We start from the raw sequence: 72,089 nt of genomic DNA on the forward strand, positions 1-72,089 counted from the left end.
CTAAGGATTTCTTTAGTGGGTACATTTAGAACTCCTTCTGGTTTTAGAGAAGCAAGACAAGCATAATTCTACTGAACTTTTGTTGAATATTAATATCATCCAGGATTTTTGCTGTGGCGTAGAGGGTAAAGCTGCTTCCTGCGGCACCAGCAACCCATATGGGTGCCAGTTCAAGTCCTGGCTGATGCACTTCTGATCCAGCTCTCTGCTATGGCCTGGGAAAGCAGTAGAAGATGACACAAGTCCTTGGGCCCCTGCACCAGCATGGGAGACCAGGAATAAGCTCCTGGCTCCTGACTTCAAATCGGCCCAGCTCCATCCATTTGGGGCATGAATCAGCAGATGGAAGACCTCTCTCTCTCTCTCTCTCTCTCTCTGCCTCTTTCTCTCTCTACGTAACTCTGACTTTGAAATTAATAAATAAATCTTTAAAGAAAAAAGAAAACAGGAGAAAACATTTATAAAATCATCATGTAAAATATTCAACACAACAGCTAGATTAAGGTATCAGTAATGTCTACACAGTGTGTGAACTTCATTGTCTACATAGATCATCTAGGGAGCTCTTTAGAAATATGTTCCCATACCTCACATTTGAACTAGTGAAACAGTATTTCCAGGAGAATGCTCTACAAAATTATACTTACAAAGTTCTCCATTAATAAATGCTCTTCTATTCAGACTAATTACTAATTTTCAGCAGGCAGATTCTTAATGGTTTTCAGCTGGCTGTGGGGATTCTGCATGGGGATACAAACTATTCTTGGTGTTGAATAATGATTAAAATGTAGTAGTTTCTGTTTAAAAAACATTCAATAATTTCAAAAATATTTTTAGGCTAGTATTTTGATCCAGTGAGTTAACTCACTGCTTGCGATGCTGGCATCCTACATAGGAGAGAGAGTTGAAGTTTCAGTTGCTCTGTTTCCCATCCAGTTCCATTCTAATGCTCCCGGAAAAGCAGGGGAAGGTGATCTGAATGCCTGTGTTCCTGGGCCCCCATGGGAGACCCAGTTGGAGTTCCTTGCTCTTGGTTTCTCCCTAGCCCAGCCCTGTCTGTTGTGGTAATTTAAGGAATGAAATGGCAGACATATTTCTCCATGTCTTTCTTACTCTCTCTCTATGTCTGTATCTGCCCCTCTCTTTCTCTGCATCTCTGTCTTTCCATATCTCTGTCATACTGTCTTCCAAATAAATTAGGTAATCTTAAAAATATTTTGTATATACCCTATAGAATAGGTTGTGTTATAAACCACAATACACAATATTGAATATTGAGATGAGAAATCTTAGATTCATGCTATTGGCAATTATTCTCAGCTTATTCTGAAAATTTATGGGAAGACACGATAGAAAACTGAAGCCTCCTACCTTCTACCTTTTTTTTCCCCTCTCTGATGTACATCTGACTTCCCCTTCACTCTCAATTCACAATCATCTTGTACTGTGAGATTTCACTATGTAGAGTCTACAGCTTATAAAAAGAGAATATGAAGGGCCAGCACCGTGGCTCAATAGGCTAATCCTCTGCCTTGCGGCGCCGGCACACCGGGTTCTAGTCCCGGTCCGGGCGCCAGATTCTGTCCCAGTTGCCCCTCTTCCATGCCAGCCCTCTGCTATGGCCCGGGAATGCAGTGGAGGATGGCCCAAGTGTTTGGGCTCTGCACCCACATGGGAGACCAGGAGAAGCACCTGGCTCCTGGCTTCGGATCAGCACGAAGCGCAGGCCGCAGCGCGCTGGCCACGGCAGTCATTGGAGGGTGAACCAACAGCAAAAAGGAAGACCTTTCTCTCTGTCGTAGAGGAAAAACAATAGACAGCAGACTCGATAAAAGACAAAACTATTATTCTCCTTTACTTTTCTTGAGTGAACATATCAAGTTGCTATTAGGCCCATCTTCAAGCCAAGGTGAAGGTTTATCATTAAATGAATTTTAGAGCTTTGAAGATTATACGGAGCCATATAGTTCAATTAATAAAAGGTGACAATTATTGTTTAAAAAATTTTGTCACTATTAATCCTGCCCTTTAGGAATGGCTAAAGAAAATCTTCAAGCAAGAAGGTATTTATAAAAAGAAAAAATTGAGCCTAGCATGATGGCATGGTACACTAAGCCTCTACCTGCTGTGCTGGCATCCCATATGGGTGAATGTTCCTGTCCTGGCTGCTTCTCTTCTGATCCAGTTTTCTGCTTATGGCCTGGGAAAGCAGTGGAAGGTGGCCTAAGTACTTGGAACCCTGCACCCAACTGGGAGACCGAGAAGCAATGAGAAGCAAATTCAACAGTTAAAGATATTCATATGTGACATGCAGGAAAAAAAATTCCCATGAGACTGAGATTTTGAGGACAAATCAAACTGAAATATTAGAAATGAAGAATTCACCAAGTCAAATAAAATACAGTAGAAAGCCTTAACAATGGATTTGGGGAGGCAGAAGGAAGAATATCTGAGCTGGGAGACAAATCATTGGAAATATCTAAGTTAGAAAAAAATAAAAAACCCAAGAAAAAATTAGAAAAATTAAAAACAATTTTTGAGATTTTTGGGATACTATCAAATGACCCAATATATGGAGTTCCCAAAGGTGTGGAAAGAGAATGGATTATAAGGCCTATTCAGTGAAATAATTACAGAAAATGTCTCTAATTTGGAGAAAGAAAGGAGTGTTCAAGTATGCAAGGCACATAGAACTCTTTAACAGACAAGACCAAAAAGATCTTCATCACAACACACTGTGGTCAAACGTTCTACAGTAAAACATAAATAAAAGATTCTAAAATTTGTATGAAAGAAATGCCAGATTACTTTCAGAGGATCTCAAATCAGTCTCACAGTTGAGTTCTCATCAAAATCCCTACAGGCTAGGAGAGAATGGAGAGTCATAGTCCAAGTCTTGAAAAAAAAAGTCAACCCGGAATGCTATATTCTACAAAACTCTCCTTTATGAGTGAAGGTGAAATAAAGACCTTCCATAATAAGCCAAAATTTAAAAAAAAATTTGTCACCACTCATCCAGCCTTACAAATCATGCTTAAGGATGTTCTACACAGAGAAACACAGAAAGAAATCATCAATGTGAAAGGATGTGAAGGCAGAAAAGTTCTGAGTAAAAGTATAAAGGAAATCCAAAGCTAACAATATGAATATGTATCTAAAAATAGCAGGGCAAAGTCATTACTTTTCGATAGTAACCTTGAATGTGAATGACATATTCTCCATTTAAAAGATACAGACTCGATGAATAAATTAAAAAACAAGACCCATCTATTTGCTTCCTACAAGAAACACAGCCTATGATGAATATACATACAGACTGAAAATGAAAGGATGGAAAAAGATGTTCCATGATAACAAAAAGCAAAAATGAGTAGGTGTAGCTATCCTAATTTCAGAAAAAAAAAACATGTTAACACAAAAACTGTTAAAAGATACAAAGAATGCACCATGTAATGATTAAGTGATCAATTTAACAGAAAGATGTGACTATAATAAATGTACATGCACCTGCTGCAAGGTTGCCTGACCATTTAAAACAAATGTTAATGGGTCTAAAGGAGACATAGACACCAATACAATAGTATCAGGGGACTTAAACACTATACTTTCATTAATAGTCAGATCAACTAGACAGAAAATCAACAAACAGCAGAGCTAATGTACACTATGGGCCAAATGGACCTAACTTGTATTTACAAAACATGTTGTTCAACAGTTGCAGGATACACAATCTTCTCATTGTGCATGGAGCTTTCTCTAGGATAGAAAACAAGTTAGGCCATAATGCATGGCTTAGTAAATTTTAAAAATTGAAATCATACCATCTATGTTTTCAAACCACAATGGAGTGAAGCTGGAAATTAACAACCTAAGAATCTGTAGAAAATATGCAAACACATAGAGACTGAACATCACATTCTTGAATGAAGTCATAGAAGAAATCAGAAAGAAATAAAAAATTTCTGGAAACGAATGAAGATGAAAATACTACACATCAAATATTATGGGATATAGCCAATGTAATGTTAAGAGGGAAGTTTATAGCAACTAATGCTATATCAAGAAATTGGAAAGATATCAAATAAATGAGCTATCAGTGTATCTCAAAGACCTAGAGGTTATAAAATCTGGGGCTCCAAGATGGAGGAATAGGGAGGGGGCTCACTGATAGTCCAAGAAAAGGTAGTTTAATAAAAGTGGAGATACTGTAGTCCCAGGGAAGAGTTAGGGAAAAGAACTGCAGATGAAACACTTCTGGGATTAGAGGGATATGGTGGATCTATGTGGAGGACATGGAGCCCATGGCTCAGGAGACCAGCTTCCGAGAATCTTCTCCTCTGCACCAGCACTGGAAAGAGAGGTGAGGCGAAACCGCAGTAGCCCAAAACACTGGAGGAAAAGTGGCAGGAAGAGCCTAGAGGGGATGAGGCTTGAAGTCCTGTGGGGGAAAGTACACCAGCCTAACTAGAGGAGAAAAATAAAATAAAAGGGATGGTATGGACTTAATTGTCTCTCTCCACAACCTTACAAAGGCGTGCGAGACTATAGAGCAGGCGTCATTTTGGATATATGTAACAGCTGTGCCAGCTCGGGGTTGTACCTGCCCTCAGCCAAATAGAAAAACCTGACTCTGGTTGGGAGTAATAACAGGAGACTAAGACCTAGTGAATGTGTGGAGCTTACGAACCAGGACTTTGAAAAAAAATTGAGGATGTGTGGGAGAACTAACGGTGTGGCTGAGACGTGAGTAGTCTTGGTGGGAGACACCACAAACTCAGTAGCCTTGGCTACCCAGTGAGAGACATTGCAGGGGAATCTGAGCTTACACTGAGGACTGAACAGATCCTTTATGTGGTCCTCAGAACAGGGCAGACAAATATTATACCCACTGGGACTAGCATTCAGGCACTGGTTGCCATTGAGAAGAGCTCAGCTGAGTGGAATTTCTTCCCTTCTGAATAAAAAAAATAGAGAGACAGAGGTAAGGTTTACCAGGCCAAACCTGGGTGTGTCACCTTTGGCACACCCTTAACCCTGAAGAACTGAATAGAGCTCTCTGGCCACACCCACCATAAGCCTCTAGAGATTCACCAAAAGCAGACAGTCCACTTAATCTAGAGTCATAGTATAACGAGAAAAGCCACCACAGTGAAAAAAAAGAAACAGAAGAATATCCACACAATGCCAAACCACAAATGCAAAAACTGAGGAAACAAGAACAAGGAAGACATCATGACGCTCACAAATATACATGACACTCCAATACAAGATTATGAAGATGATGAGATAGAAGAAATGCAAGATACAGAATACAAAACATTTATGATAAGAATATTTGGAAGTTATCAAAAACTACAGAAATCCATACAGGACAGGACAGAAAATCTCTCATGAAAATGAAATCTTAAGGAGAAATCAAAATGAAGTGAGGAAGTAGAGCATGAAATTGAGATATTGAAGAGAAATCAAAATGAAATGAAGAACTCAATAGATCAAATGACAAACACATTTGAGAGCCTTAAAAACAGAATCAGTGAGGCAGAAGAGAGAATATTTGACTTAGAAGACAGAGCACTGGAAAATATACAGTCAAACCAAAGAAAAGAAGAGGAAATTACAAATCTAAAAAATATTGTTGGGAATCTATAGGATACCATTAAAAAACATAATATTCAGGTTCTAGGAGTTCCTGAAAGCATGGAGAGAGAGAAAGGATTAGAAGGCCTTTTTAGTGAGATACTAGCAAAACATCTCAGGTTTGGAAAAGAAAGAGACATCCAAGTACAGGAAGCACATAGAACTCCCAACAAACATGACACATTGTAATCAAACTCACCACAGTGAAACATAAAGAAAAGATTCTCAAATGTGCAAGAGAGAAACGTCAGATTACTCTCAAAGGATCTCCAATTAGACTCACAGCTGACTTCTCATCAGAGACCCTACAGGCTAGGAGGGAATGGCGAGATATAGCCCAAGTACTAAGAGAAAAAAACTTTCATCCCAGAATATCATATCATGCAAAGCTCTCATTTGCGACTGAAGGTGAAATAAAGACCTTTCATAGCAAACAGAAATTGAAAGAATTTGTCACCACTCATCCAGCCCTGCAAAAGATGCTTAAAGATGTGTTACAGAGAAAAACACAGAAACACGGCCATCAATATGAAAGAAGGTAAAGGAAGAAAATCTCCCAGTAAAAGATCACAGGAAGTTCAAAGCGTATATTAGAAATATTTTTGGAAAGATGGCAGGGCAAAGTCAGTACTTACGAATAGTCATATTGAGTGTAAATGGCCTCAACTCTCCAGTTAGAAGACACAGACTGGCTGAATGGATTAAGGAACAAAACCCATCTATTTGCTGCTTACAAGAAACACATGTTTCCAGCAAAGATGCACACAGACTGAAAGTGAAAGATTGGAAAAAAATTATTCCATGCCAACAGAAACCAAAAAAGAGTTGGCATAGCCATCTTAATATTAGACAAAATAAACTTTAACATAAAAACTGTTAAGAGAGACAAAGAGGGGCACTATATAATGATTAAGGGTTCAATTCAACAGGAAGATGTAACTATTATTAATGTATGTGCACCTAAATCAGGGCACCAGGCTATTTAAAAGAATGTTAAGGAACTTAAAAGGAGACTTAGACCTCAATACAATAGTATTGAGGTCTTCAATACTACACTTTCAGCAATGGACAGATCAATCGGACAAAAGATCAACAAGGAAACAGCAGATTTAATTGAGACTATAGACCCAATGGATCTAACAGATATCTACAGAACTTTGCAGCCTACACTTAAAGAATATGCATTCTTCTCAGAAGTACTTGGAACCTACTCTAGGATTGACCACATACTAGGCCATAAAGCAAGTCTCAGCAAATTCAAAAGAATTGAAATCATACCATGCATCTTCTCAGACCACAGTGGAATGAATTTGGAAATTATCAACTCAAGAATCTCTAGAGCATATGCAAACACATGGAGACTGAACAACATGCTCCTGAATGAACAGCGGGTCATAGACAAAATCAAAAGAGAAATCAAAAACTTTCTGGAAGTAAATGAGGATAACAGCACAACATACCAAAACTTATGGGATACAGCAAAAGCAGTGTTAAGAGGAAAGTTTAAAGCAATAGGTGCCTACATCAAGAAATTGGAAAGGTAGCAAATAAATGAGGTTGTAATGCATCTCAAGGAACTAGAAAAACTGCAACAAACCAGGGCCAAAACTAGTAGGAGAAGAGAAATAATTAAAATCAGAGAACAAATCAACAGGATTGAATCAAAAAAAAAAACATTACAAAAGATCAAAGAGCTGGTTTTTTGAAAAAATAAAAAAAATTGACACACCATTGGCCCAACTAACTAAAGAATGAAAAGACCAAAATCAATAAAATCAGAGATGAAAAAGGGAATTTAACAACAGAAATAAAAAGAGTCATCAGAAATTACTACAAATAGTTGTATGCCAGGAAACAGTGAAATGTATCAGAAATGGATAGATTCCTGGACACATACAACCTACCTAAATTGAAACAGGAAGACATAGAAAACCTAAACAAACCAATAACCAAGTCAGAAATTGAATCAGTAATAAAGCCCCCCCCCCCCCAAAAAAAAAAAAAGCCCAAGACCTGTTGGATTCACTGATGAATTCTATCAGGCATTTGAAGTAGAACTAATTCCAATTCTTCTCAAACTATTCAGAACAATCGATAGAGGGGAATCCTCCCAAATTCTTTCTATGAATCTAGCATAACCTTAATTACTAAACCTGAATATGATGCACCAGAGAAAGAGAATTAAAAACAATTTCCCTGATGAACATAGACACAAACATCCTCAATAAAATTCTGGCCAATAGAATCCAACAACACATCAGAAAGATCATCCACCCAGACCAAGTATTATTTATCCCTGGTATGCAGGGATGGCTCAATGTTCACAAATCAATCAATGTGATACACCACAGTGACAAACTGCAGAAGAAAAACCATATGATTATCTCAATAGATGCAGAGAAAGCATTTGATATAATACAACACCCTTTCATGATGAAAACTCTAAGCAAATTGGGTATAGAAGAACATTCCTCAATACAATCAAGGCAATTTATGAAAAACCCACAGCCAGCATCCTACTGAATGGGGAAAAGTTGGAAGCATTTTCACTGAGATCTGGTACCAGACAGGGATGCCCACTCTCACCACTGCTATTCAATATAGCAGTGGAAGTTTTAGCCAGAGCCATTAGGCAAGTAAAAGAAATTAAAGGGATACAAATTGGGAAGGAAGAACTCAAACTGTCCCTCTTTGCAGATGATATGATTCTTTATTTAGGGGATCCAAAGAACTCTACTAAGAGACTATTGGAACTCATAGAAGAGTATGGCAAAGTAGCAGAATATAAAATCAATGCAAAAAAAATCAACAGCCTTTGTGTACACTGGCTATGCCATGGCTGAGAAAGAACTTCTAACATGAATCCCATTCACAATAGCTACAAATTCAATGCCATCTCACTAGTCAAAATGATCAGTTTCAGTTCATAATTGATCATGATGATAGAATTAAGTGTCAAAGGGATCACATAAACAAGACTAGTGTCTGCTAATCCTAACTCATGGCATTAAAAAGCAGAGAATAATGTAACATGGGAAGTGGCATAAGCAGCAGACTCATAAAATGGCAGATGTCCTAAACAGCACTCTGGCCTCAGAATCAACCCTTAAGCCATGCAGATCTGGCTAAAACGCCCATAAGTGTATTGTAGGTTGGAAAGCCAAGACACTGTGGCAAAAAATAACCTAAATGAAAGATTTCTGTGAGTTTGATCCCAACGGAAAAAAGGAGCCATCTAAGAAGGAGGTACCTTTCTCTAAATGGAGGAAAGAACTTCCACTTTGACAATGGCCTTGTCTAAATAAGATCGGTATTGGCAAATTCAAGAGACTTCAATAGCCTTGGCATCTCATGACAAGAGCCTCGGGTTATTACTGACGTTATAAATAAGGGTGTCAGTTGTTAAACTAACAACAAGAGTCACTGTGAACCTACTCCCCATGTAGGATCTCTGTGCTTAATGTGTTGTACTATATGAATTAACAGTATAACTAGTACTCAAACAGTACTTATACTTTGTGTTTCTGTGTGGGTGTAAACTGTTGAAATCTTTACTTCATATATACTTAGTTGATCTTCTGTATATAAAGATATTTGAAAATGAATCTTGATGAAGAATTGGATGGGAGAGGGTGTGGGAAATGGGATGGTTGTGCGTGGGAGGAAGGTTTTGGGGAAAAGTCTCTATAATACAAAAGTTGTACTTTAGAAATTTATATTTATTAAATAAAATTTTTTAAAAAGTCCTGGAAAAAACAAAGGTACATCAAACCCCAAATCAGTAGGAAGAAAGAAAGAGTTAATGTTAGAGAAAATATAAACAAAATTGAAACAAGAAATACAGATCAAATGAAGTCTTGCTTTGTTTTGAAAAAAACAAAAACAAAAACAAAAACAAAATAAATTGATACAGCATTGGCTCAACTAACCAAAAAAAGGGGGAAAGAAGACCCAAATTAATAAAATCAGAGATGAAAAAGAGATGTAACCACAGACACCATAAAATAAAAAGAATTGGGGGATTCCAAGATGGCACATTAAAAAACACATACTGCAATAAGCTAGGGATAAATAGAAAAAAAAAGTGTAGGAAATACACTCTCAGAATTGGAGAAGAAAGCACACTAGAAATCCTACAAGAGTAAAAGAAATGAAAGGGACATGTGTGGAGGGTGTGGACATGCAGCATGAACATAAATTGAAAACAAGACTACAACACCCAAGAGCTCGAGCAGGTGGCAGCTTGGAGATGGAGGTAATACCTGACTACAGCAACCCATGGTGATATAACCCAAGGGAGATCATGGTTTAGAGTCTGACCTAGGGCCCTGGTGGCTAGCAGTTGCCAGCGGTTGCCTAAAGACCCAATACAAGTAGAGAGAGCAGTTTATCTTACCCCAACTTCCCCCCAACAGTTCCCGATGACTGACTGAGAAAGTGTGGGCACCAGTTTGGGTTTGCGCAGGAGCTCCAGAAAACTTTTTGTGTGCACATAGCAACTGGCTAGACAGGATGCCATCTTCTCAGAAGTACTGGCAGCAGCGAGGGGAAAAGCAATGTTCAGCCAGTGGTTCTTGTGCTCAGATGTGATCCAAAGATTGTAGCAAAGGGAAAAATCCATAGTCCCCACTGATTTTGGTCCTGGCTGGGAGGTGGCTGGGCAACCATGTAGGACACAGAGGCACTCCATCCTCCCTGGACCAAGATGGCTAGGCAGAAGCTGGCTCAGGGAACATCTGCCTCTCTGTTGACTGGAGATGCTGGCAGGGCAGAATGAAATCTCTGCATCCAGGAACTGCGGGAGCCTTGTCTTCTGATCCCATGGGGACTCAGTGGTTACATGAAAGGGTGTAGTGTGTAGCTAGTTCTCTGGGCAACCACTGGGTGCAGTTCCACATCCTCAGAGCTTCTTGCATGCTTAGGTTGGGTCATTGCAGTGGGAACCATGCTCATAGTGAGCTCCACACAAAGTGACTTCTTATGGTGCCATAGATGACTGTTGAACACATTGGGCATTGCTCATCTTGGAGGGGAGGATGTGAGGGAGTGGTCACACCAACAGAAGTGACCATTCCCCCACTTCTGTTAACAAGAGATCTACCACATCCAACTTGAGTGTTACCCTGGATACTTGCCCCACCCTGGAGCTTCCTGGCCACATTCACCACACACCTCTTGGTAATCAGTGAAATGCAAGCTTTCCACTAAGCCACAGAGGCATAGCTCACAGATAAAGGCCATCAGAGGAAAAAAAAAACAACACTTAACTCCGCAGAAATCCAGGAAACAAGAATAAGGAAGACATCATGATCTCCCTCCAAAAGAACATGACAAAATTTTAATATTAGAATATGAAGATGAAGACATTGAGAAAATGCCATAAATGGATTTCAAAAAATTAATCATAGGATTATTCAAAAGCAATTAGAAGCAAATTCACAAACTAAAGAAAATGATTCATGACATGGATGAAAATTATTCCAAGGAAATTGAGATTTTAAAGAAAAATCAATATGAAATATTAGAAATGATGAATTCAATAGATCAAATAAAAAATGTGGTAGAAGCCCTTAACAGTAGACTTGGTGAGGCAGAAGAAAGACTATTTGAGCTAGAAGAAAAATCTTTACAAATATTTTAGTGAAATTAAAAAAAAAGATGACAAAGAAATTAGAAACTTCAAAGCAACTTTGGAGATTTATGGGAAACTATCAAACAACCCAACATATAGGTCTTAGGAGTTCCTGAATATGTGGAGATAATGGACTAGAAAGCTGAGAAAGAAAGTCCAGGTATAAGAGTTACATATAACTCCTAACAGACATGATCAGAAATGATCCTCACCATGACACACAGTAGTTTCTCCAGAGCTTTCATTGGGTCCAGATAAGGGTAGACTACAGCTGATATCACATGCTTACATTTCTGTTTCCCCTTCCTTCTCTTGCTTCTTCACTCTTGTCTTCATGGGAGCTATCCCTTAATAAACCAGCACACAAAAATCCTATCTCAGGCTCTGATTGTAGTGAAATTTATGTAAGTCATTTTGGATTCTAATTGTTCCTGGGAAGCAGGCATGAAGGATGGGATTTCAGAATATCACTCCTTGTTTCATCCTCGTTGATGTTAGTTAGAACACTATTAAGTACTGCCATGGAGTAGCAATTCAGTTGCTAGGATTTTCAACTGTTGTAAACAAGAGCTGGAAGTGTAAAGAAATATGTAAATTCTGGCAATCTCTCTCCCATATTGGAGAGAAACAGTATTTATAAGGTCCTTGAATCTAAGTGGTCATTGATGTTTAAAACAGAAAGTAGTTGTAAGATCTAGACATTAAAGCAAGTTATCAAAATCAAAAAGTTTCCTCTCATCTCTCCTGCTGGAAGACAGACTGAATAGTAGATTCCAAGTTTAAGGCAAGCCCTGAGATGTATTATTTGAATTCTTTCAAAACTATGTGTATATCTATATCTCTATATAGATGTAGATAGATAGATAGGTAGATAGATATTTAATTCAGACATTAATTGGAGGACATTAAAGCCAATGTTGCTGTCCTGAAATATCAATGAGAAGAAATATATCAAAACATGAGTATCACAGTGGGAAATAAGCAATTTAGAGGACAATGATATGATACTTAACAAGAGTATAATTAAAAGTCTAGAAAGAGAGAAAAATAATAAATCAGTCCAGAGGGAGAACTAACTAATCAAACAATAGAAGGAAATTCCCGAGAGCAATGAAAGAATTAAATTGGAATTTTAAAAGTCTTCACTTAATGAAGCATTGATGAAAACATTCACATAAACAGTCTGGGAAAAATAGTGAAAATTTAAAATTACAAGCATAAAGACGAAATTTCAAGGTGCCCCTAATCAAAAATGTAAAGGGGAAAGGTGGAATCAAACAGTTACCAAAATTCTCATAAGCAACATTAAAGTGGACAGTTGTGATAAGATATAAGGAATACAAAAACAGAAAGAGGAATATATTCTAAAAATCCTGTAGCTAGGTGAAATTACCACTCACATATTGGGGAAATAGAAGATATTAGTAGAATTTAAGGATTCAGAGAATATGTCACCTACATAGATCTTTTGAAGAAAAAATACATGAGAAATGACTCTGAGCCAGTGTTTGGCAAACCACGGCCTATGGGCATAATGAGGCCAGCCATCTGCTTTCATCAATAAACTTTTATTGGAATACAGCCACAGCCATTTGTTTCCATATGGCTGCTTTTATGATACAACTATAGAGTTGAATAGTTGCAATAGACAGCATATGGTACCCAAAATTTTAAAATATTTAGTACCCAGCCCTTTACAAAAATGTTTTCTGACTCCTGGTCTAATGAAACGACAGACAAATACACATGAAGACAGATATCAGATGTCAGTGTAGGGCAAGAGGAAGTAGAAGTGAAACTATGCACGTTACACATACACATACATATATAGACATCAAACACATACATACACATACTTATGCACTTGATTATAATTTCATTTCCAGTATTTATTATTTTTCTTTTCTTTCATACAATTGCATCCTTTTTCACCAGCCTTTCCTTTGATAATCCATAAAGTTACATGGATTATCACTGAGTAAAAAGGAAACAACACAACTACACACTATGCTGTCTGTGCATGGACTAAATAACAGATACTCAGTAACTGATTATACATATAATTTTATTATATAGTGATTTGGGGGCTGACAATTAGCAGTGAAGTCTGCATATTACGCATCTTCTTTCTGTTATTGTATTGACTGAAATTTAAACTATTATTGGGAAACTGCTAATATTTAACCAAAATCATGGTAACTTAAATTTGTGCATATTTGAACTGTGCAAACTATTAGTTGAGGACTAAGACTCAACTGTATGAATGTACCAATCAAAAGGATTTTCAAGGTATCATTCTTACAGGGAAACAGTGATGAAGAAGGAGACCTCGGTTCTTGTCTCATGTAGAAAACCAATATCTGCATGGACAGGACAGTGAGAAAAGCAAGATTTATTCAAACCGGAAATGTCCTGTTACAGCAGTTGGCAGGACATGAGGATGTGCTCCAAGGGATAAGTTGCCTGGAAAATTTGTCAAGGTGAGGTCTTTTAAGTAAGATTCAGGGAAGGAGCAGAATAACAGCTAATAATCAACCAGAGGGTGGGGACAAATCCCATCAAAAGTCTCAAATTGTAATCGTTTTTAGCCTGCTCATGATAAAACAAAAAGCCACTAGAAGGGTGGAATATGATAAAACTACAAACTTAGAGGAATGGTATTAGCATTTTTTTAAAAAGATTTATTTAATTTATTAGAAAGATAGAGTTACCAGGACAGAGACTGAGACAGAGAGAGAGATGGTCCATCCACTGGTTTAGTCCCCAAATGGCCTCAACAGCCAAAGCTGGTCCAGGTTGAAGCCAGGAGCCAGGAGCTTCTTCTGGGTTTCCTAGGTAGGTACAATGGCCCAAGCACTTGGGTCATCTTCTGCTGCTTTCCCAGGCTTATTAGTAGGGAGCTGGATCAGAGGAACATCTGGGACTTGAATTGGTGCCCCTATGGGTTGCCAGGATTACAGGCAGCCACTTTACCCTATGCCTATTAACCCATCTAACTCCTCACATCATCTTAAAGGGACTATGTTCTTAGAGAAAAATCTTAGTTGGTAGAATAGAATCATATTTTCATATAGTTGAAAAATACAGGCCGGTGTCGCGGCTCACTAGGCTAATCCTCTGCCTGCGGTGCCAGCACCCCGGGTTCTAGTCCTGGTCAGGGTGCTGGATTCTGTCCCGGTTGCTCCTCTTCCAGTCCAGCTCTCTGCTGTGTCCCAGGAAGGCAGTGGAGGATTGCCCAGGTCCTTGGACCCTGCACCCACATGGGAGATTAGGAGGAAGCACCTGGCTCCTGGCTGCGCTGATCCGTGGGTGAACCAATGGAAGGAAGACCTTTCTCTCTGTCTCTCTCTCTCACTGTCTAACTCTGCCTGCCAAAAATGAAAAAGAAAAATATATTTCAGATTATTCATTTCAGTAAAGGAAGAATAATAATCAATAGGATAAGAAAGCCCCAATTCAATTTCCAAATAAGCAAGGAGGGCAGGGAAATAATTTATTGCTATTATCAATTCAGTTGGTACATTTTTTTACAGCTATCAATGGCTCACTTCCTTACCATCTTCAGAATTTTTCTCAGATGTCATCTTCTCATTGAGGTCTTCCCTGCAATTATATATAATTGCAACCATAATGTTTTAGTCACTTCAGGCGTCTATAATAAAGTATTAAAGTAGTAGGTGACTTTCAAACAGAATGTATTTTTCATAGATTCAGAGGCTGGAATCCCTAGATTGGGATGCCAGCATGGTTAGGTTCTGGTCAGGACTCTCATTCAGGTTATACATTTTGAGTGCTCATTGTGCTTTCATGTCGCAGAAAGAGAGTGATAGACCTCTCTAGCATTCCCTTTTCCAGGGCACTAGACCCTTCATGAAGACTATAGCCTCACAAACTAATCACCTCTCAAAGGGGGTTAGGATGTCAACACATGGATTTTGAATTGACATGACATTCAATACATAATAATTGATCCCTAGTTTATGTATCAGTTTGGAAGACTACCTCAGAATACTTTCACAAGTATATAAATGAACTAATAATTTTACACACAAAAATGCTACTATAGTATCAGATGTATGTAACATTTCTAAAGCAATCATTTTCTTCTATATCTTCCTTTCTCATCCTTTTATGATTAAGCATCATTTCAACACAGATCTGGAAAAAAATTCACAGCACCTACTCTTTTAATGGGGAAAATACCCTAAGATACCTAAGATACCATTATCCAAAATTCTATCAGGAAGACCAGTATTTTAGAATAGGAAGTTGAAAGAAAGCGATGTTTAGTCAAAGTGACTGAATCTCTAGTAGTCGAATTCCATGCATATTCATCTGTGAATACATGGTGGCAACCTTGAATATGGGTCCTTCTCAGGAAAGCCTCAAGCTTACTATCCAAGCTCTATCCACAGCCCACTCTTCCATTTTGCATGCTATGCATTGTGGACCCATATATCAAAATGAAGTTTGGTTATATCAGAAGACAAAGAAATGAAGATGTACTATCCTGTGTCAATTTTCTCACAGTCATAAGGAAATATGAATAAATTCCTCATAGTTCTAAAGGATAAGGAATAAGAAGAACGTATATGAGAAAGAAATACAGAGGTATAGCAGGACATTTTTGAGAAATGTAGCTGATAAGAGAAAGAGAAGTAAAGCTGTTGACCATGACTGTTTTGAGAAAATACTATGTTCATAACCTGGGAAATAACTTATCCGTATCCTGAATTTTTTTTGGATAAATTATCTGTTTAGTCAAATTCTCTGTGAGTAATACTTCATTCAATTCCTGTAATTTATTAAATTCTTTTAGTATTGAATTCTACAATACCTTAAAAATATACCTGAAGTGGAAGAAAAAGCCTCGGGTAACACAGGCTATGTATTTCTAAGGTCAAACTTTCCAACTCTGCTTTTAATCCCAGGACAAAGTTGAGACAATTCTGGCCCCAGTATTTGACTTCTCTTTGAAATGTGGGTTTCTAATCCTCTTCTTTGTTCTCAGAGTTTGTCTTCACTCTTAGGATCCACATATGGATTTTAAAAGATCACATCATGCATCTTATTACCCTTAGTATATAAAAATTTAGGTGAATAACAATGTATAAAGATTTGTGCAAGTGCCTAGAAATTGATCTCCAAGATAGATCAACAAGTGAGACTTATTTTACATTATATTTTCTAATCTTCATACCTTAAAGCCTTCTATAATGGGAATATTTATGTACATTATTTGTGCGACTCTTTTGAAAAATAATCAAGAACATTAAATATTTCAGAATTAGCAAGACTGCTTCATAAAAAATGATAAGGGTCATCATCAACCAAATATCAAATCATATCATAAACTATGATAAAGCAGTGCATCTGTAAATTAACAAAATTACTCTAACCATGTTACAGAACTAAGATAAAACATTGTATATATGTTTAGGCATTCATAACTTGATAAATAATTTTTAGTGAAAGAATTGATAACATAAGGATACAAGGAATGACATTAAAATAATTTGATAATTTTTGCTAGGAAAGTAGCAAGATTACAGTCCCACACTAGCAAAATACTAAATTCCTGAGAATTCAATGTTCCAAATGGTGGAAAGAGGAGACTAGAGGGAACGACCCCGGAGGGGAAAAGTTCACCAGGCTAACTAGAAGAGAGAGAGAGAAAAAAAAAGTGACTGATATGGACACAGGTTTCTCTCTCCGCTCACCTCTCAAAGACGAGCAAGACAAAGAGCAGACACCATCTTGGACATACGTCATAAGCAGAGCGACCTCAGGTCTGAACCGGCCCTGAGCCTAGCAGAAAAACCTGACTCTGGGTGGGGTGAATTAACAGGAGATTAGGACCTAGTAAATTTGTGGTGCTACTGAACTGAGACTGTGAAAAAAGAGACGGTGGGGGAGAGAACTCACGGAATTCACGTGAGTACTCTCCAGAGATGCTACAATTCCGTAACTTTGGCAACTCAGTGGGAGACTGAAGGAGAATTTGAGCCCACTCTGAGGGCAGAACAGAATCCCTGTGTGGTCCTTGGGAAAGAGCTTCCGATCCCTGGCTCCTGTGGGTATATCATTTGCCTGCTAACTACCTCCAACTTCGTTCAGCTGTGCGGAATTACTTCCCTTTTGAATCAAAAAAAAAAAAAAAGAAAGAGAGAGAGAGAGATTTACCACGCCTAACCTGGGAGTGTCACCTTTGGCACACCAAACAGAGCTCTCAGGCCACACCCATCTCAAGCCTCTAAGGCTCCATCAAAAACAGACAGTCCACTGAATCTAGAGTCATAGTATAACAAGAAAAAGCACCACAGTGAAGAAACCAAATATCTCCAATATGCCAAATAGCAAACGCAAAAACCAAGGTAATAAAAACAAGGAAGTCACCATGACGCCCTCAAATGAAAAAGACACCCCAATTCAAGATTATGAAGATGATGAGATAGAAGAAATGCAAGAAGCAGATCTCAAAAAATTGATAAGAACATTAAGAAGTTCTCAAAAACAAATTTTTGAACTACAGAAATCCTTAATGGACAAGATAGAAAATCTCTCTCGTGAAAATGAAATATTAAGGAGGAATCAAAATGAAATGAAACAACTAGTACAACAAGAAACTGTGATAGTGATGAGAAATCATAATGAAGTGAAGAATTCAATAGATCAAATGAAAAACACATTGGAGAGCCTTACAAACAGAATAGGTGAAGCAGAAGAGAGAATATCGGACTTAGAAGACAGAGAACAGGAAAGGGTACAGTCAGACCAAAGAAAAGAAGAGGAAATTAGAAATCTAAAACATATTGTGGGGAATTTTCAGGATACTATTAAAAAACCCAACATTCGGGTTCTAGGAGTTCCTGAAGGCATGGAGAGGGAAAAAGGATTAGAAGGCCTTTTTAGTGAAATATTAGCAGAAAATTTCCCAGGTTTGGAGAAGGACAGAGAAATCCTAGTACAGGCAGCTCATAGAACCCCTAATAAACACGACCAAAAGAGATCCTCACCACGACACGTTGTAATTAAACTCTCCACCGTGAAACATAAAGAAAAGATCCTAAAATGTGCAAGAGAGAAACGTCAGATTACTCTCAGAGGATCTCCAATCAGACTCACATCTGACTTCTCATCAGAAACCCTACAAGCTAGGAGGGAATGGCGAGATATAGCCCAGGTACTAAGAGAGAAAAAATGCCAGCCCAGAATATTATATCCTGCAAAGCTATCATTTGTGAATGAAGGTGAAATAAAGACTTTTCATAGCAAACAGAAATTGAAAGAATTTGTTGCCACTCATCCAGCCCTGCAAAAGATGCTTAAAGATGTGTTGCACACAGAAACAAAGAAACAAGGTCATCAATATGAAAGAAGGTAAAGGAAGGAAACCAAGGAAGGAAAGCTCACAGCAAAAGATCACAGGGAATTCAAAGCATATATTAGAACTTATCATTGGCAAATGGCAGGGCAAAGTTACCACTTATCAATAGTCACATTGAACGTTAATGGCCTGAACTGTTCAGTTAAAAGACACAGATTGTGTGATTGGGTTAAGAAACAAAACCCATCTATTTGCTGCTTACAAGAAACACATCTTTCCAACAAAGATCCATACAGACTGAAAGTGAAAGGCTGGAAAAAGATCAGAGTTATATTTTATTGAGTTTTTAAGCTTACTTCACAAAGATGATTTTTCTCTTATATAAAGCACTGTCATCCCTTCTTAATTGTTAATTGATCTCTATTACCTTTTTGTGACTGAATGTAAAATCCATTTCTTTGGTAGCTAGAAACAAGATCATGTTGGGATGCTACTATTATAGAAGCTATGTTTAGGCTAGACAGATATAAAAGTGAAAAAGCTAAATACAAAGATTAAATTTTAATAAATATAAAAATGACAGAAAAAGCAACATTTAAAATCTTAAGACAGAGTGGGGAGGCTGATTGGGACCAAATAAATCTCTTAGTGGAGAGAAGATTGCTTGAATGGTACCAATATTTTATTTTTGATATTTGCAATTATGGTTAGCAGTGATATAGGACTGTCATTCTCCTCTTTCATAGGATTCATATTAGATTTGGGAAATGACAGATGAAAGCATCATGATATGCAATAGTTAAGTACTCCTTTTTCGAAATACTTGAATTGTTTGTGTAAGAATGGAGTTAGTTTTTTTCTCTGATTATTTGGAAGAAAGAAAATTAAAATTTTTGTACATGCTGTTTCATTTGTGAGAATATTCTTTTGTTAAAAAAAGATTTATAACACTATATTTGCAGCAAGACTGATAAATGCCAGTATTTTTTTCTTTTTTGTGTGTTTTTCTAAATTTGTTTTCATTTTTTCATTTTAAATTTGAGGTCCTAACTATGAGGGGGAATTTGTGATATTTGTCTATGTCTGGCTTATTTCACTCAACATTAAGTCATCCAACTGCATCTATATTGATGTAAATGGTAAAATTTCATTCTTTTTATATCTGAATAATATTCCATTGTGTACATATATTGATATATATATATATATCACATTTTCTTTATTCATTCATCTGATGATGGGCACCTTGGATGATTCCATATTCTGGCTCTTGTGAACAGTGCTTCTATAGACATGATGGTGTAGGTATCACTTTGATACAATCTATTCATGCAATTTGGGTATATACCCAGATGTAGGATTGCTGGATCATGTGGTATTTCTACTTTTTAAAAAAATCTCCATGCTGTTTTTCACAATAGATGCACTAATTACTCTTCTCACCAATAGTGTATACATGTTTCCCTTTCTCCACATCCTCACCAATATTTGTTACTGTCTGTGTTTTGGATTTTAGCCATTCTGACAGGGATGAGATAATATCTCATTGTGGTTTTGATTTGCATTTCTCTGATGGCTAGTGATATTGAGTAATTTTTCATGTATTTGTGGGCTATTTGTATTTTTCTTTTGAGAACTATTTATTGAGATTCTTTGTCAATTTATTTTTTTTGCTACTAAACTTTATTTTTTAATTATTTAAAAAGGTAATTAGTTTTTGACATATCCAATATGGTTTGTAGATACAATTTTAAGAACATAATGATATTTCATTCCTTCCTCCCTACATCCCTTTCCCTTTCCTCCTCTCACCTTCCTTCATTCTCTTTTTTTTAGTTTGTTCAAGCTTTTGATATAACATATTTTAAATTAACATTACAGTCAAAAGGCTTAATGTTTCACCAACAAGTAATAAACAAAAAGACCATGGATTAGTTGGAATATAGAAAATGGCTGTAAACAACAATTGAATGGAAACATGACCACTTCATTCATATACAGTAAATTTTAAAGTAATCACAAATCATTAAATCTATAATAGTATAACATTATCAACCATTGATTTCACAATGGTTTAAAACAAAGTTTCACAAAGCTATCTTTGCAACATTATTGATACAGAGAGGCATTTCTTTCCTTTTTTAAAAAATCTAGTTACCACATATACAGTAGAACATGTCTATTTTTCTTTCTGTTTACAGCTTATTTCACTCAACATGATGTCCTCCAGTTACATTCATTTTGCTACAAAAGAGATAATTTTGTGATTTTTAAAATTTTTATTTAGTAAATATACATTTCCATGGTACAGTTTATGGATCACAATGGCTTCTCCCCCCAATAACTTTCCTCCCACCTCCAACCCTCCCATCTCCCACTCCCTCTCCCATTTCATTCACATCAAGATAATTTTCAATTATCTTTATATACAAAGATCAATTTAGTATATATTAAGTAAAGATTTCAACAGTTTGCACCCACACAGAACATAAAGTGTAAAATACTGTTTGAGTACTAGTTATAGCATTAAATCACAATATACAGCACATTAAGGACAGAGATCCTACATGGGGAGTACGTGCACAGTGACTCCTGTTGTTGACTTAACAAATTGACACTCTTGTTTAAGGTGTCAGTAATCACCCTAGGCTCTAGTCATGAGTTGCCAAGGCTATGGAAGCCTTTTGAGTTTGCCAAATTCCATCTTATTTCGACAAGGTCATAGTAAAAGTGGAAGTTCTCTCCTACCTTCAGAGAAAGGTACCTCTTTCTTTGATAGCCGCGTTCTTTCTACTGGGATCTCACTCGTAGATCTTTCATTTAGGTCCTCTTTTTCACGAGAGTATCTTGGTTTTCCATGCCTAAAATACTCTCATGGGCGGTTCAGTCAGATCCGTATGCCTTAAGGGCTGATTCTGAGGCCAGAGTGCTGTTTAGGGCATCTGCCATTCTATGAGTCTGCTGTGTATCTCGTTTCCCATGTTGGATCATTCTCTCCCGATTTTATTCTATCAGTAAGTATTAGCAGACACTAGTCTTGTTTGTGTGATCCCTTTGAATCTTAGAAGTATCACTGTGATAAATTGTGAACTGAAATTGATTACTTGGACTAGTGAGATGGCATCAGTACGTGCAACCTTGATGGGATTGAATTGGAATGCCCTGGCACGTTTCTAACTCCACCATTTGGGGCAAGCCCGATTGAGCTTATTCCCACTGTTGTCTTCCCACATTGTCTTATTCCCACTGTTATATTTAACAAGGATCACTTTTCTGTTAAATTTAAACACCTAAGAATAATTGTATCTTAATTACATAGTTCAACCAATAGTATTAAGTAGAACAAAAAATACTAAAAGGGGTGAAGTATTAAATTGTACATCAACAGTCGGCACAAGGGCTGATCAAGTCACTGTTTCTCATAGTGTCCATTTCACTTCAACAGGTTTCCTTTTTGGTGCTCAGTTAGTTGTCACCAGTCAGGGAGAATATATGATATTTGTCCCTTTGGGACTGGCTTAGTTCGCTCAGCATGATGTTTACCAGATTACTCCATTTTGTTGCAAATGATGGCATTTCATTGTTTTTCACTGCTGTATAGTATTCTATAGAGTACATATACCATAATTTCTTTATCCAGTCTACTGTTGATGGGCATTTAGGTTGATTCCAGGTCTTAGATATTGTGAATTGAGCTGCAATAAACAGTAAGTTGCAGACAGCTTTTATGTTTGCCAATTTCATTTCCTTTGGGTAAATTCCAAGGAGTGGTATGGCTGGGTTGAATGGTAGGGTTATCTTCAGGTTTCTGAGGAATCTCCAAACTGACATCCATAGTGGCTTTACCAGTTTGCATTCCCACCAACAGTGGGTTAATGTCCCTCTTTCCCCACATCCTCGCCAGCATCTGTTGTTGGTAGATTTCTGAATGTGAGGCATTCTAACTGGGGTGAGGTGAAACCACATTGTGGTTTTGATTTGCATTTCCCTGATTGCTAGTGATCCTGAATATTTTTTCATGTGTCTGCTAGCCATTTGGATTTCCTCTTTTGAAAAATGTCTATTGAGGTCCTTGGCCTATCTCTTAAGTGTGTTGTTTATTTTGTTGTTGTGGAGTTTCTTGATTTCTTTGTAGATTCTGGTTATTAATCCTTTTTCTACTGCAGAGTTTGCAAATATTTTTTCCCATTCTGTTGGTTGCCTCTTCACTTTCTGACTGTTTCTTTTGCAGTACAGAAACTTCTCAATTTGATGCAATCCCAAATGTTAATTTTGGCTTTAACTGTGCCTCTGTGGTCTTTTTTTATATATTTATTTATTTATTTTTAACTTTTATTTAATGAGTATAAATTTCCAAAGTACTGCTTATGGATTACAATGGATTCCCCCTTATAACGTCCCTCCCCCCACAACCCTCCCCTTTCAGTACATATATCTTGCAGGGTTTCTCCAATGCTCTCTAATAATTTGATGGTGTCAGGTCATAGATTTCGGTCTTAATCCATGATGAGTGGATTTTTGTGTAAGGTGAAAGGTAGGGGTTTCGCTTCATGCTTCTGCACGTGGAAATCCAATTTTCCCAGCACCATTTATTGAATAGACTCCTTACTCCAGGGACTGGTTTTAGATCCTTGATCAAATATAAGTTGGCTGCAGATGTTTGGATTGATTTCTGGTGTTTCAATTCTGTTCCATTGGTCTATCCATCTGTTTGTGTACCAGTACCATGCTGTTTCGATTACAACTGCCCTGTAGTATGTCCTAAAATCTGGTATTGCGATGCCTCCAGCTTTGTTTTTGTTGTACAAGATTGCTTTAGCTGTTCAAGGCTTTCTGTGTCTCCATATGGATTTCAGCATCATTTTTTCCCAGATCTGAGAAGAATGTCTTTAGTATTTTGATTGTTATTTCATTGAATATATAAATTACTTTTGGGAGATTGGTCATTTTGATGATGTTGATTCTTCCAATCCATGAGTATGGAAGATTTTTCCATTTCTTGGTATCCTCTTCTATTTCTTTCTTTAAGGTTTTGTAATTTTCATTGTGGAGATCTTTAATGTCCTTGATTAAGTTTATTCCAAGGTATTTGATTGTTTTTGTAGCTATTGTGAATAGGATTGATCTTAGAAGTTCTTTCTCAGCCATGGCATTGCCTGTGTATACAATGGCTATTGATTTTTGTGCATTGATTTTATACCCTGCTACTTTGCCAAAATCTTCTATGAGTTCCAATAGTCTCTTAATAGAGTTATTTGGATCCCCTAAATAAAGAATCATATCATTTGCAAAGAGGGATAGTTTGAGTTTTTCCTTCCCAATTTGTATCCCTTTAATTTCTTTTTCTTGCCTAATGGCTCTGGCTAAATACTCCAAAACTACGTTGAATAGCAGTGGTGAGAGTGGGCATCCCTGTCTGGTACCCGATCTCAGTGGAAATGCTTCCAACTTTTCCCCATTTAATAGGATGCTGGCCGTGGGTTTTCATAAATTGCTTTGATTGTATTGAGGAATGTTCCTTCCATACCCAATTTGCTTAGAGTTTTCATCATGAAAGGGTGCTGTATTTTATCGAATGCTTTCTCGGCGTCTATTGAGATAATCATATGGTTTTTCTTCTGCAGTCTGTTAATGTGGTATATCACATTGATTGTCTTGAGCACATTAAACCATCCCTGCATACCAGGGATAAATTCCACTTGGTCTGGGTGGATGATCTTTCTGATGAGTCGTTGCATTCTATTGGCCAGAATTTTATTGAGGATTTTTGCATCTATGTTCATCAGGGATATTGGTCTGTAGTTTTCTTTCAATGCTGCATCTTTTTCCGGCTTAGGAATTAAGGTGATGCTGGCTTCATAGAAAGAATTTTGGAGGATTCCCTCTCTTTCGATTGTTCTGAATAGTTTGAGAAGAATTGGAGTTAGTTCTTCTTTAAATGTCTGATAGAATTCAGCAGTGAATCCATCTGGTCCTGGGCTTTCTTTGTTGGGAGTTCCTTTATTACTGTTTCAATTTCTGACTCGGTTATGGGTCTGTTTAGGTTTTCTATGTCTTCCTGGTTCAATTTAGGTAGTTTGTATGTGTCTAAGAATCTATCCCTTTCTGATACATTTTCCTCTTTGCTGGCATACAACACTTTGTAGTAATTTCTGATGTTTCTTTTTATTTCTGTGGTGTCTGTTGTTGCATCTCCTTTTTATTCTCTGATTTTATTGATTTGGGTCATTTTTTTTGAGTTAGTTGGGCCAATGGGATGTCAATTTTGTTTATCTTTTCAAAAAACCAGCTGCTCATTTGGCTGATGTTTTGTAAGGTTTTTTTTTTTTTTGATTCAATCCTATTGATTTCTTCTCTGATTTTAATTATTTCTCTTCTCCTACTAGATTTGGGTCTGGTTTGCTGCTGTTTTTCTGGATCTTTGAGATGCATTGAAAGCTCATTTATTTTGTTCCTTTCCTATTTCTTGATGTAGGCACCTATTGCTGTAAACTTTCCTCTTAACACCGCTTTTGCTGTATCCCATAAGTTTTGATATGTTGTGCTGTTATCTTCATTTACTTCCAGAAAGTTTTTGATTTCTCTTTTGATTTCTTGAATGACCCAGTGTTCATTCAGGAGCATGTTGTTCAGTCTCCATGTGTTTGCATACTTTCTGGGGTTTCCTGAGTTGCTAATTTCCAACTTCATTCCTTTATGGTCTGAGAAGCTGCATGGTATGATTCTAATTCTTTTGAATTTGCTGAGACTTGTTTTATGGCCTAGTATGTGGTCAATCCTAGAGAAGGTTCCATGTACTGCTGAGAAAAATGTAAATGCTTTATGTGTAGGATGAAAAGTTCTGTAGATACCTGTTAGATCTATTTGGGCTACAGCATCATTTAAATCTACTATTTCCTTGATTCTCTGTCTGGTTGATCTGTCCATTTCTGAGAGTGGAGTATTGAAGTCCCCCAATACTATTGTATTGAAATCTAAGTCTCACTTTAAGTCCCTTAACATATCTTTTAAGGAAACCGGTGCCAAAGTTAGATGCATATACGTTGATAATTGTTATATCTTCCTGTTGAATTGATCCCTTAATCATTATATAGTGCCCCTCTTTTTCTCTTTTAATAGTTTTTGTGGTAAAGTTTATGTTGTCCGATATTAATATTGTTATGATCGCTCTTTTTTCATTTCTGTTGGCTTGGTATATCTTTTCCAGCCTTTCACTTTCAGTCTGTGTGCATCTTTGCTGGAAACATCTGTTTCTTGTAAACAACAAATAGATGGGTGTTGTTACTTAACCCATTCAGCCAATCAGTGTCTTTTAACTGGAAAGTTGAGGCCATTAACGTTCAATGTGGCTGTTGATAAGTAGAAACTTTGCCCTGCCATTTCCCAAAGATATTTTCTAATATATGCTTTGAATTCCCTGTGATCTTTTGCTGTGAGGTTTCCCTCTTTTACCTGCTTTCAAATTGATGACCGTGTTTCTGTGTTTCTTGTGTAACACATCTTTTAGCATTCTTGTGTAACACATCTTTAGCATCTTTTGCAACGCTGGATGAGTGGCAAAAAATTCTTTCAATTTCTGTTCACCTTCATTCACAAATGAGAGCTTTGCAGGATATAATATTCTTGGACGGCTGTTTTTCTCTCTTAGTACATGGGCTATGTCTCACCATTCCCTCCTAGCCTGTAGGGTTTCTGATGAGAGGTCTTTGCTGTCAGTCTACTTGGAGATCCTCTGAGAGTAATCTGAAGTTTCTCTCTTGTGCATTTTAGAATCTTTTCTTTCTTTTTTTTTTTTCTAACAGGCAGAGTGGACAGTGAGAGAGAGAGACTGAGAGAAAGGTCTTCCTTTTGCCATTGGTTCACCCTCCAATCGCCACCAGGGCTGGCGCTGCAGCCGGTGCAATGTGCTGATCAGAAGGCAGGAGCCAGGTGCTTCTCCTGGTCTCCCATGGGGTGCAGGGCCCAAGCACTTGGGCCATTCTCCATTGCCTTCCCAGGCCACAGCAGAGATCTGGCCTGGAAGAGGGGCAACCGGGAAATAACTCGGTGCCCCGACCGGGACTAGAACCTGGTGTGCCAGCGGCGCTAGGTGGAAGATTAGCCTATTGAGCCGAGGCACTGGCCAGAATCTTTTCTTTATGTTTCACTGTGGTGAGTTTGATTACCACATGGCGTGGTGAGGATGTCTTGTAGTTATGTTTAACAGAGGTTCTATAAGCTGCCTGTACTAGGATGTCTCTGTCCTTCTCCAATCCCGGGAAGTTCTCTGCAAGTATCTCACTAAAAAGGCCTTCTAATCCTTTCTCTCTCTCCATGCCTTCAGCAACTCCTAGAACCCGAATGTTGGGTTTTTTAATAGTGTCCTGTAGAATCCCAACAATATTTTTTAGATTTCTAATTTCCTCTTCTTATCTTTCGTTTGACTGTATACTTTCCTGTCCTCTTTCTTCTAAGTCTGTTATTCCCTCTTCTGCTTCACTGACTCTGTTTTTAAGGCTCTCTAACATGTTTGTAATTTGATATATTGAGTTTTTCATTTCATTTTGATTTCTCTTCACTATCACATTTTCCTGTTCTACTAGTTTCTGCATTTCATTTTGATTCCTCCTTAAGATTTCATTTTCACAAGAGCGATTTTCTCTCCTGTCCAGCAGGGATTTCTGACGTTCAAGAATTTGCTTTTGAAAACTTCTAAATGCTCTTATCATAAATTTTGTGAAATCTGTATCTTGCATTTCTTCTATTTCATCTAAATGCCCTTTTTTTTAAACTTTTATTTAATGAATATAAATTTCTGAAGTACAGCTTATGAATTACAATGGTTTCCACCCCATAACATCCCTCCCACCCGCAACCCTCCCCTTTCCCACTCCCTCTCCCCTTCCATTCACATCAAGATTCCTTTTCATTTCTCTTTATATACAGAAGATCAGTTTAGCATACATTAAGAAAAGATTTCAACAGTTTGTTCCCACACAGAAATATAAAGTGGAAAATACTGTTTGAGTACTAGTTATAGCATTAAATCTCAATGTACAGCATACTAAGGACAGAGATCCTACATGAGGAGAAAGTGCACAGTGACTCCTGTTGTTGACTTAACAAATTGACACTCTTGTTGATGGCATCAGTAATCACCCTAGGCTCTTGTCATAAGCTGCCAAGGCTATGGAAGGCCCCTGAGTGCACCAACTCTGATCATATTTAGACAAGGCCATGGTCAAAGTGGAAGTTCTCTCCTCCCTTCAGAGAAAGGTACCTCCTTCTTTGATGACCCGTTCTTTCCACTGGGATCTCACTCGCGGAGATCTTTCATTTAGGTGGTTTTTTTTTTTTTTTTTTTTTTTTTTGCCAGAGTGTCTTGGCTTTCCGTGCCTGAAATACTCTCATGGGCTTTTTAGCTGGATCCACATGCCTTAAGGGCTGATTCTGAGGCCAGAGTACTATTTAGGACATCTGCCATTCTATGGGTCTGCTGTGTATCTCACTTCCCATGTTGGATCATTCTCTCCCTTTTTGATTCTATCAGCTAGTATTTGCAGACACTAGTCTTGTTTCTGTGCTCCCTTTGGTTCTTAGTCCTATCATTATGATCAATTGTGAACAGAAATTGATCACTGGGACTAGTGAGATGGCATTGGTACATGCCACCTTGATGGGATTGAATTCGAATCCCCTGGTATGTTTCTAACTCTACCGTTTGAGGTAAGTCAGCTTGAGCATGTCCCAAATTGCACATCTCTTTCCTCTCTTAATCCCACTCTTATATTTAACACTGATCACTTTTCAGTTAAGTTTCAGCACTTAAGAAGAATTGTGTATTGATTACAGTATTCAACCAAAAGTATTAAGTAGAACAAACAAAAAAATACTAAGAGGGATAACATATCAAGTTGCTCATCAACAGTCAGGGTGAGGGCTGATCAAGTCACCATTTCTCATAGTGTTCATTTCACTTTAACAGGTTTCCTTTTTGGTGCTCAGTTAGTTATCACCTATCAAGGAGAACAAGTGGTATTTGTCCCTTGGGGATTGGCTTATTTCACTCAGCATTATATTTTCCAAATTCCTAACAGGGATCACTTTTCAGTTAAAATTTAAACACCTAAGAATAATTGTGTGTTAATTACAGATTTCAATCAACGGTACTAGAACAAAAAAAAAAGAAATACTAACATGGATAAAGTATTACATTGTACATCAACCGTCAGGACAAGAGCTGATCAAGTCACTGTTTCTCATAGTGTCCATTTCATTTCAACAAGTTTCCCCTTTGGTGCTCAGTTAGTTGTCACCTATCAAGGAGAACAAGTGGTATTTGTCCCTTTGGGATTGGCTTATTTCACTCAGCATAATGTTTTCCAAATTCCTAACAGGGATCACTTTTCAGTTAAAATTTAAACACCTAAGAATAATTGTGTGTTAATTACAGAGTTCAACCAATGGTACTAGAACAAAAAAAATACTAAAATGGGTAAAGTATTACATTGTACATCAACCGTCAGGACAGGAGCTGATCAAGTCACTGTTTCTCATAGTGTGCATTTCACTTCAACAGGTTTCCCCTTTGGTGCTCAGTTAATTTCGCCGATCAGGGAGAACATATGATATTTGTCCCTTTGGGACTGACTTAATTCACTCAGCATGATGTTTTCCAAATTCCTCCATCTTGTTGCAAATGACTGGGTTTCGTTTTTTTGACTGCTGTATAGTATTCTATAGAGTACATGTCCCATAATTTCTTTATCCAGTCTATTGTTGATGGGCATTTGGGTTGGTTCCAGGTCTTAGCTATTGTGAATTGAGTTGCAATAAACATTAATGTGCAGACAGCTTGTTTGTTTGCCAATTTCATTTCCTTTGGGTAAATTCCAAGGAGTGGGATGGCTGGGTTGAATGGTAGGTTTATCTTCAGGTTTCTGAGGAATCTCCAAACTGACTTCCACAGTGGCTTAACCAATTTGCATTCCCACCAACAGTGGGTTAGTGTCCCTTTTTCGCCACATCCTCTCCAGCATCTATTGTTGGTATATTTCTGAATGTGAGCCATTCCAAGCCAGCATCACCTTAATTCCTAAGCCGGAAAAAGATGCAGCATTGAAAGAGAATTACAGACCAATATCCCTGATGAACATTAATGCAAAAATCCTCAATAAAATTCTCGCCAATAGAATGCAACAACACATCAGAAAGATCATCCACCCAGACCAAGTGGGATTTATCCCTGGTATGCAGGGATGATTTAATGTGCGCAAAACAATCAATGTGATACACCATATTAACAGACTGCAGAAGAAAAACCATATGATTATCTCAATAGACACAGAGAAAGCATTTGATAAAATACAGCACCCTTTCATGATGAAAACTCTAAGCAAACTGGGTTTGGAAGGAACATTCCTCAATAGAATCAAAGCAATCTATGAAAAGCCCACAGCCAACATCCTATTGAATGGGGAAAAGTTGGAAGCATTCCCACTGAGATCGGGCACCAGACAGGGATGCCCACTCTCACCACTGCTATTCAATATAGTTCTGGAAGTTCTAGCCAGAGCTATTAGGAAAGAAAAAGAAATTAAAGGGATACAAATTGGGAAGGAAGAACTCAAACTATCCCTCTTTGCAGATGATATGATTCTTTATTTAGGGGACCCAAAGAACTCTACTAAGAGACTATCGGAACTCATAGAAGATTTTGGCAAAGTAGCAGGGTATAAAATCAATGCACAAAAATCAACAGCCTTTGTATACACAGGCAATGCCATGGCTGAGAAAGAACTTCTAAGATCCATCCCATTCACAATAGCTACAAAAACAATCAAATACCTTGGAATAAACTTAACCAAGGACATTTAAATCTCTACGATGAAAATTACAAAACCTTAAAAAAGAAATAGAAGAGGATACCAAGAAATGGAAAAATCTTCCATACTCATGGATTGGAAGAATCAACATCATCAAAATGTCCATTCTCCCAAAAGCAATTTATAGATTCAATGCAATCCCAATCAAGATACCAAAGACCTTCTTCTCAGATCTGGAAAAAATGGTGGTGAAATTCATATGGAGACACAGGAGACCTCGAATAGCTAAAGCAGTCTTGTACGACAAAAACAAAGCTGGAGGCATCACAATACCAGATTTCAGGACATACTACAGGGCAGTTGTATTCAAAACAGCATGGTACTGGTACAGAAACAGATGGATAGACCAATGGAATAGAATTGAAACTCCAGAAATCTATTGAAACATCTACAGCCAACTCATATTTGATCAAGGATCCAAAACCAATCCCTGGAGTAAGGACAGTCTATTCAATAAATGATGCTGGGAAAATTGGATTTCCATGTGCAGAATCATGAAGCAAGACCCCTACCTTTCACCTTACACAAAAATTCACTCAACATGGATTAAAGACTTAAATCTACGACCCTACACGATCAAATTATTAGAGAGCATTGGAAAAATCCTGCAAGATATAGGTACCGGCAATGACTTCTTGGAAAACACCCCAGAAGCACAGGCAGTCAAAGCCAAAATCAACTATTGGGATTGCATCAAATTGAGAAGTTTCTGTACTGCAAAAGAAGCAGTCAGGAAAGTGAAGAGGCAACCAACAGAATGGGAAAATATATTTGCAAACTATGCAACTGATAAAGGGTTGATCACCAGAATATAGAAAGAAATCAAGAAACTCCACAACATCAAAACAAACAACCCACTTAAGAGATGGGCCAAGGACCTCAATAGACATTTTTCAAAAGAGGAAATCCAAATGGCCAACAGACACATGAAAAAATGTTCAAGATCACTAGCAATCAGGGAAATGCAAATCAAAACCACAATGAGATTTCATCTAAATGCTCTTATCATAAATTTTGTGTAATCTGTATCTTGCATTTCTTCTATTTCATCATCTTCATAATCTTGGCTTGGGGCGTCTTGTTCATTTGGGGGTTTCATAATGTCTTCTTTGTTCTTGTTTCCTCAGTTTCTGTGTTTGTTGTTTGGCATTGTGGACATATTCTTTGGATTCTTCTTCCCTCTCTGTGGTGTTTTCTTCTTGTTATACTATGACTGTATTAACTGGACTGTCTGTTTCTGATGGAGCCTTAGAGGCTTGAGATGGGTGTGACCAGAGAGCTCTGTTTGGTTCCTCAGGATTACCGGTGTGCCAAACGTGACACACTCAGGTTAGGCATGGTAAATTTCTCTCTCTCTCTCTCTCTCTCTCTCTCTCTCTTTGATTCAGAAGGGAAGTAATTCTGCACAGCTGAGCAGAATTGAAGGTAGTCAGCTTCTGATCTCTGGCTCCGGTGGGTATAAAATTCATCTGCTCTTTCCCAAGAACCACACAAAGCATCTGTGCTGCCCTCAGTATGTGCTCAAATTCTCCTGCAAGTCTCCCACCGGGTTGCCAAGGTTACTGAATTGCAGTGTCTTTGGAGCGTACTAACGTGAACTCCCTGAGTTCTCTCACCCACCGCCTCTTTTTTCACAGTCTCAGTTCATTAGCTCCACACATTCACTAGGTCCTAACCTCCTGTTGTTTCACCCCCCTAGAGTTAGGTTTTTCTGTTTTCCTGAAGGCGGGCACAGACTTGAGTTTGCGCAGCTTTTACGTATGTCAAAATCGCACCTGCTCTTTGTCTTGCTCGCCTTTGAGATGTGAGTGGAGAGAGAGAAACTCGTGTCCATACTGGTCCCTTTTTTTTTTCCTCTCTCCTCTAGTTAGCCTGGTGAACTTTCCCCAGTGGGGCTTCAAGCCTCATTCCCTCTAGGCTCTTTCTGCCATTTCCCCACCAATGTCTTGGGTTACTGAGGGTTTGCCTCACCTCCCCTTCCAGCTCAGATATGTAGACTCCATGGCTGGGCTCCTGAGCTGTGGGCGTTCTTGCTCTCCACGTAGGTCCTCTGTGTCACATCCACTAGATCCGGAAGAGTTTCTTCGGCAATTTTTTTCCTGAGCCTTTCCCTGAAACTCATTCTTTTAAATTGTGTGTGCAAAATATAGCCCACAGGTCAAATTCAGTCTCTACCTTTCAGCATTTTGCACCAGCTGTCAAAACTCCTTGAGGTCTGAGACTTCTGACTTTGTACTGGCTGTAAGGATCATAGCTCGGGTTCCATAGAGCTCGAGTTTCTCCAAATTTTTTTATAGTTGAGTAATATTTCATTGTGTGTGTTTATAAACACAACACATTATATTACATAGAGGATTTCCTTATTTGATATAGAATTATCAGAAGCTATTAAAGATTGCTTTAGACACTAGTAAATGCCTTCTATGAGAATATACATGGAATGAACATGGAATGAAATGTGCTCCATGAATAGTACAGTATTAATTCAACAAATAGCTGAGAGCTTGGTATAAGCACATGATTATTAAGTTTTAGGAGCTCTGTTTTAGTGAAGAAATAACTCAGCATCCTCATCCACATATGGAATTGATTGATTGATTAAAAGAGATTACAAGGTTTATTTGTATATATTCCCCACAATAATCATTTGATTATTATACTGTCTCTATAAATACTTTTTTCTGCCAAGGAATTGTAATCTTATCTTTACCTTACATGTGAAAAGTGGATGCCATTCATATATTTTTAGGGTGAAAAAAATTCTTGTATTGCATATACACAGATTTAGGAGGATAGTGACACTTCCCACACTTCCCTCACTACCCTCTCTCCTACCCACTACCCCACCCTTCTTTCTCCTCCTTCTTCTATTCCTACACTTTATTTTTACAATGGTCTAATTCAGTTCATTTTATACTCATAAGATTTACACAAAACTAAATAAATCATTCAACAAACGAAAAAAAAAACACTCTTCCTCAACAACAGAGAAAAGGACAGTAAACAATCATAATTTGATGCCCATTTCTTAAATTGATTGGTTGTGTTTTGTGTTATTAAATTGTTTAAGTAGCTGGTATATTTTTGATATTAATCCTTTATTGGATAGGTAGCTCACAAGTATTTTTCGCATTCTGGTGGATAGTCTTCATTCAATCGATCATTTCTTTTGCTGTGCAGAAGCTTTGGGGTTTGATATAATCCCATTTATTTAGTTTTGGTTTTGTTGCCTGTGCTTTGGGAGTCTTGTCCAAGAAATAGTTCCCTATACCAATGTCACAGAATGTCTTCCCAACATTTTCTTGATAGTCTGAGTTCTTAAATTAAGTTTTTTGATCCAACTTGAGCAGATTTTGTATATGGTGAGAAATATCGAACTAATTTCATTCTTCTACCTACACACATCCAGTTTGGCCAGCACTATTTGTTCAGGAGATCATCCTTACTCCAGTGTATGTTATGCTCACTTTTGTACTTTTGTCAAAAATCAATTGGTTACATGTATGTAGATTAATTTCCCAATTTCTGTTCTGTTTCATTGATCCATTTAGAAGTTTTTATGTCAGTACCAGGTTGTTTAAATACTGTAGCTTTTATATTTAACAGCAATAACTTTTTAGTTAAGTTCAGCACTTAAGAAGAATTGTGTATTGATTACAGTATTCAACCAAAAGTATTAAGTAGAACAAACAAAAAGAATACTAAGAGGGATAACATATTAAGTTGTTCATCATCAGTCAGGGAAAGGGCTGATCAAGTCACCGTTTCTCAGGGTTCATTTCACTTTAACAGGTTTCCTTTTTGGTGCTCAATTAGTTGTCACCGATCAGGGAGAACATATGGTATTTGTCCCTTTGGGATTGGCTTATTTCACTCAGCATAATGTTTTCAAAATATAAGAATGGGATAAGAGAGGGAAGAGATGTGCAATTCGGTACATGCTCAAGCTGACTTACCTCAAATGGTAGAGTTAGAAACATACCAGGGGATTCCAATTCAATCCTATCAAGGTGGCATGTACCAATGCCATCTCACTAGTCCCAGTGATCAATTTCTGTTCACAATTGATCATAATGATAGGACTAAGAACCAAAGGGAGCACAGAAACAAGACTAGTGTCTGCAAATACTAGCTGATAGAATCAAAAAGGGAGAGAATGATCCAACATGGGAAGTGAGATACACAGCAGACCCATAGAATGGCAGATGTCCTAAACAGCACTCTGGCCTCAGAATCAGCCCTTAAGGCATGTGGATCCAGCTAAAAAGCCCATGAGAGTATTTCAGGCATGGAAAGCCAAGACACTCTGGCAAAAAAAAAAAAAAAAAAAAAAAAAAAAAAAAAAAAAAAAAAACACCTAAATGAAAGATCTCGCGAGTGAGATCCCAGTGGAAAGAATGGGTCATCAAAGAAGGAGGTACCTTTCTCTGAAGGGAGGAGAGAACTTCCACTTTGACCATGGCCTTGTCTAAATATGATCAGAGTCAGTGAACTCAGGGGGCTTCCATAGCCTTGGCAACTCATGACAAGAGCCTAGGGTGATTACTGATGTCATCAACAAGAGTGTCAATTTGTTCAGTCAACAACAGGAGTCACTGTGCACTTACTCCTCATGTAGGATCTCTGTCCTTAGTGTGCTGTACATTGAGATTTAATGCTATAACTAGTACTCAAACAGTATTTTCCACTTTATGTTTCTGTGTGGGAGCAAACTGTTGAAATCTTTTCTTAATGTATGCTAAACTGATCTTCTGTATATAAAGAGAAATGAAAAGGAATCTTGATGTGAATGGAAGGGGAGAGGGAGTGGGAAAGGGGAGGGTTGCGGGTGGGAGGGACATTATGGTGGGTAAGCCATTGTAATTCATAAGCTGTACTTCAGAAATTTATATTCATTAAATAAAAGTTAAAAAAATACTATAGCTTTGAACTCATGTATTATGATGCCCCCAGCTTGGTTTTTCTTGTTCAGTACCCCTTTGGATATTCTGAGTCTTTTTTAATTCCATATGAATTTTAGGATTTTTTTTAACTCTGTAAAGAATGTCGTTGGTATTTTAATGGGTATTGCATTGAATTTGCAGTTTGCTTTACGTAGTATAGACATTTTAATGAGATTATTTTTTACAATCCATGAGTACGGGATATCATTACATTTTTTGGTGTCCTTGATAATTTATTTCATCAATGTTTGATAGTTTTCACTGTAGAGATCATTCATACATTTATTCCTAAGTATTTGATTTTTTGTGGCTATTGTGAATGGGATTTCTTTCTTGATTTTGCTTTCTGTGAGTTCATCATTAGCATAGAAAAAAATTACTGTTTTTTGTATGTTTATTCTGTAACCTTAAACTTAACTGAGTTGGTTTATATCAATTCTAGCTTTATTTTCGTGGGGTGTTGAGGTTTTTCCACATACAACATCGTGTCATCTACAGAGTATTTGATTTCTTCTTTTCCAATTTTGATGTCCTTCATTTCTTTCTCCTCTGGCTTGATTTTTTTCTTTTTTTGCTCAGGATTGCCTTAGCTATTCTGGGCCTTTGTGATTCCATATTATTTTTAGCTTTAGGTAGTGTACATATTTTAATGATATTGAATCTTACAATTCATAAAGAAGGAACATCTTTCCTTTTTTGTGTGTTTTTGTGTCCTTGATAATTTATTTTATCAGTGTTTTATAATTTTCGTTGTAAAGATCTTTCACTTGTTTTGTTAAATTTATCCCTAAATAGTTTATTTTTTTGCTATTATAGGCGTGATTTCTTTCTTGATTTCTGTTGATGAGTTCATCAGTAGTCTACAAAACGTTACTGTTTTTTCTGTTTATTTTGCAACCTACATTCCTGCATCTTTAGTGAATGGATTTATCAGTTCTAAGAGTTTTTTGGTTGAGTGTTTAGTGTTTTCCATGTACAACCTCATGTTATCTACAAACATGGATATTTTGTCTTCCTCTTTTTCAATTTGATACTCTTCTTGTTCAGATCTTAGAAATGCTTTTAGTTGTTCCCCACAACACAGTGGCTATTAATTGCTGATCTATTTTCTTTTTATTTTTCTTTTGTCAAGTTGACATCTAATTTATATATCATAAAATTCACCTATTTAAAGTGTACAACTAGGTTGCTTTTAGTACATCCACAAAATTATGATGGAAACATAATCATTTGCTGATTCCAGAATGTTTTCATAATCCCTAAAAGAAACCTTGTAAAGAATAGTAGTCACTCCCTATTTCTGCATTCCACCTTCAATCCTTGGTTGTTACTACTCTACTTTCTGTCTCTGTAGAGTTGCTTATTCTATCCATTTCATTTATTGGAATCACACAGTATGTAGCCATTTTTCTGGCTTCTTTAACTTATCATATTTCTTCATGCTGTAGCTTATTTAAGTATGTCATGTTTGACCGCTTCTATCGTTTGGAAACATAAATATGTTTATCATTGATCAGGTCATACACCATGTGGGTTTTCCCCTTTTTGACTATGGATAATGCTTATAATAAATATTTGTGTACAAGACTTTATGTGAACATATGTTTTTAATTCTCTTTGGTGTGTGTCTAGGAGTTACATTTTTGGATCTTATGGTAATCCTAGTTTAATATTTTGAAGAACGGCCACAATGTTTTCTGCAGTGGCTGTATTATTTACCACTGTTGCAGGCTAAATGTGAGGGTTCCAGTTTCCCTGTGTATCAGCTAACCCTTGCTAATTTCCCTTTTGTTTTGTTTTTGTTCTTAATAGCCAGATTAGTGTGTGTTTTCCTTCATTGTGGATTTGTTTTCCATTCTTATAATGACTGATGATACTTAATGTATTTTTGTGCTTACTGGCCATTTCTAAATCTTCCTTGGAGAAATATTTAATCAACCTCAATTCATGAGGAATAATCAGTTTTGTACCTTTGCTGTGTTTCATTTGCTAATATTTTTGAGGACTTTTATGTCCATATGGAGTATCAATATTGACAAAATTTCTTTTTTAAAGGATTAATATTATTGCATTTTGCATACATATGCAATATTTTTCCCACTAATCCACTGATGGACACTTAAATTGACTCCATGTCTTAGTTATTATGAATATATCTGTATAGAATATTATAGTGCATATATCTCTGTAAAATACTGATATTGTGTTCTTTGGATATACATCCAGAATTGGGATTACTACATCATATGGTAATTCTAATTTTAATATCTGAGGAATCTCCATGCTGTTTTCCATAATGACTGTAATAATTAACATTCCCATCAGCAATGTGCAAGGATTCAGTTTTCTCCATATCTTCACCAGCCCTTCTTATCATTTATCTTTTTCATCAAAACAACCATTTCAATGAGGGTAATGTGACATCTTTTTGTGGTTCTAATTTGTGTTTTTGTGGTGACTAGTAATTTTGATTATATTTTCATATATCTGTTGACCAAGTTGCATGCCCTATGTTGAGAAGACTGATTCAAAATAATATTACCAAGATTTTAAAAAATTAATTTATTTATTTGAAAAGCAGAGTTACAGAGAGAGAGAGAGAGAGAGAGAGAGACAAAGAGAGACATCTTCCATCTGTTGGTTCACTACCCAAATGGCCTCAATGGCCAGAACCAGGAGCTTCTTCCTGCTCTTCCACATGGGTGCAGTGGCCCAAGCACTTAGGTCATCTTCCACTGCTTTCCCAGACCCATTAACAGGGAGTTGGATGGGAAGTGGAGTAGCAGGGACATGAACTATCACAAATATGGGATGTCAGCACTACAGGCCACAGCTTAACCAGCTGTGCCACAGCACCTGCCCCAATATTACCAAGTTTTAAGTGATGAAAGCTAAGGACAGTGTTAACTACCCGATGAGTTAGCAGACACACAAATTGAATCAATAATTATTCTTTTATGCCTTATTTTTCAATGAGGCAAGAAGGAATTTAATAGCAATTATTTCTAAAAACTTCACAAAAGTAGTTAAAGCCAAATTCTGATACTTGATAGGGCAAGTTTCAATTATCTGAAGAATTCAGCTTTGTATGGGCACATATCTATTTTCTAGCCATGGAAAATCAAAAATATCAAGCTTCACTATAGAAAAATCATAGTACATAAATCTAACATTGTGAGAAATCACCAAGATGAAAAGCAGCATGTCTGAGGACCTCAGGTGATTTAAGAAGCTTTGAAACAGGAGTCTTTGGAAAACAGATCTCAAATTGTTGATTCTCTGCTTTGGTGACTTTTACAAATAGAGAATTTAGAAAGCAATGTCAGTTAATAACTCTCAAAACTATAATGTGGCAGCAAGTTGCCACTAATGTATTTGACATTGCTCCTGCCACTATTACCAATAACATTGTCTGAAATAAATGCCTGGTTTATACCATCAAAAAAGTGGCTAAATGCCAAGGGGAATTTAGTAGTTCAAATTTGTTCCATTCGAATGGAGTCATACAGTAGTATAAATTAGCCAATTACAGACCTCCCTGAAGCTTCCTTCATTGTCAATCTGGTGTTCCAGAGGACACCAAAACCACTGAAAGTGCCACTGTGGAGACTTCTGCCCAGTTATGGGCACTAGAGAGTTGGCAGAAATGCTTGCCTCAGCAGGGCAGGTGGCTGTGTGAGTAGAATCCTGAACAGTAAAGGCTAAACAAAATTATTAAATTCATTTTAGATCTAGATAATTTAAAGAAAAATCAATTGAATTAAGATTAATTAATTAATGTGATAATTACAAAAATAAACCTTACAGATCAAATATTTTCATCCATGTATACACGTGTAAAAGAACCAATGAGAATTAGAACTCCAGCTAACAAAAGAATGACTTTTAAACTGCAAACTATTTTCAGTGGATGTTTATTTGTGGATATTATCACTAACCCTTCAATCTTATATAAAATTAAATTATTATAACACCACATAAAAATATTTGTAACTATGACCCGGAGTTTTCAACTTAATTATCTAGAATATAATATGCCTTTTAAAATTTAAAGTCACATTTAAAATAACAACATGAAGAAAAGTTTATTTATATCTTGCCTGTTTCTCTCTTTCTCCCACGTGTGACTCACACACACACACACACAAAATCACACAATTTAGAAACACTATATTAATTGATGCATTGACATAAACAACACTGAAATAAAGCTAAGTATTGGGCACTGATCAATGTTAAGCAGATACAAAGCAGTAAAAATATGAAAAAGTCTCATTTGTTAAAGATGAATATACCTAAAATATTAATGTCAAAAAAAACTAAACTTATCCCCATATGCCACTTTTCTACATAGCTCTACTGATGTCTTCAAAGAGCTAAGTGGATCAAACAGAATACGACTAAAAGGAAATGGAATTTATTATCTTGTTCAAAGGAAATGCAGAATAAACAATACTAACGACATATGTAAGAGAGATCATTCTAAAAAGAAAGAATCATCTAATTATGTTAGTCAAGTTGGAAGGGAGGACATGAAAGGAAACTCACTGACCTGATCCGCTGTTGCTTTTCAGACACTTTCAGTCTGGCAGTGCAGGGAGACATTGTAGATTCCTCAGATATGTGACCAGTGGTACCTTTCCCATTCTCAACCCCAAAGTAATCCATAATTTAACAGCAGTGTACAGTGAGTGGAATCATCAAGGGAACTGTTCCATTTTAGGCAACAAATTTCCTTACAAGAACCCTTTCAAAGATTGTAAGCCAATCTGCAAATAATTTATAAGAATGTACAGTCTTGGACTACAGCAGCTCCTTTAAATCTTGGTTTCTATGATTCAGGTGTTTAGTTTGCAAAATGTAGTATTAATTCAGACCAACAGTTCCACTGGTGTATTTGCTGTTTTTATGCCAATACCATACTGTGTTGGTCACTATATCTCTGTAGTATGTTTTGAAGTCAGGCAATGTGATGATCCTAGCAATTCCAATACTAGGAGTAAGCCCAGAGGAAATAAAATTAGTATGTTGAAGAGGTAGTTGAAATTCCATGTATATTAAAGCTCCACTCATAACAATCAAGATGTTTTCTCAACCAAACAGGCCATCAATGGATGAATGTAAAAGAAAATGTGGTAGTGATGCATGATCAAATACTATTCAGCCATAAAAGGGTGAAATGCTTTCATTTTTTCAATTTTGTTGTTCTTTATTTCTTTTTTAATATATAAAGGGAACAAATTTCATTTATTTCATATGCACAGTTTCAAGAGCATGATGCTTCCCACCCTACCCTGCTTCCCTCTCACCCTCCCTCTCTCCTTCTTTTCTTACTTTTAAAAAATTTTTACAATAACGTTCACTCAATTTACTTTTTATTTTCCACGACGTGAACTTACATAACAGTCTGTTAAGCAAAATAAGGCAGATACAGAAAAAATAAGTACTGCAATATCTCAATAATCAGTGGATGGAAGAATTGGCTCTCTCTTTCTCTCTCCCTCTCACTCTCTCTGTCTGCCTCTCTCCCTCTCTCTTTGTAGTTCTGACTTTCAAATAAATGAGAAAATTATCAGTTTTAATCAGACATACTAAATAATGTTTAATTAAATGAGAATTACATTATAGTCCTGTATGATGAGATTTAATTTCATAAAAATTAACTCAATTGATCTAATAATTTAATGCAATCTTATTTAAAAATGAAAACAGAATCTAGTGTGTTTCCAGCTTTAAAGCTAATTCTACATTTCAGATCTTTGTACAATGTAGCAGTGCTGCTTCTGACTTTTGTATGTAGAAAATCAATTTTCCCAACACTATCTATCTCCATGAAGTATTTCTAACAGATTAATTGAAGATAAGTGGATTGTATTTGTGTAGATTTATTTCTGCCATTTCTGTTTTATTTCATTGGTCTATGCCAGTACCATGATGTTTTGGATATAGTAGCCCTGTAGTATGTCTTGAAATCCAGTATTGTGATGTCTCCAGCTTTGTTTATATTATTCAAGAATGCTTTGACTATTCAGAGACTTCATTGTCTCCATACAAATTTTAGGATTTATTTTTCTAAATCCATTAAAAATGTCATTTATATTTTGATGAAGATTGCATTTAATTTATAAATGGTTTGGGTATTGTGGGCATTTAGATGATTTTAATTATTGCAATCCATGAACAATAGAATTCTCTCCAGTGATCTTTTCTAAGATTTATTTATTTATTTGAAAATCAGAGTTACACAGAGAGAAGAGAGGCACAGAGAGAGAGAGAGAGAGAGAGGTCTTCCATCCGCTGGTTCACTCCCCAATTGGCTGCGACAGCCGGAGCTGCACCAACCCGAAGGCAGGAGCCAAGAGCTTCTTCTGGGTCTGCCACATGGGTGCAGGGGCCCAAGGACTTGAGCCATCTTCTACTGCTTTCCCAGGCCATAGCAGAGAACAGGGTTGGAAGCAGAGTAGTCAGGTCTTGAACCAGCACCCATATGGGATGTCAGTGCTTCAGGCAAGGGCATTAACCCACTGCACCACAGTGCTGACCCTTCTCCAATGATTTTTAAGAAGTCCCCAAGAACACGGGCAATAAAAGCAAAAATAACAAATGTGATTATATCAAACTGATAAACTTCTGCACAGTAAAGAAAACAATAGCCGAGTAAGGAGACAGGTGACAGATTGGAAGAAATTATTTGCAAACTATATATTTAATAATGCATTAATACCAAGAATCTGTAAGGAGTTCAAAAATTAAAAAAAGTCAATCTAGTCGTGGGTAAAGGATTTTTGAATAGACATTGTTCAAAAGGAGATTTCAGGGGCCCATGTTGTGGCGGAGTAGGACAAGACTCCACCTGTCATGCAAGCATCCCATACAGGAACGAGTTCATGTCCTTGCTGCACCACTTCTGATCCAACTCTCTGTTAATGGCCTAGAAAAGCAATGGAAAATGACCCCAGTGTTTGGGCTCCTGCCACGTACATGGGAGACCCAGCTGAAGCCTATGGCTCCCAGCCTCAACCTGGCCCAGAGCTGCCAATTGCAGCAATCTGGGGAGTAAACCAGGGAATGGAAGATCTCTTTCTGCCTCTCTCTCTCTCTGTAACTCTGATTTCCAAATAAATAAATAAATAAATCTTTAAAAGAAATTTTCAAATGGCCAGAAAACACATGAAAAAATGTTAGGTATCACTATCCATTATGGAAACGCAAATGAAAACCACCATGAGATTTCATATCACTCCAATTAGAATGGCTACTATCATAAAGTCAAAACATTACAAGTGCTATTGAGGCTATGGAGAAAAGGAACCCCAAGGCACTGCTCATGGGATTGCAAGTTAGTGCAACCATTATGCAAAACAGTATGGGGAGTCCTCAAAATACTAAAAATGGTTCTACCCTTTGGTCCAGCTATCCCAGTGCTGGGGATATATGCGAAGGAAATGAAGTCAGCTATGAAAGAGATACATGCACTCCCATGTTTATTGAAGCCCAATAAACAACAGCAAAGATATGTAATCAACCTAGATGTACATCAAGTGATGACTGGATAAAGAAAATATGGTATATACACATGATGGAATATTAGTCAGGCATAAAAGAGTGATATATTGACACTTGCAAAAAAGGGTGAAATTAGAGATGATTGTACAAACTGAAATAAACCAATTACAGTAAGATAAATATCACATATTTTCTATCATGTGTGGAAGTCTAAATAGATATACTACAAAAATATGTGGATTCCTTATTAGTGAATATTTATAAATGTTGTCTTCACTGACTTACACCCTTTACATAATAATATAGCTTTCTTTCCTTACTTTATGATCTTTGTCGTGAATCTGAGGTTATGTGATATTAGTATATCCACCTCTGCTTTCACTGAAAATAGTATGTGTATCTATGTAATTTACATATAAATAAAATGACAAATGCTTAAAATTGCTTAAAAATGAAAATCTAATTCCAAATCCTTAAAAATGTAAAACCTCCAAATAAAATATAAATTCTCAGGAAACTCATGCATATATACATTAGAAATCATAGTTACATTTATAGCAATATCATTAATAATGGCTCAAATTTAGAAACAGCTCAAATAACTATAACATAGATGAATAAATTATAACATATTTGTACTGAAACTATTAATGATAAAAGTGAGTGAACTGCAAGTAAAAATATTAACATACTTTAGTCTTAGAAACAATGATTAAGGAAAGACTTAACTCAAAATTACATTTCATTGAACTAAAATCTAAAGCCAGAGATTGGCGTTATGGCATATCCCATACTGAAGTAAGTGGGTTACTGTCCTGGTTCTGCTTCCAAAGAGGTTCCTGCTAGTGGGCCTAGGAGGTAGTAGATAATGGCACCAGTACTTGGGTTGGCAGACTCAGATAGAGTTCCAGGCTCCTTGGCTGTTGTAGGCATTTAGGCAGTGACTCAGCAAGTGAATGTTTCTTTCTCTCTCTCTCTCTCTCTCTCTCTCTCTTTCTGCCTTTCAAATAAAATTAATAAATCTTTTTTAAGGTAACATGTATCTAATGAAATCTACTGTGCATGTGAGTGAGTGTGTGTGATGTAAAACAATTTTTAGTATTTAGAGATTTATTAAATAATATTATTTATTATGATCATTTTTATCACTTACATTATTAAAGATCAATGAGACAATATTATTTATTAACTAATGCTTTTGCAAAAGTTAGCTTTCCACAAATTAGAGCTTGTATCCAGATGAAATAAATGGCAAATATTAGAAATGAAACTGATATTTCACTTTGTGTTTCTATGAGGGTGCAAACGATTGAAATCTTTACTTAATGTACACTAAACTGATCTTCTGTAAAAAAAAAAAAAAAGAAATTATCAATTCCCAACTTGACTCTCACTGGGATTAAACATGACAATAGGTCTGATCTGATTTCATCATCATTTAAAAAAAATCATCTATTATTTTTCACTTTATGTTTCTGTGTGGGAGCAAACTGTTGAAATACTTACTTAAGGTATACTAAGCTGATCTTCTGTATATTAAGATAATCGAAAATGAATCTTGATGTGAATGAAAGGGGAGAGGGAGTGGGAAAGGGGAGGGTTGTGGGTGGGAGGGACAGTATGGGGGGGAAGCCATTGTAACACATGAGTTATACTTTGGAAATTTATATTCATTAAATAAAAGTTAAAAAAAAAGAAATGAAACTGTAAGATAATAGAAGCAAATATTCGACTTACAGTTTCATTTCTAACATTTGCAATTTATTTCATCAGGATAAGACCTCTAAGATTTTTAAATAAATATAAAAAACATCAGAAAATATTGATGGTAGATAGTAGAATTGTGTTTATCAAGGGCTGGGGCAGTAGGTGGGTATAGGGGAGACTTTTGTCAAAGTATACATGGTTTTAGTGAGGAGAAATAAATTCAGGATATCTATTGTACATGATGATTATAAATAATAATAATGTACTGTATTCTTGAAAATTGCCAAGGTTGATTTTTAAGTATTTTTATCACTAAAATGATAACTTTGTGAGGTGACATACATGTTAACTAACAAGACTTAGCTATTACACTATTAGTAAATATAATTCAAAACATTGTGTTGTGATAATAGCTACATGTAATTTGATCTGTCAACTTAAGATTTAAAGATAAAGTTAAAAATAAATATACCAATGAGCTTGTTTCATTTATATATGGAAACACAACAATGCTAATACTAAAAAAATTGAAAACAATACAAATTACTGTCAATAAGATGTTGCATAAGCCATATTATGTATTTACAGTAAATACTATACAGCAGTTACAATGACAACTTATACATGTCTCTAATAAGCATATGTATATGTAAAAGGGTTATTCAAAGTGCCTTTGAAAAGTGAAATGAAAACATAAATGTATTCATTTTTCAAATTAATGTTTTATTTATTATTTTTGCATATAATATATTTTAGTCTACATTATACTCAAAGGCTTAAAATGGCTCTACTAAATACAGAGTTCAGTGAATGAAAATTGAAAAGGTCTTAGGAAAACAGGAAAATAGGCAATAACTCTAAACAACAATCAGATGAAAAGATATTCAATTGCACTCATATAAATAATCACAAAATCATTAAAACTATATTAGTATATAATCCCTATATACTTGTTTGACAAAGATTTAAAACAAAGTATCTATAATGGCAAGTGTTTTATCTTCATTTGTTCACTGACTTTTCCCAGTGCTAATACATTGTTTAGCAAATTTAAGATATCTAATACATTATTTACTGAAAAAATACAAACCATATGTTCTCAGATATATAAGACACTACTCCTGGCCTCAAAGAGTTCATAATCTTAGTTTCAAGTTTTATTTAATCCATAATTAGTGGTAGGAAGAGTCAGGTAATGGCATTTGAATTTTCAATAAATTAGACCTTTCTGTACTTACAAAAGAACTGTGATATAATAGATAGATAATCAGATGTACTTTTACTGCTCTGTTTTGTGGATGCTAATGGATTAAAATTAAGTCCCTATCTTAACTTTTGCAAGTCCAGGTGCCTTTCTCATGATGCTTGTATCACCATGACAACTCAACATAGCTAAAAGCCTTAACAACACCATACCATAGCTTTGAAAGTTCAGGGCCAGTTCATTTTTTTATTCCTGTGCTTATTTTCTGAAGCCTGCACATTTATGATACCAACAGGATGTTCTCACAGATCTAATTACAAATATAGTACTGTCAAAGTAAAGAACAAGTAGAAATAAAAAGTTTTTCTGTGTATCCCAATATTCTTCATAATCAGCATATCCTGTAGGTCTACGCATAGTCATCTTCATCACAAATATAGGAAGACAGTGTACATGAAGCTATGTCATCATGACATATTCACCACAATCCTGAAATTGTATTTTACATCTTTCATGTTACTTCAGTTTACTTCCTATTTTTCACTCCTAACCAATCATTCTGGCTTTATCTCTCATGGTACACTAGGTTATGCTGCATCCCACCCCGAAATAGGAAAACAATTCAACAACAAAATCTTATTTCTTACTCATATAATGTGCCTATCTTTATTGGGTTGAATATGGCATTCTTATCTTCTCTGCAACATGAATACGATTCTCACTTAGGGACCAGGGTAATTATACATCTACCATCTTAAGCATTGCTAATAACAATGACTGAAGGAAACACTAATTTGTGTGTGTGTGTGTGTGTGTGTGTGAAACTTCAGCATTGAAGTTGTAGACCTCACTTTTACTCACATTCTATTGACCACATCAACTCATTTGAACACCACTGATTTTCACAGGATAGGGACATGTAAACTCTGTACAAGGATTGACCCTGGATACTAGCAAGCAGAAACAGAGTCCATCACACTGAATTTTTACCATATTTAAGCAGATTAAGTATACTGCAAGAACAGTTAGAGCAGCAAAGCGTAGTATTGTACAGGAGAAAAACTAACCCTAGACTATCTCTACTCAGTGTTAAACCCCACCAGTGTCACTTAGTCACTGTTTAACTTTTGGCCAATTTGTCTTTACAGATATACAAGTCTCAATTTTTCAGTATGAGGATCATAATATCTACTTTGAAGGATGATTGTGAATTTACAGAGAATTATGGGACATTTGGAAAAAATATCTAAAGTGTAGTAAGTGCTAAAAATTATTGTTTTTATAATAACTGTTATTATATGCAAAATATTGATACACATAGCTCATTTAATCTCCATGAATCCTATCAATTATGTGAGTGAAGTATTCATATGTCCATTTGACGTCTTAGATGACAGGCAATGAAGTGAAATATCTAAAGTTATATAGCTCATAAAAGTGCAATTGGAACAGAGATCTGCCTGACTACAAACCATGACAGTTTTTTTTTTGAATTTTATGTATTTACTGAATCCTGTTGTTCAAAAATTTCACACAGAACATGATTTAATTTAATATTGGATGACTTTTGACTTCTCCACCTACTACATGGGCACTATCATGCTGGGGAAATCATACTTTATGGACAATATTTGCAAGTTCTACATTTCCACAGTTGCTATTTTTAGACTTTGGTCATAAACCCACAGGAAAGATTCTCTTGCTTCTAAACTCAGGGAGCCATGGGATTGCCCAGACAGGAGCTGGAAGTACTTCCATTTATGTCTTTGTAACTCTTCACTCAGTTCTCTAAGGATTTAAAATATGTTTATTTTTTAAAATGATTTGGTAGAATCTAATAATATTTTAAAAAAGGCTCCTTTAGCAGAAAAATAAGATTTTCTTTTGCTTATTTTTTAAATTTTTATTAATATAAAGAGGACAGACTTCATATATTTCATAGATACAATTCTAAGAAGATAATCATACTTCCCTCCCTTCCTCTCTCCCTCTCTAAAGGCCCCTTCCTTCCTTGTATTTTTTAAAGTTATTGCACAAGTATAATTTCAAATTACTTTATAATCACAGCCTTAATGGACCACCAACCAAAATATTCAATAAGTGAAAAGTTAAAAGAACACTGTTCCACAGGAGTATAGACAAGGCTAAAAATAATCAAATTGTAAAATGTCTGTTTCATTCTTACACTTTTTTTTTGCATTCTATACAAACTACAACATGTCAAGAGAAAACATGATATTTGTCTTTTGAGGACTGGCTTATTTTGCTAAGCATAATGGTTTAAGTTACATTCATTTTGTTGCAAAAGACAGGATTTCATTCATTTTTATGGCTTAGTTGTATTTCATAGTGTGCATATACCAGGTTTTATTTATCTAGCCATCAGTTGATGAACATCTGGGTTGACTACATATCTTAGCTATTGTGACTTGAACCACAGTAAACATGAGGGTGGAAATAACTCTTTTATATGCTGACTTCATTGATTTTGGTAAAATGCCAGAATATCTACCTGGTCATATGGCAGATCGATTTTCAGATTTCTGAGAAATCACCATTATTGTCTTCCATAATGGTTATATTAGTTAACATATCCAACAGTGTTTTAGGGTAACTTTTTCCCTACACCCTTGCCAGCATTTTTTGCTTTTTTGATTATTGGATGATAGTCATCCTATCTGGGGTCAGGGAAAACCTAATTGTGGCTTTGAATTGCATTTCTCTGATGGCTAATGATCCTGAGCATCTTTTATGTGTTTTTGGCCATTTCTGTTTTATCCTTTGAAAAATGCCTGTTCGTGTCCTTTGTGCTTTCTCAATTTATTTGTTTTGTTGTTGTTGAGTTTGTTGAGCTCTTTGTAGATTCTGGATATTAATCTTTTATCACTTGCATGGTTTGCAAATATTTTCTCCAATTCATTTGAGTGCTACTTCATTTTGCTGAGTGTTTCTTTTTCTGTGCAGAGGAATCTTAACTTGATGGAATTCGATTTGTCCAGTTTGCTTTGTTATCTGTGTTTCTAGGGTCTTTTCCAAGAAGTCTTTACCTTTGACAAACTCTTGCAGTGTTTTCTGAATGTTCTACTCTTGTAATTTGATGATATCATTTTGTAGATTTAGGTCCTTGATCCTTTGTGAGTTGATTTTTGTATAAGGTGTAAGATAGGGGTCTTATTTCATACTTTTACAGGCAAAATCCCAATTTTCCAAATACCATTTGCTGAAGAAAATGTCTACAGAACTCTACAGAATCAACAAAAACACAACAGAAGTCTAGATTATGGATCAAATGGACCTAACTTACATCTGCAGAACATTTCATCTGACAGTTGAAAAATACACGTTCTTTTCAATAGTGCATGGAACTTTCTCTAAGATAGATCATATGCTCGGCCATAAAGAATGTGTCAGAAAATTCAAAAAAAGTGAAATCATACCATGTATCTTTTCTGACCACAAGAGAATGAAGCTGGAAATTAATAACCTAAGAATATGTTGAACATATGCAAACACAAGGAGACTGAAAAACACATTCCTGAACGAACAGTGGATCATAGAAGAAATCAAAAAGGAAATTGAAAAATTCCTGCAAATGAATGAGGATACAAAATATTAAAATATATGGGATACAGCAAATGCAGTGTTAAACGTAAAATTTATAGTAATTAGCACGTATATCAAGAACTATCAATGCATCTCATGGAGCTAGATAAAACAAGAAAAAAAATAACAGATTAGTAAGAGGAAAGAAATAATTAAAATTAGAGAAAGTTAAACAAAATTGAAACCAAAATAATACAAAAGATCAGTGAAGTAAAGAGCTTTTTTTGAAAAAATAAACAATATTGATATACCAAACAAAAGAGAAAATCCAAATTAATAAAATCAGAGGTGAAAAGGGAGATACAACATAGATATCACAAATATAAAAGGAATCATAAGGAATTACTAAAAACAACTCTATTCGAAATATTGTAAAATCTAGAAGAAGTTAGATTTCAGGACACATGCAGTCTACCACAATTGAAAAATGAAGATATCAGAAACCTAAACAGACTAATAACCAAAACGAAAATTGAGTCAGTAATACAGATCCCCCCCCCAACAAAGAAGAGCTGAATTCTACCAGACTTTTAAAGAATTAATTTCAATTCTTCTGAAACTATTCAAAACAATTGAAAGGGAAGGAATCCTCCCAATCTCCTTCTACAAAGCCAGCATCACATTAATTCCTAAACATGAAAAAGATATAACAGAGAAAGAGAACTTCAGATCAAGTTCCCTGATAAAAATAGATGCAAAAGTCCTGAAGAAAATATAAGCTAATTGAATCCAACATCAAATCAGAAAGATTATTCACCCAGATTTTTCCCAGATGTACAGTGATGATTCAACATACACAAATCAACATATTTGATACATCAGAATCAAAAATTGAAGAATAAAAACCATACAATTATCTTAATAGGTGCAGATAAAGCCTTTGATAAAATACAACATCCTTTCATGATAAGAACCTTAAGTAAATTGGGTATAGAATGAACATTCCTTGACAGAATCAAGGCAATATATGACCAACCCACAGCCAGCATCATATTGAGTGGGAAATAATTGGAAGCATTTTCACTAAAATCTGGAACCAGGCAAGGATGACCACTCTCACCATAGTCCTGGAAGTATTAGGCAGAGCCATTAGACAAGAAAAGTAATCAAAGTGATAAAAATAGGAAAGGAAGAAGTCAAATTATTCCTATCTGCAGATGACCTGACTCTATACTAAAGGTAACCAAAAGACTCCTCCAAGAGACTATTGGAACTTATATGAGAGTTTGGTAAAGTTGTGGGATATAAAATTATCACAGAAAAATCAATAGCCTTTGTATACACAGACAATACCATGTCTGAAGAAGAGCTTGTAAAATCAGTCCCATTCACAACAGCAACAAAAAAATTTCAATACATTGGAATAAATTTAACCAAAGAGGTAAAAGATCTTTATGATACAAATTATAAAACATTAAAGAAATAGAAGAAGATACAAAAAATGAGACAACCTTCCATGTTCCTGGATTAGAAGAATTAATATCATTAAAATGTCCATACTACCAAAAGCAATTTACAGATTCAATGTGATCTCAATGCAATGACATTATTCTCAGTTCTTAAAAAAATGATGCTAAAATTCTTATGGAAACATCAGATATCCAGAATAGGTAATGCAAGCTTAACAAAAACAAAGCTGGAGGCATCACAATACCAGATTTCAAGACATAATACATGGCAGTTATAATCAAAACAGCATGATACTGGCACAAAAATAGACGTGTAGACGAATGGAACAGAATATAAACTCCAGTAATCAATCCATGCATCTACAACCAATTAACCTTTAACAAAGGAGCTAAAAATCAATCCATGGAGAAGAAACAGTGTCTTCAAGAAATGTTTCTCTGAAAATTGGATCTCTGCATGCAGAAATATTAAACAGGACACCTAAGGTACACCTTATACAAAATCAACTCAAGATGGATCAGGAATCTCAATCTAAGTCCTGATACCGTGAAACATTATCTTGGTATCATTTCCTGATACCAGGAAAACATTAGGGATTCTTTGAAAGACAAAGTCTTAGACAAGGATTTCTTGAAAAAGACCCCAAAAGCACCATCAATCAAAGCCAAAATAGACAAATGAGAAGCATTGCACTGCAAAGAACACACTCAGCAAAGTGAAGAGGCGACTGACCTAATGGGAAAAAATATTTGCAAACTATGCAACTCATCAAGCATTAATATCCAGATCTGTAAAGAGCTCAAGAAACTCAACAACAACAAAACAATCTGGTGAAGCAATGGACAAAGGACTTGAACAGACATTTTTCAAAAGAGGAAATTCAAATAGACAACAGACTCCTGAAAACATGTTCAGGATCACTAGCCATCAGGGAAATGGAAATCAAATCCACAGTGAGGTTTCACTGCACCCCAGTTAGAATGGCTTTCATGCAGAAATCAGCAAACAATAAATGCTGGTGTAGATGTGGGGGAAAAGGTACCCTAATCCACTGTTGGTGGGAATGTAAACTAGTACAGCCACTGTAGAAAACAGTATGGAGATACTTCAGAAAGTTGAAAATAGATATACAACATGACACAGCAATCCCTCTCCTGGGAATTTATTCAAATGAAATGAAATCAGCTAGTTACTTAAGTTCCACAATTAATGCCTTCTGTTTACTTAAACTTAGTATACGCTTATTTCTCTTCTCCTAAAGCATTAAATACATGATTGCTAGTTACCCTCTGGTTTTGTATTAGGGACCTCCACAGTACAGCTTCAAGTCTTAAGAGTTCAGGCTCTTGGGGCCGGCGCTGTGGCATAGTGGGTAAAGCCACTGCCTGCAGTGCCAGCATCCCATAAGGGTGCCGGTTGGAGTCCCCACTGCTCCACTTCCAATCCAGCTTTCTGCTATGGCCTGGGAAAGCAGAAGATGGCCCAAGTCCTTAGGCCCCTGTACTCTCATGTGAAACCCAGAAGAAGTTCCTGGCTCCTGGCTTCGGATCAGCACAGCTCCAGCCATCTAGGGAGTGGACCAGCGGATGGAAGACCTCTCTCTCTGCCTTTCCTTCTCTCTGTGTAACACTGGCTTTCAAATAAATAAAATAAATCTTAAAAAAAGAGTTTAGACTTTGTAGTCCTATAGATTTGTTTGGTTCACATAGATAACATATATTATATGGATTTCTTTGGCACTCCTACTTAACCTTTCTATACCTCACTTTCCTCACTTTCAAAATGAGTTATTTTGAGAGTTACATGAGTTAATGCAAGTAAACTGCTCAAAAGAGTAGTAGGTGGCATGTGGTTGGCATGTAGATGCTGTTCATTATTAATGCTAATAATAAAACTTTCCACATCAATCTTTTCTAAGCTTTTTAAAATTAACATGATCACTAAATCTTCCTGCTTTTCTTATTTGCTTGAAAGACAGAGAGACAGAGACAGGCAGACCGACAGGCAGGCAGGCAACTCTCTCCCACATGCTGTCTGCAAGAGCTGAGGCTGGATCAGGCTGAATCCAGAGACTGAGAACTCAATCCAGGATGTCAAAGTTCCAAGTACTTGAGCCATCACCTGTAGCCTCCCAGTGTGCACATGAGCAGGAAGCTAGAATCAGGAGTGGAGCCAGGACTCAAACCAAGGCACTCTAATATGGAAAATGGCATTCTAAGTGGTTGCTTAATTCACCAAGTGCTTTCTCCATGCTGATTTTTTTAAAGAGTTTTTGTATAGGAGATATATGTAGGAAGACTAATTAGATCACCAGACACTGCAGAAAAAAGATTATTTGTATTCTCTCAGTGATTTTGAATCTGACCAACTCAGATTTGAAATATCTTTTAGCTACAAATTACCTGTATGTCCTTGGGCAAGTTAATTCATAGTCCTAAAACCCCAATTGTCTCTACTATGAAGCAGGAATAATGCTAGCAACTGCTTTACAGAAATCTTGTGATATTCAAAGTCATCAACTAAGTAATTCCATAGAAAATTGAATAGTGGGAATCACATAAATACCAGACAGCATTGTTACTGTGATTAATTTTATTATTATAGCTTATCAGTGTTTGCTAGTTGATTAGTTTTTAAAAGAAAGGGAATTATCAAAGTTATAAAATCTAAGACTCAAATGTCAATTCTTAGACTGGCAGCTTTCATACCCATTTTATCTATATATCTGCATTTTTATAAATTCATTTTAAAGATTGCCCACTTCAAAATTCTCTTTCTAAAAAGGTGAAAATGGACAGGTTTGAAAGTTGAATCTTTAGGATGTTACTAAAAATGCCATCAATTTTCAAATATTCACATGTATATATGCAGTGATTTTTCCTTGCTTCTTTCTTCCTCTTTTCCTCCCTTTCATTTTGAGGTGAAGCTGATTCATAATGTAAAATTCTTTTAGAAATACAAACCAAAAAATTTGTTCCTCTGAAATCTACTATTCCTCTGAAATCTAAGCACTTTGTTTTATAACACTGGATATCTGAACAATCCACTTGGAACCAACATTCTGTCCTTGGAATATTTTAGCAGCACTAGTGAGATAATGAGAACTTAACTAGGAATTATAAATTTTTGAAATGCACATTTAAAAAATTGAATACAATTCAAGGTCAATGAATGAGATCATTAACAAACCCTCATTACTTTTCAGTGACCTCTAGTAGTATTCATTTTAAATTTGCCTTTGGGGGGTTCAATTGTTCTTACACAAGCTGTGGTTACTCATTATTTCAATATCATACGTGTCATGGTAAACATTAAAAATATCATTCAGAGGAATATTTCAAGAGTGACACAATAATGCAACCTGACCTTCAAACATTAAATCATGCATTTGAGGGCTGGTAATGGTACACTGCTCCCAAAGGGGTATGTGTCTCTATGTGAACATGGTTGAAACCATGTATATACTCAATCACATACTTTACGTAAGAGACATGTGAACCTTGAATGTTGAGAAGACAAAAGTACATTTTATTTCAATAATTATCTTCTTGGTATATGAAAAATACCATTGCTTATCCTTTTTCAGTGAAATATGACCTGAGAGTTGGTTTTCCAAGAATTGAGACATATTTGTATAAGCAAATGTAGTGGTTTGGGTAGGAAGAAAATATTTTTTGCAAGATTCTTGGCTTAGAATACAGAAGTAGTTGGGTCCCTTTTCTAGCCTGCATTTTGGTTCAGTTCAAGTTTAAATTACCATATGGAAATTGAATTAATCACCATTTTTTTTTTATTTTTGACAGGCAGAGCAGACAGTGAGAGAGAGAGACAGAGAGAGAAAGGTCTTCCTTTGCCGTTGGTTCACCCTCCAATGGCCGCCGCTGCAGCCGGCGCACCGCACTGATCCGATGGCAGGAGCCAGGATCCAGGTGCTTTTCCTGGTCTCCCATGGGGTGCAGGGCCCAAGCACTTGGGCCATCCTCCACTGCACTCCCTGGCCATAGCAGAGAGCTGGCCTGGAAGAGGGGCAACCGGGACAGAATCCGGCGCCCCAATCGGGACTAGAACCCGGTGTGCCGGCGCCACAAGGTGGAGGATTAGCCTATTGAGCCACGGCGCCAGCCTAATTAATCACCATTTTTAAACACAGGTTTTGGTTTCCATTAGCCCTAATTCTTACATACATTAGTGCTCAGAAATGTTATGATACGTTTTAAGAATTATGTATAAATACTTTTTTTTTAAACTTTTATTTAATGAATATAAATTTCCAAAGTACAGTTTATGGATTACAATGGCTTCCCCCCCATAATGTCCCTCCCACCCGCAACCCTCCCCTTTCCCACTCCCTCTCCCCTTCCATTCACATCAAGATTCATTTTCGTTTCTCTTTATATACAGAAGATCAGTTTAGCATACATTAAGTAAAGATTTCAACAGTTTGCTCCCACACAGAAACATAAAGTGAAAAATACTGTTTGAGTACTAGTTATAGCATTAAATCTCAATGTACAGCACACTAAGGACAGAGATCCTACATGAGGAGTAAGTGCATAGTGACTCCTGTTGTTGACTTAACAAATTGACACTCTTGTTTATGGCCTCAGTAATCACCCTAGGCTCTTGTCATGAGCTGCTAAGGCTATGGAAGCCCCCTGAGTTCACCGACTCTGATCATATTTAGACAAGGCCATGGTCAAAGTGGAAGTTCTCTCCTCCCTTCAGAGAAAGGTACCTCCTTCTTTGATGACCCATTCTTTCCACTGGGATCTCACTCACGGAGATCTTTCATTTAGGTTTTTTTTTTTTTTCCCCCAGAGTGTCTTGGCTTTCCATGCCTGAAATAGTCTCATGGACTTTTCAGCTGGATCCGCATGCCTTATGGGCTGATTCTGAGGCCAGAGTGCTGTTTAGGACATCTGCCATTCTATGGGTCTGCTGTGTATCTCACTTCCCATGTTGGATCATTCTCTCCCTTTTTTATTCTATCAGCTAGTTTATACTTTTCTTTCCAAGTATTGTTAAATTGCAATCATTGATAATTGGCTCTCAAATATTGACATTACCTAAATGATTATTTACATATTTTAAGCAAGCAGTCATGACAATTCTAAGTTAGATACTGGATAAAAATATTTCCGTAATTTAATGAGTTTCAATGTTTTTGTGTTATTTTAACCAACCAAAAATATGCTCTATCGAGTTCTGAACATGCTGCAAATCCACATTGAGCATTTATTCTAGTGGGTAAGATGTCCACATCCCACACTGGCTATTCATACTGGCTTGCATATCATGCTCTCATTATCTACCTGAATAGGTTACATTCATCACCTAAGCCTCAAGCATCACCTCTTCCTGTGTTCTTTCAAGAAGCTTTGTTATAATTCTTTCCTTTTCACTTCTCATGCATACTGCAATCTTCTATCACAACACAGCATTGTACTATGATTGTTTCCTTATTTGTCTTTTCCATTGGGTTATATGCTGATTCAGGGTAAGTACTGGGTCTTTATAGTTATCTCCAGGGGAGGGCATTTGGCCTAATGACTAAGTTCCCCAAATGCCATATTGGCATACTAGGGTTTGATTCCTGACTCCTGGACTGACTCCAGCTTCCTGATAATCCTGGGAGATTTCAATGACTGTTCAAGTAGCTTGGTATCTGCCACCTATGTAGGAAATGTGGATTGTGGTCTCATCTCACAAATTCAGCACCTGGCCTTGCTCTGATAATTGCAGGCATATCAGCTCTTTCTCTCATCCTCTTTCTTTTTTTTTTTAAGATTTTATTTATTTATTTGAGAGGTAGAGTTACAGACAGTGAAAAGGAGAAACAGAGAGAGAGGTCTTCCATCCATTGGTTCACTCCAAATAGCCGCAATGGCAGGAGCTGGGCTGATCCAAAGCCAGGAGCCAGGAGCTTCTTCCAGGTCTCCCACACAGGTGCAGGGCCATCTTCCACTGCTTTTCCCAGGCCATAGCAGAGAGCTGGATTGGAAGAGCTGCAGTCGGGACTAGAACCGGCGCCCATATGGGATGCCGGCACCACAGGCAGAGGATTAACCTACTGAGTCACGGAGCCGGTCCCTCTCTCATTCCTTTTCAACTAACTAAATAAAAAAAATCCAAGTACTTTCTATGGCTATTTAGTTTAAGAAAACACTGGAGGCCGGCACCGTGGCTCAACAGGATAATCCTCCGCCTTGTGGCGCCGGCACACCAGGTTCTAGTCCCGGTCGGGGCGCCAGATTCTGTCCCGGTTGCCCCTCTTCCAGGCCAGCTCTCTGCTGTGGCCAGGGAGTGCAGTGGAGTATGGCCCAAGTACTTGGGCCCTGCACCCCATGCGACACCAGGAGAAGAACCTGGCTCCTGCCATCGGATCAGCGTGGTGTGCCAGCCGCAGCGCACCAGCCACGGCGGCCATTGGAGGGTGAACCAACGGCAAAAGAAGACCTTTCTCTCTGTCTCTCTCTCTCACTGTCCACTCTGCCTGTCAAAAAAAAAAAAAAAGAAGAAGCAGAAAACACTGGAGATGTTTATAAATACTTCATGGGAGCATGGAGTCTTAGAGTTTCTAAATACAAACAATTTCTTCAAAGGTGGAATATATAGATTATACTTTAGATGTTGGGGGCATTTTTAGAGTTTACTATAGGACATAGCTGTCACTTCATTTTATTATCTTGAGCTATTAATTGAAATAAACAATATTTTCACTATCCCAACACTTATTGTATACTCACTATGTGCCAAGTACTTTCCTATTTTTCAATTTTATTTATATATTTATTTAATATTTATTTCTTATTTATTTGAAAGGCAGAGTTACAGAGAAAGGTAGCAAGAGAGGCAGAGAGACAGATCTTCCATTCACGGGTTCATTCCCCAGATTAGCCAGACGGAAGCCAAGAGCCTGGAGCTCCATATGGGTCTCCCACATAGGTGGCAGGGGCCCAAACATTTGGTCCATCTTCTGCTTCTGAGAGCTGAATTGGAAGTAGAGCAGCTGGGACCTGAACTGGTGCCCATATGGGATTCTGGATTCTCAGGCCATGGTTGAACCAACGGAGTTACTACACTGGCCGACCAAGTAATTTTCTAGGGCTGAGGATAGAAAGACAAATCAGATATAGTCATAAGCTTTGGCAGTATATCTACCAGTTTGCATTACATCCGTTTAAAATATTTTAGTGTATCTGGTCGTAAATAAACATTTCCAAGTCATATGATTATTTGCCAATTGTATTGCTTCTGGAATAAGGACGAGAATCCCTTTAAATAAGTTGAGAAAAATTGTCCACAAAGAAGTATTGTTGCAAACTTGTGACATTTCTTTCACAACCTAAGTTTTAGAAATGGATGGACTCAAAAATGTGTTGCTCATTTCATTCTTGTTCTCTGCCAGTGTCTGCTCTTCTTTCAATAGCTATCTGCTCCTTCTACTTCTCACACTAGTCGGGGTACAATCATGGCATCAGGCTAAACAGCTTTTGCATAGTTCTCCTATTCTTGAGAATTCCAAATTGGTCAGATGTTTTCTCAGCTTCTCTTCAGATTCTGAGCTGAAGTTCAGTCCAGATTTCACACTGATTATATCACCCAGTGAATGTGCTAGTACCCAATTAAATGATCCATGGGTCATCACTACATAGTACAAAATAGCATGGATATTGGTAAATTCCTTCCCTCAGTTGCAAGAACTTATTTTACCTTTTAATTTTAACTTGTTTACAAAGAGATATTTTGCCATGACATTAAATGCTTAATATATTCACATTGTAAGGGCATATAGATTTTCAGATATCATAGGAGCCAGCATTGTGCTGTAACAGATTAAGCCACTGCCTGCGATGCCACTGTCCCATATGGGCACCTATTCAAGTCCCAGCTGCTCCACTTCTTTTTTTAAAGATTTATTCATTTATTTGAAAGGAAGAGTTACAGTGAGGCAGAGAGAGAGAGAGAGAGAGAGAGAGAGAGAGAGGTCTTCCATCTGCTGGTTTACTCCCAAATAATGCAACCTGACCTTCAAACATTAAATAATTCATTTGAGGACCTGGTAATGGTACACTGCTCCCAAAGGTGTATGTGTCTCTATGTGGGCATGGATGAATTCATGTATATATTCAATTGCATAGTTTATGTAAGAGACATGTGAACCTTGAACATTGATAAGACAAAACTACATTTTATTTCAATGATTATCATCTTGGTATATGAAAAATGCCACAATGGCCGGAGCTGTGCTGATCTGAAGCCAGGAGCCAGGAGTTTCTTCTGGGTCTCCTATGCAGGTGCAGGGGCTCAAGGACTTGGGCCATCTTCTACTGCTTTCCCAAGCCATAGCAGAGAGCTGGATTGGAAGTGGAGCAGCCAGGATTCAAAGCAGCACCCAAATGGGATGCCGGCACTGCAAGCGGTAGCCTTACCTGCTATACCACGGCACTGGCCCCTGCTTCACTCCTGACCAAGCGTCTTGATAATGTGCCTGGGAAAACAGCAGAAAATGGCCTAAGTGTTTGAGTGCCTGCACGCAAGTGGGAAAACTGGATGAAGCTTCTGGCTCCAGTGCACCCCTGCACTGGCCACTGTGGCCATTTAGGAAGTGAACCTGCGGATGGATGATTCTCTTTCTGCCTCTCCTACTGTTTCAGTAGCTCTGCCTTTCAAAGAATAAATCTAATAAAAGAATATATCATATAGCAGTTGGTAAATAATTACAAAAAACTAAAAAAATGCAGTGCAGACTATATCTGAAGTATTTCTGCATTTATTAAAGCATCTGGTATTATAATTAATCTGAGAGAATTTAAACATTAGGATAACTTAGAAATTACTTAATTGTAAAAACATATTGATTTAGGAAACAGTGCCTACCTTAGAAATACCACTTTGGGGCCAACACTATGGCATAGCGAGTAAAGCTGTTGCCTGCAATGCCAGCATCCCATTTGGGCACAAGTTCAAGTCCCTGCTGCTCCACTTCTGATCCAACTCCATGCTAATGTGCCTGGGAAAGCAATAAAAGATGGCCAAAGTCCTTGGGTCTCTGAACCCTTGTGGGAAAACCATATGAAGCTCGTGATTTTTGGCTTTAGCCTGACCAAGCTGTGGCTTTTGCAATAATTTGGGAGTGAACCAGAGTATGAAAGATTTCTCTATCCTTCCACCTCTCTCATCTGCAACTCTGCCTTTCAAATAAATTAATCTTTTCAAAAAATAAATAAATAAATCTTTTCAAAAAAGAAACATCATATTACTTTCATATTTAAGGTAAGGATAAACATATAACAAAGGAGATGAATGATCCATTCATTGAAAACTATAAAATGTTGAGGAAAGAAATTGGAAGCACAAATAAATGGGAAGATATTCCATGCTCATAGCTTGGAAGAATTACTGTTGTTAACGTGTCCATTCTATAAAAATGAGGCAAATATTCAGTGAAATTCTTTTTTTTTATCTTTTATTTAATGAATATAAATTTCCAAAGTACGACTCATGTGTTACAATGGCTTCCCCCCCCATACCGTCCCTCCCACCCACAACCCTCCCCTTTCCCACTCCCTCTCCCCTTCCATTCACATCAAGATTCATTTTCGATTATCTTAATATACAGAAGATCAGCTTAGTATACCTTAAGTAAGGATTTCAACAGTTTGCTCCCACACAGAAACATAAAGTGAAAAATAATAGATGATTTTTTTTAAATGATGATGAAATCAGATCAGACCTATTGTCATGTTTAATCCCAGTGCGAGTCAAGTTGGGAATTTATAATTTCTTTTTTTTTTTTTTTACAGCAGATCAGTTTAGTGTACATTAAGTAAAGATTTCAATCGTTTGCACCCCCATAGAAACACAAAGTGAAATATACTGTTTGAGTACTCGTTATAGCATTAAGCCTCAGTGTACAGCACGTTAAGGACAGAGATCCTACATGAGGAGTAAGTGCACAGTGACTCCTGTTGTTGACTTTACAAATTGACACTCCTGTTTATGGCATCAGTAATCTCCCTATGCACCTGTCATGAGTTTCCAAGGCTATGGAAGCCCCTTGAGTTCTCCGACTCTTATCTTGTTTAGACAAGCTCATAGTCAAAGTGGAGGTTCTCTCCTCCCTTCAGAGAAAGGCACCTCCCTCTTTGAAGACCTGTTCTTTCCACTGGGATCTCACTCACAGAGATCTTTTTGCCAGAGTGTCTTGGCTTTCCATGCCTGAAATACTCTCATGGGCTTTTCAGCCAGATCCGAGTGCCTTTAGGGCTGATTCTGAGGCCAGAGTGCTGTTTAGGACATCCGCCATTCTATGAGTCTGCTGAGTATCTCACTTCCCATGTTGGATCACTCTCCCCTTTATTTATTCTATCAGTTGGTGTTAGCAGATACTAGACTTGTTTATGTGCTCCCTTTGACTCTTAGTCCTTTCATTATGATCAATTGTGAACTGAAATTGATCACTTGGAATACTGAGATGGCATTGGCACATGCCACCTTGATGGGATTGAATTGGAATCCCCTGGTATGTTTCCAACTCTACCAATTGGGGCAAGTCAGCTTGAGCATGCCGCAAATTATGCATCTCTTCCCTCTCTTATTCCCACTCTTATGTTTAACAGGGATCACATTTCAGTTAATTTTCAACACTTAAGAATAACTGTGTGATAATTACAGAATTAAACCAGTCATATTAAGTAGAACAGACAAAAAAAAATACTATGAGGGATAATGTATTAAGTTGTCCATTAGCAGTCAGGGCTATGCTGATCAAGTCACCATTTCTCATAGTGTCCATTTCACTTCAGGAGGTTTCCTTTTTGGTGTTGAGTCAGTTGTCACCGATCAGGGAGAACATATGGTATTTGTCCCTTTGGGACTGGCTTACTTCACTCAGCATGATGTGTTCCAGATTCCTCCATTTTGTTGCAAATGACTGGATTTCGTTGTTTCTTACTGCGGTATAGTACTCTAAAGAATACATATCCCAAAATTTCTTTATCCAGTCTACCATTGATGGGCATTTAGGTTGGTTCCAGGTCTTGGCTATTGTGAATTGTGCTGCAATAAACATTAGGGTGCAGACCGCTTTTTTGTTTATCAATTTAAACTCCTTTGGGTAAATTCCAAGGAGTGGGATGGCTGGGTCGAACGGTAGGGTTATATTCAGGTTTCTGAGGAATCTCCAGACTGATTTCCATAGTGGCTTGACCAGTTTGCATTCCCACCAACAGTGGGATAGTGTCCCTTTTTCCCCACATCCTCGCCAGCATCTGTTGTTGGTAGATTTCTGTATGTGAGCCATTCTAACCGGGGTGAGGTGAAACCTCATTGTGCTTTTGATTTCCATTTCCCTGATTGCTAGTGACCTTGAACATTTTTTCATGTGCCTGTTGGCCATTTGGATTTCCTCTTTTGAAAAATGTCTATTGAAGTCCTTGGCCCATCTCTTAAGTGGGTTGTTGGTTTTGTTTTTGTGGAGTTTCTTGATCTCTTTGTAGATTCTGGTTATTAACCCTTTATCTGTTGCATAGTTTGCAAATATTTTTTCCCATTCTGTCGGTTGTCTCTTCACTCTCCTGACTGTTTCTTTTGCAGTACAGAAACTTCTCAATTTGATGCAATCCCAATAGTTGATTTTGGCTTTGACTGCCTGTGCCTCCCGGGTATTTTCCAGAAATTGTTTGCCTGTGCCAATATCTTGAAGGGTTTCTCCAATGTTCTCTAATAACTTAATGGTGTCAGGATGTAGATTTAGGTCTTTAATCCACGTTGAGTGGATTTTTGTGTAAGGTGTAAGGTAGGGGTCTTGCTTCATGCTTCTGCACGTGGAAATCCAGTTTTCCCAGCATCATTTATTGAATAGACTGTCCTTGCTCCAGGAATTAGTTTTAGATCCTTGATCAAATATAAGTTGGCTGTAGATGTTTGGATTGATTTCTGGTGTTTCAATTCTGTTCCATTGGTCTATCCATCTGTTTCTGTACCAGTACCATGCTGTTTTGATTACAACTGCCCTGTAGTATGTCCTGAAGTCTGGTATTGTGATGCCTCCGGCTTTGTTTTTGTTGTACAAGATTGCTTTAGCTATTCGAGGTCTCTTGTGCCTCCATATGAATTTCAGCATCATTTTTTCTAGATCTGAGAAGAAGGTCTTTGGTATCTTGATTGGGATTGCATTGAATCTATAAATTGCTTTTGGGAGAATGGACATTTTGATGATGTTGATTCTTCCAATCCATGAGCATGGAAGATTTTTCCATTCTTTGGTATCCTCTTCTATTTCTTTCTTTAAGGTTTTGTAATTTTCATCGTAGAGATCTTTAACGTCCTTGGTTAAGTTTATTCCAAGGTATTTGATTGTTTTTGTAGCTATTGTGAATGGGATTGATCTTAGCAGTTCTTTCTCAGTCATGGCATTGCTTGTGTATACAAAGGCTGTTGATTTTTGTGCATTGATTTTATATCCTGCCACTTTGCCAAACTCCTCTATGAGTTCCAATAGTCTCTTAGTAGAGTTCTTTGGATCCTCTAAGTACAGAATCCTATCGTCTGCAAAGAGGGATAGTTTGACTTCTTCCTTCTTGATTTGTATTCCTTTGATTTCTTTTTCTTGTCTGATGGCTCTGGCTAAAACTTCCAGAACTATGTTAAATAGCAGTGGTGAGAGTGGTCATCACTGCCTGGTGCCAGATTTCAGTGGAAATGCTTCCAACTTTTCCCCATTCAATAGGATGCTGGCTGTGGGTTTTTTATAAATTGCTTTGATTATATTGAGGAATGTTCCTTCTATACCCAATTTGCTTAGAGTTTTCATCATGAAAAGGTGCTGAATTTTATCAAATGCTTTCTCTGCATCAATTGAGATAATCATATGGTTTTTCTTCTGCAGTCTGTTAATGTGGTGAATCACATTGATTGATTTGCGAATGTTGAACCATCCCTGCATACCAGGGATGAATCCCACTTGGTCTGGGTGGATGATTTTCCTGATGTGTTGTTGTATTCTATTGGCCAGAATTTTATTGAGGATTTTTGCGTCTATGTTCATCAGGGATATTGGTCTGTAATTTTCTTTCAGTGCTGCATCTTTCTCTGGCTTAGGGATTAAGGTGATGCTGGCTTCATAGAAAGAATTTGGGAGGATTCCCTCTTTTTCGATTGTTCTGAATAGTTTGAGAAGAAATGGGATTAGTTCTTCTTTAAATGTCTGGTAGAATTCAGCAGTGAATCCATCTGGTCCTGGGCTTTTCTTTGTTGGGAGGGCCTTTATTACAGTTTCAATTTCTGTCTCAGTTATGGGTCTGTTTAGGTTTTCGATGTCTTCATGGTTCAATTTTGGTAGAGGATAGGTGTGTGCATCGATTTCACATTCACAGGAATCAATGTTATCACGAATGGATCAGTAGCAACATTTTATAGACATGACATCCAGATGAGGGTTAGGAGAAGAGGAGGAGAATGTTATCAACCCAGGACTCTGAGGAACTGACTATCACTGGTTAGAGTTTGAACAATCATTCTCCCAATGTGAAATGAAAGGTAGACATTGCATGTGTCCAGGAATCTATCCATTTCTGATAGGTTTTCCTGTTTGCTGGCATACAGGTCCTTGTAGTAATTTCTGATGATTCTTTTTATTTCTGTGGTGTCTGTTGTTACGTTTCCTTTTTCATCTCTGATTTTATTGATTTGGGTCTTTTCTCTTCTTTTTTTTTAGTTAGTTGGGCCAATGGGGTGTCAATTTTGTTTATTTTTTCAAAAAACCAGCTTCTCGCTTGGCTGATTTTTTGTAATGTTTTTTTGAATTCAATCCTGTTAATTTCTTCTCTGGTTTTAATTATTTCTCTTCTCCTACTAGATTTGGGTTTGGTTTGCTGCAGTTTTTCTAGGTCCTTGAGGTGCGCTGGAAGCTCATTTATTTGGTACCTTTCCAATTTCTTGGTATAGGCACCTATTGCTATAAATTTGCCTCTCAATACTGCTTTTGCTGTATCCCATAAGTTTTGATATGTTGTGTTGTTGTCTTCATTTACTTCCAGAAAGTTTTTGATTTCTCTTTTGATTTCTTGAATGACCCAGTGTTCATTCAGGAGCATGTTGTTCAGTCTCCATGTGTTTGCATACTTTCTGGGGTTTCCTGAGTTGCTAATTTCCAGCTTCATCCCGCTGTGGTCTGAGAAGCTGCATGGTATGATTCTAATTCTTTTAAATTTGCTGAGACTTGCTTTATGGCCTAGTATGTGATCAATCCTAGAGAAGGTTCCATGCGCTGCTGAGAAGAATGTGAAGTCTGTAGATGTAGGGTTGAAAGTTCTGTAGATATCTGTTAGATCCATTTGGCAATAGTGTCAATTAAATCTGCTGTTTCCTTGTTGATCTTCTGTCCGGATGATCTGTCTATTTCTGAGAGTGGAGTATTGAAGTCCCCCAGTACTATTGTATTGGAATCTAAATCTCCCTTTAAGTCCCTTAACATATCTTTTAAATAGACCGGTGCCCTGTAATTAGGTGCATATACATTTATAATAGTTACATGTTCCTGTTGAATTGAACCCTTAATCATTATATAGTGTCCCTCTTTGTCTCTCTTAACAGTTTTTGTATTAAAGTTTATTTTGTCTGATATTAATATGGCTACACCTGCTTTTTTTTGGTTTCTGTTGGCATGGAATATCTTTTTCCAACCTTTCACTTTCAGTCTGCATGCCTCTTTGTTAGAGAGATGTGTTTCTTGTAGGCAACAAATAGTTGGGTTGTGTTCTTTGAGCCAGTCAGCCAAACGGTGTCTTTTAACTGAAAAATTCAGACCATTAATGTTTAATGTGACTATTGATACGTAGTGACTTTGCCCTGCCATTTTCCCGGAAATATTTCCTAGTATATGCTTTGAGCTTCCCATGCTCTTTTACTGGTAGGTGTTCTTCCTTTCCCTTCTTTCATATTGATGGCCGTGTTTCTGTGTTTCTGAGTGTAGCACATCTTTAAGTATCTTTTGCAGGGCCGGACGAGTGGCCACAAAGTCTTTCAATTTCTGTTTGCTATGAAAGGTCTTTATTTCACCTTCATTCACAAATGAGAGCTTGGCAGGATATAATATTCTGGGATGGCAGTTTTTCTCTCTTAGCACCTGTGCTATGTCTCGCCATTCCCTCCTAGCTTGTAGGGTTTCTGATGAGAAGTCAGCTGTGAGTCTGATTGGAGATCCTCTGAGAGTAATCTGACGTTTCTCTCTTGCACATTTTAGGATCTTTTCTTTATGTTTCACTGTGGTAAGTTTAATTACCACGTGTCGTGGTGAGGATCTCTTTTGGTCATGTTTATTGGGGCTTCTATGAGCTTCCTGTACTAGGATATCTCTGTCCTTCTCCAAACCTGGAAAGTTCTCTGCTAGTATCTCACTAAAAAGGCCTTCTAATCCTTTCTCTCTCTCCATGCCTTCAGGAACTCCTAGAACTCGAATGTTGGTTTTTTTAATAGTATCCTGTAGATTCCCAACAATATTTTTTAGGTTTCTAATTTCCTCTTCTTTTCTTTGGTTTGACTGTATGTTTTCCTGTGCTCTATCTTCTAAGTCCGATATTCTCTCTTCTGCTTCACCCATTCTGTTTTTAAGGCTTTCTAATGTGTTTGTCATTTGATCTATTGAGCTCTTCATTTCATTTTGATTTCTCTTCACTATAACACTTTCCTGTTCTACTAGTTTCTGAGTTTCATTTTGACTCTTCCTTAAAATTTCGTTTTCACGAGAGAGATTTTCAATCTTGTCCATTAAGGATTTCTGTAGTTCAAGGATTTGCTTTTGAAAACTTCTAAATGTTCTTATCATAAATTTTTTGAAATCCGTATCTTGCATTTCTTCTATCTCATCATCTTCATACTCTTGGCTTGGGGTGTTTTGCTTATTTGGAGGCATCATAGTGTCATCGTTGATCTTGTTCCCTCTATTTCTGTGTTTGTTACTCGGCATAGTTCATTCTTCTTGCGTCACTGTGCGTTTTTTTTTTTCTTTTTTTTTTTATACTGTGTCCGTGTTAAGTGGACTGCCTGCTGTTGGAGGAGCCTTGGAGGCTTGAGATGGGTGCGGCCTGAGAGCTCTGCCTGGTTCTTCCTGGTTAAGGGTGTGCAAAGGTGACACCCTCAGGTTATGCGTGGTAAATCTCTCTCTTTTTATTTATTTATTTATTTTATTTATTCAGGGGGTAAGTAACACTGCAGGGCACGGCTGTGCAGAATTGATGGTATTTCGCTTCCAGTCTTTGGCTCCTCTGGACTCCCACTGGGTTGCCTAGGCTACTGAATTGTAGTGACTCAGTTCCTTAGCTCTCCCCCATTGATATGTAAATCCAGAGAGGAGGCCTGCTCTTTGTCTCTTGGGAATTCTTCAAGCCTTGCAGCCTTGTAACCTTTGCAAGGTTAGGGGGAAGAGAAACCCCGAAGCTTTTTTTTTTCCTTCTTTCTGGTAGTGAGTTTGCTGCACTTTCCGGCCCCCCTCTAGATTCTGACCCCCGTTTCCCCATCAATGTCTCGGGTTATTGAGCTCACCTCCCCTTCCAGCGCCGATGTGTGGACTCGGAGCCCTGAGCGTCCCAAGTCTCCCCGCTGTTGTCTGTGTGGCATGCACTCCCCTTGGAGCACTGGCGCGCAGACCCTGGGGCTTCTGCGGCTCGGTCCCGCGACTTGGCTTCCGCGCGGTGGGCGACCTTGTTCTCCCAGTAGGTCCTCCGATTCACGGCTGCTCCATCCAGAAGGGTTTCCCGTGCAATTTTTTCCTGGTTCTTTTTTCTGCGGCTACCGTAACTCCCCTTTTATTAAACTAAATTTTCCCGGACTATCGGTGCGCGCCCTCACTATTCCGCCATCTTGGCTCCGCGCCCTATTCAGTGAAATTCTTACCTACATTATAATGACATTTTCACAGAAATATTTAAAAAATTCCTAAAATTCACATGAAACATTCCAAAAATCATGAATAAGAAAAGCAATGTTGAGAAAAGCTGGAAGCATCATACTTCCTAACTTCAAAACATATTACAGAGATACAGTAATCAAAACAGCAGAGTATTGACATCAAAGCAGACATAGACTAATGGAACAGAATAAATATCTAGGAAATAAATCCAACCTGGAGGGGTAGGCTTTTGGCCTACTGGCTAAGGTGCGTATGTCCCACATCAGAGTAACTGGGTTTGATTGCTGGTTCTGGTTCCTGACTCAAGTATCCTGCTAATGTGGTCTCTGGGTAATAGTGGTGATGATTTAAGATCTGGATTCCTACCTGTCAGGTGGGATACCAGAGTAAATTTCTGGTTCTTCACTTCATCATCACATCCCATCCCATCCCATTTGACTGTTGCACACAATTTAAGAATGAACCCGTGGATGGTTCTATTTGCCTCTGAAATAAATTTTTTTGTCTATCTGCCTCTGAAATCAATAAAATTTAAAAATTCATGCAGGAGGGCCGAAAGTTGGGGCAATGTTAGTTAAAGAATATAAAATTTATTCCAGTAAAGACTAATAAGTTCAAAATATCTATTGTACAATATGGTGAATCTACTATTTATTTCATTCAATGAAGATAAATAAATTTATATAAAATAAAAACAATAGGCATAAATAAGTGCAATGAGCTATTATCTTTAAAATCAGGAGTCCACAGATGTCACAGTGAAGATCTAAGAAGTCTAGCATAACAAAAATCCTTTAGAATACTTTTGTCCATACTTCCAAACAGAGCTTGAGGATTGTAGTGAGTCTATAGACTGATATACAAAACAGGAAATACTTTAACCTAGAGTTTGGAAAAGACAAAAAAAAAAGCTTGAAAAAACACAAAATAAAATTTTGGGATCTGTAATTTGTTTAATCAATTTGCAGGACAATCTTCACTATTCTAATAAATTAAAATAAGTGTATTACTTATTACCTGCAACTGACTTCCAGGACTACATCTAAAGAATATTTTGTACTTCAAAGCATCACCTTATCCCTCACGAAATAATCCCCAAATTTTTTTAGCATATAAAAACAATGCTTTATTTTTTAAACTTTTATTTAATGAATATAAATCTGCAAAGTACAGCTTATGGATTACAATGGCTTCCCCCCCCCCATAACTTCCCTCCCACCCGCAACTCTCCCCCTTCCCACTCCCTCTCCCCTTCCATTCACATCAAGATTCATTTTCAATTCTCTATATATACAGAAGATCAGTTTAGCATATATTAAGTAAAGATTTCCACAGTTTGCACCCACATAGAAACACAAAGTGAAAAATACTGTTTGAGTACTAGTTATAGCATTAAATCACAATGTACAGCACATTAAGGACAGAGATCCTACATGAGGAGTAAGTGCACAGTGACTCCTGTTGTTGACTTAACAAATTGGCACTCTTGTTTATGGCATCAGTAATCACCCTAGGCTCTTAATCCCTAGTTCTCTCTGCACTCTGTGGAGAGAGTATAGATTGTAGTGAGAAGAGACAAAATGGTACGAACAACATGAAAGCTACTGACTGCTTCTAGGCTTTGCAGAATCTCTTGAGCATCACAGAAAATTTATTTGACTATTGTTATTGTCAGTGGAACATTGTCTATAATAAATTCAATTAATTCTGGCCTTTTTGATTCATATTTCAAGAAACCATGATGAATTATCTAAAGAGCATGTATATAAGTCTAGTAGACCTCTTAGTAGATAAAGGAAACCAACACATAAAGGAAAACATCCTAATCAAGAACACACAGTAAATTTTTAACTGATCTGAGAATTGAATATATATATATAAAATGCCACATTACTTATATTTCTTACTAATTTTAATCATTTACCAGCTTGTATATACCATAAGCACAGGTACCTGGTTTTATTTTCCCGAGAAACATTTTATTTAAGCTATAGAAACTTCATGCATCTCATAAATGCAATTTTAGGAATATAGTGATTTTTCCCACTGTACCCACCCTCCCACCCACACTCTCACCCTTCTTCCTCCTACCTCTCCTATTCCCACTGTTACATTTTGCTAAGATCTATTTTCAATTAAGTTTATACACATAAGATTAACTCTATACTAAGTAAAGACTTCAACAATTAGTATGAAAAAAAAAATGTTCCTCAACAGACAAGACAAAGGCTGTACTGCATCTGGTTTTAATCATTTTTACAGAACTATGCATTATATCACAATACGGATAACAAAGCTTATGTCTGATGAACTGTTACCTAAACAAAGGAGTTGTTGCCAGAGAGGTGACAACTGACAGAGATGATACAGAAACAGAAAATCTAAGTTGAAGCCTTGAGTATGTTCCCAGTTGGAAAGTAGCCTAAGAAGGTAGAGTTAGTGAAGAGGTGGCCAAAGTAGAAAAATATACTATATTCTCAAGGAAGCCAAGTTAGGAACTCGAATAATTCCTATTTTATACAGTCCTGAAGAGAGGGTCTTATTAACATTTTTGCAGCATTGTTAATTTTAAGCCTCTGAATGTAGATAATAGATAATCCTTACTTTGAAAGATCTTTTTTATTGCCAGAAAAGTGTTTGACCTATTTATTGACTATCCCTCAAAAAAATACGTTCTATCTGTTTTTTTCAATGTAAGCAGCTCAGGGACTTTCCACCATGCTGCTAATGCCATGAAAGTGCAGATATTTAGTAAGCAGTTCCTGACATTGATGAGAAAAGTTGTCTCCGAATGTTGTGCTTTCAAGCAGACATTACACAAAGGAGCCTCAGGCTTTTAATAATCGAGATACCTGCAGTCAGAAAAATAACTGAGTTAGCAGAATCCTCACAAAAGCTTTGAGGGTCAAGCCAAACAGGAGAAATTTGCCTTGGCCTTGATTATCTTGTAGAACAATATAGATTAAATAGTCATACAGATATTGCTGCTGATAATAAATCAAACAGTGTTCTAATGTGAGAGTATTATTTCAAAATAATTAGGTTCCAAGTAATAAAGGTTCTTATAGTGATTATTTCTAACTTCTTGTCATTTCTTTTTAACTGGAAAATAGATTACTTGTTTCCAAGAAATCCTGAGTTATGAAAGATATTTTATTGATCCTCCTCAAAAGTACAAGGAGGAATGAATGAATAACATCTTTATTTCCTCTACTCATCATCATTTTTTATTGCTTATATAAAACTTTGAGGGTAAGCAGATCCCCTAATATTAACAAGCTGAAATTAGAGGTAGAGCCAGCAGACTACAGTGTTGAAAGGCCTAATATATCCTTCAGGGAATTTAAGAATACCTACTTCAAAGTGTTATCTAATGTAAAGTATATGCATCTTTTTGATTATTTTCATTTAAATGCTTTTAACGAAAACAATTGCATTAATACAAAATAGAGAACAATCTAATAGACGTGGTGCATTGTTGAATTTGACAGTTAGTGGAACATTAAGCCTGTGTTCATATAGTGGATTGAAATTATGTTTTTGCATAAATTAAAAAACAACAAAAAGAAAGAAAGGAAGGAGGGGGACTAAAGGAGTCAGGCAGGGAAGGAAGTAGGTTATCTTAGAATTTTACCTATTAAATACATGAAATCTGTTCTTTTTATATTACTAAAATTTTTTAAAAGAGAAAATATACATGGTATAAATTATTTGGATGGATATTTATAGTTATATAACTTAAAAAATTTTCCAGTAACATGCAATATGATACAATGGTGAAATAATACATGCAGCAAAAACATTCTATAAAGATTTGGGTCAATTGCATATCATTTGACATTTTATAAATAAATTGCTTACTAAGTTGAAAGTGACAAACTTGACTTACAGTAATTATACATAAACCATATAATTAAAATATAATAACATTTCAACTCTTAAAATGGATTGTATTTGGGAATCAACATTGCAGCAAATTGGAGTTGCATAAAATATACACTTTTTGTTAATCATTTTCTAAAAACTCTAATTACTGGAAGAATATTATTGTCACTAAAGTATATTAATAATGCAATATAAACTTAGATGATCAAATAAAGAGCAGAGAAATAAAACATTTTTTAAAAGTTTATTTGAGAAGCAGAGAGACAGAAATGCAGACGTGCACTGGTTTACTCCCCAAAGGTCTGCATTGGCTAGGCTTTGTCTAGAGAGTGTCCTACAATCCAGGTTTTCCATTTTGGTGGCAGGAACTCAATTACTTGAGTTATCTCCACTGGATCCCAGAGTCTGCATTAGCAGGAGCTGGAATCAGGAGCCAGAGCAGGGAATCAGATGAAAGGG

Source organism: Oryctolagus cuniculus, chromosome X (assembly GCF_964237555.1).
Source record: "Oryctolagus cuniculus chromosome X, mOryCun1.1, whole genome shotgun sequence".
NCBI lineage: Eukaryota > Metazoa > Chordata > Mammalia > Lagomorpha > Leporidae > Oryctolagus > Oryctolagus cuniculus.